Source organism: Vigna angularis, chromosome 8 (genome assembly GCF_016808095.1).
Source record: "Vigna angularis cultivar LongXiaoDou No.4 chromosome 8, ASM1680809v1, whole genome shotgun sequence".
In the NCBI taxonomy this organism is placed as follows: domain Eukaryota; kingdom Viridiplantae; phylum Streptophyta; class Magnoliopsida; order Fabales; family Fabaceae; genus Vigna; species Vigna angularis.
In genome coordinates this window covers 4,278,867-4,350,955 of record NC_068977.1, presented here as the reverse complement: position 1 = coordinate 4,350,955, position 72,089 = coordinate 4,278,867, and the positions used below count along the sequence as shown (strand labels likewise).

The 72,089-nt window shown below is 37.4% G+C and overlaps 5 protein-coding genes across 6 annotated transcripts; 1 reads left to right on the top strand and 4 right to left on the bottom strand.

Annotated features, from left to right (window-relative positions):
- The first annotated feature begins 21,138 nt into the window (after positions 1–21,138).
- LOC108345146 (exocyst complex component EXO70A1) lies at positions 21,139–34,826 on the top strand. The gene is made up of 11 exons (XM_052866694.1): positions 21,139–21,449; positions 22,104–22,199; positions 22,331–22,536; positions 30,666–30,899; positions 31,027–31,165; positions 31,233–31,445; positions 31,599–31,804; positions 32,006–32,203; positions 32,299–32,398; positions 33,951–34,168; positions 34,435–34,826. Exons 1-11 carry the CDS (start codon positions 21,291–21,293, stop codon positions 34,550–34,552), a joined length of 1,887 nt encoding a protein of 628 aa, XP_052722654.1. The 5' UTR covers positions 21,139–21,290; the 3' UTR covers positions 34,553–34,826.
- Positions 34,827–41,388: 6,562 nt separating this feature from the next.
- On the bottom strand, positions 41,389–43,248 carry LOC128193677 (uncharacterized). The gene is made up of 2 exons (XM_052867748.1): positions 42,059–43,248; positions 41,389–41,968 (listed from the first exon to the last, which is right to left on the bottom strand). The coding sequence occupies exons 1-2, from the start codon at positions 43,246–43,248 to the stop codon at positions 41,389–41,391; spliced, it is 1,770 nt and encodes a 589-aa protein (XP_052723708.1).
- Positions 43,249–46,566: 3,318 nt separating this feature from the next.
- Positions 46,567–48,108, bottom strand: LOC108344556 (uncharacterized). The gene has a single exon (XM_017582989.1). The coding sequence runs from the start codon at positions 48,106–48,108 to the stop codon at positions 46,567–46,569; it is 1,542 nt and encodes a 513-aa protein (XP_017438478.1).
- Positions 48,109–56,505: 8,397 nt separating this feature from the next.
- Positions 56,506–58,784, bottom strand: LOC128193589 (uncharacterized). Of its 2 annotated transcripts, none has more exons than XM_052867371.1 (2): positions 58,699–58,784; positions 56,506–57,723 (listed from the first exon to the last, which is right to left on the bottom strand). In XM_052867371.1, the coding sequence occupies exon 2, from the start codon at positions 57,679–57,681 to the stop codon at positions 56,695–56,697; it is 987 nt and encodes a 328-aa protein (XP_052723331.1). In that variant the 5' UTR covers positions 57,682–57,723; positions 58,699–58,784; the 3' UTR covers positions 56,506–56,694. The 2 variants fall into 2 exon arrangements, with proteins under 2 accessions (XP_052723331.1, XP_052723332.1); XM_052867372.1 differs by having other exon boundaries at positions 56,506–57,686.
- A 4,682-nt stretch (positions 58,785–63,466) lies between these two features.
- Positions 63,467–64,565, bottom strand: LOC128193676 (uncharacterized). Its single transcript, XM_052867747.1, has 3 exons — positions 64,281–64,565; positions 63,878–64,124; positions 63,467–63,618 (listed from the first exon to the last, which is right to left on the bottom strand). The coding sequence occupies exons 1-3, from the start codon at positions 64,563–64,565 to the stop codon at positions 63,467–63,469; spliced, it is 684 nt and encodes a 227-aa protein (XP_052723707.1).
- Positions 64,566–72,089: the final 7,524 nt, after the last annotated feature.

Sequence of the window (72,089 nt, the reverse complement as noted above, 5' to 3'; positions counted from 1 at the left end):
GATACCATTTGTCATGCTACAAAGATTGGTTATTAGGTTCTTCCCCTCTTTCCCTCCTTCCTTCCTCTTCTTGAATTTTGCTATAAAAAGAGTCATAAAAGTAGAACTTACTTTCTAAAGTTCTTAGAAAAGCATCGGGAGACTCTAGTATTTTACATTTCTAAATAATAATTGCTTTCAGTTTTAGTTTTTGACTAAAAAGTGATTCAACATGTCCAAACTCAAATTTTTCTTTTTCTCTGAGCATTTGTAGATAATGGACGGAGGAGGGATACAAGGCAAACAGATCATAACAGCATGTAAGAAGTCAGCAATATACATACACATACGAACACATATATGTACACATATACATACATTATGTGCATATACGTACACATACATATATGTACATATACGTACACATATATGTACATATATGTATGTGTACGTATATGTATATATATGTGTATGCACATAATGTACGTATATGTGTACATATATGAGTTCGTATATGTGTATGTATATTGCTGACTTCTTACATGCTGTTATGATCTGTTTGCCTTGTATCCCTCCTCCGTCCATTATCTACAAATGCTCAGAGAAAAAGAAAAATTTGAGTTTGGACATGTTGAATCACTTTTTAGTCAAAAACTGAAACTGAAAGCAATTGTTATTTAGAAATGTAAAATACTAGAGTCTCCCGAAGCTTTTCTAAGAACTTTAGAAAGCAAGTTCTACTTTTATGACTCTTTTTATAACAGAATTCAAGAAGAGGAAGGAAGGAGGGAAAGAGGGGAAGAACCTAATAACCAATCTTGGTAGCATGACAAATGGTATCTGGAGATCGATGACTACTGAAAAGCGCTGGAAGAGCACAAGAAAGTGAAGCCATATTTAGAAGCCCTACTCAAGATGACGTTTCATCGGCCCATGAGTGCTCGTCCACCCATGAGTGCTCTTCCACCCACGAGTGCTCATTAAGATGATATGTTTCTTGAATTTTCTTTTTTCTTCTTGGCATTGATTAATCCTATATTGTCTTGTAATTTCCTTTCTTTAACAAATGTTTTCTCTTCTTGGCATACATGTAAGGTTTTTTTGACGTAATAAGGGTTGCTTTTCCCATGTCCTTGAGTTTGTAGAGGGGATCATGTCTGATAATTTGAACCTGTTGTTACACATCCCTCTTTGTGTCTATGTTTTACTCTTTCTCTCCCTCCCTATGTGTTGTGTTGAAGAAATTGTGGTTTCTAGTTCTCTGTATGATGACTGAGGGATGATAACACTTCTGGTAAGTCCATATGTGTCTTTGGCTTGACACTCGTGGTAGTGCTGAGATAAATACAACTGAGAGTTATTAAACTTTTGATATAAAGGTTTGCACATATTTTAGCACGACTTAGAATGACTAAGATTTTAGTGTAGAAGGTTGTACAACTTTTAGGACTAATTTAGAACGGTTTATTAATTATTGCATGACTTTTAATATCAGTTAGATAGATTTATAACTTTTAGTGCAACTTTGAGTGATTAATATATATAGATTGATGTACAACTTTTATATCACTAACATAATATATTTCATCTAAGACATATTTCAAATTCAACAATATGAAAAGTAAGTCTACATAGTTATGGTTATGGTTACTTGTATACAAGTGTGAAAGATACATTTGTGTTCGTAAGTATAAGTAATGAAAGAAATAATTCGAGAATTAAATTTTAGAGATGATTCTCTAATGTTTAAATCAATAAAAAAAAATATATATTTGTTAAGCTTTTCAAAGTTGTCAAATAGAAATATATAAAAATAAAAATAATTATAATTGACTGATAAACACTAGTAAAAAATTGGATTTTTAACTCGTACATTATGCTTCGGTTTTTTCGGAATCGAAGCGTATCAGACGCGGTGGCAGGGTTGTAATTTTCAAATCATTATATGCCTCGGTTGCTAAATAACCGGTGTCTAAACGGCATACTGACTCGGTTGGCAGAATGGACCGAGGTATATACCTCAGGTGAAAAAGTTACTGCCTCGGTTACTAGATGGACCGAGGCATATTGGGCTTACTGCCTCGGTTACCAGATGGACCGAGGCATATTGGGCTGGACTGAATATCTTCAAGAAAACCTAGCAAACCTAGAAACTCTCTCATTTTCCTTTTATTTTTCTCACTTCTCTCTCGTCTTTATGCTCTCGCTTCTGCCTGCTGTAAGTGTCGCTGCCACTGCCGCTGCCCCGCTACTGCCTCGCCATTGCCGGGAGCCACCACCACCTCGTCCTGGGTGACGGCTCGAGTGCAGCTTCCACCTCACCTGCCATTACGTCTCTGAAGCGAAGAGCAAGCGGTCCCGCCGCTACAAGGAGCCACCACCACCTCGCCTGTGCAAGCGGCCCCGTCTCTGGAGTGAAGAGCAAGCGGCCCCGTCTCTGGAGTGAAGCGGTGGCTGTTGGCGGTGGTTGTTGGCGGTTGCTGTTGGCGGTGAAAAATCTCAGATCTACAGATCTGAAGGCCCGCAACGTCCACAACAAGATCTAGAAGCTCACCCGCAACGTCTCCAAAGTTGATGCCTCTTCGCGGATTCGCGTCTGGGGAAGTGTCGTTCGCAACCTCACGTTGGAGCCGAGGCCAGTCATCGGACCGCCGTTGCTCAAGTTGGAGAAATCCTTTGTCTGTGATGGGAGATGAACAGAGAGGCGTGAAGAAGGAGCAGAGTACGGGCTTAAGGATCTTTTTCTTTTTTGTGTTGTATGATTCTGTTATCTTATGAAAAAGATGATTCTAGCCTCTCTGGATATTTTCTTCTCTTTTTCTGGTTGTGAGATTTTCCTCTCTTTTTCTGGCTGTGGTTTCATAGAAGATGATCTGTTAATGATATTAAGTTAATGTGATGGAAGGTGATCTGTTAATGGAAGGTGATCGGTTAATGGAAGACAACTTCCTGGAACATTTTCTGGAAAATCGAAAACCACTATACTGCCTCGGTTCAGGTCTCAAACGAGGCAGTAGAATCTGAGATATTGACTCGGTTCAGCAGAAACCGAGGCAAAATCCTATCATTTTTCGACTCGCCTTGCAACCGAGGCAAAAAGAGGTAAACTTTTTACCTCGTCTGTATATGTCTCGGTTACGAAACCGGTGTCTATGACCGAAAATAACCGAGGCTATATCTCTTGAGTGAACTAGTGAAATTAGGGTTTATTGATTACAAATGATAAAATAAAAATAAAAATAATTATAATTAAGTAGTTACTCCATAATTTTTCAATTTAAGGCAAAATATATATTATTGAATAATAATTGAATTTTTATTTGTAATTTATACTTATTAATATAATTAATAAAATTATTGATGATAAATTTTCTCCACATGCTTGAATGTGGTTGTGAGATCTCGGAAATTTAAACCATAATTACTGTCTAATCTGTCATTAATTACACTGCTGAGTCACCTGGCTGCTTCCATAAATGCACCGCGACACACGTGCAGTGCATTAAAAACGCACTAAACGCTGCATGCACGAGCGCCACTTGTCACGTTGGAAGTTTCTGAAGTCAGAGTGGGTGTGCAGGTGTCGGCCTGGGAGACGTTCGTCCGCACGAACGTGGATTGAACAAATTGATTTTTTTCGAAAAACCCTTCCACTCACCTGCACCATTCATCTTCTTCCTCAGAACCCAACTCTTCATTTTCTCTAACTTCTCTCTAGAACCCGTTCACCTTCTATCTTCTGTAACTCACCATTCCCTTCTCCGATCACGTTTCAGAACCGTAGAAACGTTCCTGGAGACTTGAGCATCATTCTGGACCGAACAGAATTTGGATCGGTACTGGTAAGTTCTCATTTCTAAACGTTCGTCCTTTAGTTTCGTGCGAACCCTAGTTCTGGTTGCATGCATGAGTTTTAGGTCTGAGTCGTTTATGATTTTTGGTGTTTTAGATTAAGTGAAAGTTGTTGAGCGAAACCTGAGGGTAGGACGCTGTTAGAGGTCGCACAAAATCTTGCTCTTTTTGAAGTACACTGCTATCCAGGTAAGGGAAGCTTAATAATTTAGTTTATACGTATATGATTGTGTGCGAGCATGATAGAAATAGAATGTATGAGATGTATGCTGTGGTTGAATATGCCTGAACGATCGCTGTTATGCTTGAGTGAATATGGTATGTGTGGATTGATATGTATGAATTAGATACTGGTTGATTATAGTATAGTATGAGTGATTAATATGAATTCTATAAAGTATGTGAATTAAAGGATGAATCGGAAATTATAAGATCATGAATTGAATGAGAAATGTTGAGTTAGAATAGATGAAAAATCTGAATCTGATAAGTCTGTCTATGATAAAATACGTTCGTCATCGTACGGTCTTATACCGTTCGGTTTCTGGTCCATTACTTAAAAAGGAATTCTTTTATTTGAAAAGAGTTCTGAAATTTAACGAGCGTCCCGTGAAACACCAAGTTGAGCGTTCGGCTCAGCCTAGTGGCAATCTAGTAAATTAAATTAAGTCAGTATCCCTTATATTTATAAAATGGTAGCGCTCGGTCTTACACTGAGCGTTCGTCCTAAATAGCGCTCGGTTTTACACCAAGCGTTCGTCTTAAGTATCGCTCGGTCTTACACTGAACGTTCGTCCTGAGAAGTGTACGGTCTTATACCGAACGCTCGTCCATACCGTTGAATTTCAGAACGTACGTGAATAGCGTTCGTCTCAAATAATCAGTAAATGAATATTCGCTTCCGGTCATTGACTGGCGGTCGATCCTGTTAAACACTTGTTCTCAGAGTACTAATTATTCGTCTTGTTGTATCTTCATTCTTTCGAATTTAGTCTAAGGTCTTTAAATCCAAATTATTCTGAATCATTTATATTATATCGCTAAGAGTCGGTTCATTTAACTGATTCTCGCGAAAGTCACGTTCGTCCTCGTTGTGTAGAGGAGTGAACGCTCGTCTTTTTATGGAAGTGGAACATAGAATGAAAATGTAAATAAAAGGAAGTATTAAGGTGTGCGAACACTATAAGAAGTGAAATTATGATTTTGGTATTTGAACGAGCGTTCCATGGAGGAACGACTCTGATATATATTGAATATTAAATTTGGTAAAGTATGACTGTGGATAAGTTAAGACTTGCTGTCCATCCTGATCTTCCGTGAGTACTATCTTCATGTAGAGGAAGTATGTCATGTGTGGGAACGGCAGGAGGTCCTTAGTCCATAAGTTAACATGGGCGACGTAAGAACGGACTGACCTCGAGTGGCAGCTGTTTGGTGTATCCCAGTTACTACATCACTCGGGTGCAAGGACGCTTGTAACTACACAGATTCATACGGTCCGGACGGTCGGTCTATATATATATATATATATATATATATATATATAAATATATGTTGGATGATGATTTATGTTGAGTTATGTGTTTGAATGATTTGAATTGTTAGTATATGTGTTGACGTATGAATTAAATTACTTAAGCTTACCCTTCGTTTTTCCTTGTGTTGTCGTCTTGTATTTGTACGTTCGTCCTGTCATTGCAATGATCATCCGTGTGGATGTGAGCAGATGGAGGTGCGTCCCTTGAAGAGGTGCTGGAAGAGGAAAATTTGGAAGACGCGAATCTGGTGGATGTAGAAGTTAAAGCCGAGCCTTAGAGCGCTCGCGGGTTTCTGTAGTTAGTTTTATTAATTTTATTTTGAACGTTCGGTCATAGTTTTGTAAGACCGTTCGTCTCTGAACTCTTGCTTGTATCGCGTTCGTTATTTCTGTATGTTAAGCCGTTCGACTTTTGGCGCTCGTTCAGATTTGTAAGACTGCACTGTTTTATTTGCTTAATGTAATTAAATTCTGATTATGGTAATTACTATATTTTGGGATGTTACAGTGGTAGTTGCAAGTTTATTTACTATGTTATATTTTAGTTGTAAACTAAACGAAATGTAAATAAAAATAATATTGAAGGCTATTATCTTTTTGTGTCTGGTATTTATAATTTGTGCTTAGTGCTAACATAAGGAAAGTTTAGGGATAAGCTTAATTTTTCATAATTGTTTTTTTTTTTTTACAACGGCAATAACAAAATGGATTCTTTTGAAAAAAAGCAAATTGAATAATTAGACGTGGCTTGATAATAATATTTTTATGAATGCATAGTTGCGACATGCGATGATTATATATCTTAAAAAAATTCGTAATATACACAAGAAAACTATTAAATATTAACTAATTTAAAGATAAAAAATAATTAATCATTTATAAAAATAACTAATTTAGATGTTAAATTATAAATTAAAAATTTATTAATATTTAAAATAGTCTGAAAAAAAATTATAATTAATTTGTGAACTAAAATTTAAATTAATTTTTAATATTAGATACTAAGTTTTAACTATTAAGATTTTAAATCTTAATATTTTTTAATTCATAAATTAGTATTTAAATTAGTTATTATAATAACTAATTATTTTTTATTTCTAAGTTATTGTTTAATAATTTTTTTGTAGTGATATTACAGGATAAAATTATAATCTCATATATCAACTAAGTTAAATTTAAAAGTCAAATAAAATTAACTTTGGAAAATCTACATCACATTTTTTTTTCACACCTAATAGATATAGGGCTTATTTGTTTTCTATCTGTGAAGAGTTTATTCTATTTCAGATAAAACTTGTTTGATCAAATTAGTATATGGAAATTATTTAAAACTATTTATTTTATAATTTTAAAAATAAAAATAATAGCATGGTTACACCTATTTTGGACTAACTCAGTTTTTTATTAAACAAGTTCTTTCTTGACGTGTATCATATTCTTCTCACACTCTTATTTTCTACAAATTATTAGAGTTTAATTTTTTTATAAAAAGTTTAGAAATTAAAAGAAAAATGTAATCAAACATGTTCTTAGTGATTATATGGTTTCTTTTCTGAATTGATTATGTATTATGAAATTAAAAAGTATTAAAAATCAATGTTCAAATAATAATAAGTTATATATACCTTGATCAGACGCCACAAAATTATTTCTATTTATGAATAATTTTGTAGCAATACCATATTATATAAAAAGGAAAGTTAAAACATCCTAGTATCATATATGCATCCTAAATATTCTATATATTTTGTTAGTGTATTAGAGGCTATGGTACATAATTCTTCTAATTTGTGGCCCAATTGCAACATTTATTTTGAGACTGTGAATAATGAGTTATTGTATGCATTTTGGAAATGGAGGCATCTTACATCTCACATCTTACATCTCACATGAATGATTAAATGGACTCTTATATGCAAAGGAACTCAAATTGCAGTACAACAAACCTCAAGAGTGAGTGAAAAAGAAACATGAAATATTAGAATGTCGTGTCAATCGATGGAGTAATTATGTTTATTTGATTTGTCATGCATAGAATATTTATTTACTTTATTATTTTAGTTACTTTCAACGTGCTATTTAATGGTTGTATTTATTTAATAACATTTTCAATTGTTTAATGACATTTTATTTGATCGAGTTACCTCATTGTGAAATTGTTTAATTTGTGACTTGTAAATGCAGGTGATGAACACAATTTTTTTGAAAATTGTAATGACTAATAATATGAATCGCCACTCTTTTTTTTAATGTATATTTTAATAACATGCAAGAATACCACAATGGCATTTAATTCATAATAATTGTGAAAAGACTTGCATTCAACCAATATAAAATGATGAACACACTTAATCTTGTATGAGACAATCATATTTTAAGTTGATTTGCATAATATTTATATGTATATGAATAAGTTATGAAGTTAATGTTTTAAATAAAAAAAATTCAATATACATTCGATTTTCTTTATTGTTGCTGATATGTTGTATAAGACCTTAGTATTAATAAAAAGAAAAGAAAAATCCAAATTTAAAGGTTATCCTGTATGTTTAAATATGTCATTTCACCTATCAAATATCAAATAATGCTTATACAAAACATTGAGACACACCGGGAATTTCATCAATACCAATCAGCTTTTATATATATATATATATATATATATATATATATATATATATATATATATATATATATATATATATATATATATATATATATATATATATATATCAATTTCGTGTAATATTTTATCATAAACTTTATGATCCATTTAACATATTATCACAATAATTTTCAAGCACATAGTCATTTTAGTACAATCATAATGTCAATTGTATAATTTGAAAGATAATTTTACATTCGAGATAATACCATTTTAAACATGTTTGTGGAATGATAACATACCAAGGAATAGTAATTTATACATTTACAATAGTTTGATGCTAGATCATGTTCAATTTATCTCTTAAATGACATTTTCCTTTGAAAGTGTTACGTAAGAATGTGATAATTTTTTTCCTAGCTAGATGAATGTGGCATTCATTTAGTTGCCATCAAACAATGTAACTCTTTGATTTCATTTTCTCGTTTCCTTGCAATACTATTTCATATTCATTTTTGCTGTTGCTTCCTTTTCTTTTTATTGCTATATCATATTCTAAAAAAATCATGACATGGTGTCAGACCCTGGAAAATAACGTACATTCGCTGGAGTCCGCGTGACAGTCTGAGAGCGAGACACCTCAGCAACGCACGTGGCGACCGTAGGACGAGACACTTCATTAACGGACGCCAGGTGTCATGCCGAGGGGAGTCGGGAATTGATAGTGGGAAGTAGGTGTCGACTGCAGAGTGGACGTGCGTTCGGCGGGGGAAGCAAAACTGAAGTTTTCAGAAAACGCTCCACTCTCTGCACGCACCTTCTTTTCTCGTTTCTGAAGAACCCTGTCAGACCTCGTAAATATGCACCCAGAACCCACCTGTCTAATCTCATTAAAACGCACTCAAAACCCCTCTGCGCTGACACCAAGTGTCAAGAAACGAGAATCTGAAATCAGATAGTAGAATGCAGGTGTCAGCAGGAGAGCGGACGTTCGTTTTACATGGGAAGAAAAATGATTTTCTGAAACCTTCTTCCCACTCTCTCTGCATGCACCCTTCATCTTCCAAAAATCTGATCTTTCATTTTTCTCCTCCTTCTCACTAGAATTCCTACCTTCTCTCTAAGAAAACTAACCTTTCCTCTTCTCCGATCATCATCCAGAAACCGTAGAAGTGCTTCCGGCAACTCAAGATTCATCTTGAACCGAACAAGTTTCAAGTTTGAGCCGGTAAGTTTTCTCCCCTTAGTCGTTCGTTCTTTTATTACATGCAAACCAAGTTCTGGTTGCATGCGGGGGTATAGTTTAAGTGATTTTTGGTTCTTTGTGATTGTTCGGTTTAGTTTGGAGAAGTGTTGATCGTTGAGGGTAGAAGTTGTAGATTTGGACGAACTAAAAATCCACTCTTAGACCATTTCCATCACGTATCCAGGTAAGGGAAGCTTATTTGATTTAATTCGTATGTTGTGTTTTGTACGAACGTTCGTTAATTGATTGCATGAGTATAATGCATGATGTTTGATGAAATTGAATTGTATGAACGTTCGTTGATTTATGGTTGGGAATGAAATACATGAATTTACATGATATGGATTGTATGAAATGTGGAAGTTGATATTGATATGAACGCATGAAACTATGAGATTGCATAATGAGAAATGAACTGGAATGAAAATGTATTGTATAACAATTTTCCCATGATAATGTACGTTCGTGCTGAACGGTCTTTGACCGTTCGGTTTTCCCTTGTAACATAGTAAAAATGGGATTCTTCATTTGGATAGAACCCTAGTTGAGGACGAGCGTCCTCGTGTTATAATACTATGCTTGAGCGTTCGGCCAAGCACAGTGGTATCTGGTATTCTTTGATAAACTCCATTCTTTTATATATATATATATATATATGTAATAGTATATTTCCCCGTTCGTAAACACTACCTTGACAGTCCCTTAGTATATTTATCAAATCTATTGTTATAAGTTAAATGGTGCTCGGTCTTATACCAAGCGCTCTTATTGTGAAGTGCTCGGTCTTACACCTAGTGCTCGCTCTAAGTGGTGCTCGGTCTTATACTGAGCGCTCGTACTCATTCTTGTAAAATTAGTCTTAATGAAATAGCGTTTGTTCAAATTCAGTAAATCTTTTTACCGTGTTCGGTCATTGACTGACAGTCGGTTTCTGTAATTGAATTATTCTAAGTATGGTTCTTTAATCGTCTTGAGGGGCCTGTATCCATTGGATCCGGCCTAGAACCTCTGTACTTAAACTATTCTTTGAGTTTTGATCTGAACTTGCGAGAGTTAGTTCATTCAACTGAATCCAGTGGTAAATAACGTTCATCACTTGGAACCTGATATTACTCAAATCTGATAGTAACTCTGTCGTTCGTACTTTGATCTAGAACGGGCGTCTTCTTGGTCCCGTCCACAGTGTTCGTCCTCGTTCTTATTGGGGACAGAACGTTCGGTATTTTGATGGTCTTTCTATTAATGATGAAAATGAATATGGATTGATGAAGAATAAATGATGAAAAGTTTATGAGATGAATATGAGATTATGGAATTGAACGAGCGTTCCAGGGAGGAACGACTCTTGGATGAGATTGATATCGTAAAGTATGAATGTGGACAAAGCTTTGCCGACGATTCATCCTGATGTTCCGTGAGTACTCGTCTTCACGTAGAGGGGGTACGTCATGTGTGGGAACGGCAGGAGGTCCTAGTCCTTGGTTAATTTGGACAGATAGGACTAACATCGGGTGGCAGCTGATGAGAATTTCAGTTACTACATCACCTGGGTGCACGAACGTCGTAGCTACATGGAATTCATACAGTCCGGACAGTCGGTCTAGTATCAGGGTGTTGATTAAACTGTTTATTGGAATGTATTTGATTGTGATTGCATATTGAAATGTTTGTTATTACTTGAATTAAATTACATAAGCTTACCCTGTGTTTTTCCTTGTGTTGTCTCGTTTGTACGTCCGTCCTTGTCTTTGCAATGATCATCCGTGTGGATGTGAGCAGAAGGAGACACACTGCTGGAAGAGGCGTTGGAGGAGCAATATTTAGAGGAAGAGAGCTTGGTAGAGGTGGAGGTGAAGACCGAACAGTAGGACGTTCGGCTAGTAGTATAGGTGTTTGATAGAGCGGTCGTTCGACCTTCTCATCCGTTTCTTTTTGATTTGACCGTTCGGTATTTTTCCTCTATGAACCGTTCGGTCAGATTTCGTTTATGTTCGGCTTAAATTTTGTAAATCTTATGTAAGGACGTTCGTCTTTGTGCGTTCGTTCATTAGTGGAAAAACTGAACTGAATTATTATTAAATGTGATTATTCTAATATATAGTTTCTGGCTGTATTTTTGGGATGTTACATTAGTGGTATCAGAGCAGTTTTGTTCCTTAAGGAACACTGTAGGTTATGAGCATATTATGCTTGTGCTGTGTGCTCAACATTCGTTTGATGAGTGTATCAAACCGTCCGAATTTAACTAATGATTATTTTCTCTGCTTATCAGAGAGAACAAATGGCACCAAGACCACTTCCTCAACCTACCGAGCGTGATGCGTCGGACCACACCAAACTACTGGAGATGAGGAGTCCGCAGAAGCTGAAGGAGGTTCAGAGATTGGTGGGGAGGTTGACTTCATTATCCCGCTTTATCCCTAAGTTAGCCGAGCGGATAAAGCCGATAGTGAGAATTATGAAGAAGAGTTCGTGAACGGATTAGGACGACCAGTGCGAGCAAGCCTTTAATAAAGTTAAACGAATACTGGTCAGCCCACCGGTCATGGGGCGACCTGAGGCAGGGCATGCGTTGCAACTATTCCTGGCGGTCTCGGATAACACGGTCAGCTCGGCGTTGGTACAGGAGCAACCTGATTTCAAACTCGTGTACTTCGTTAGCCGAACGTTGCAACCGGCGGAAACCAGGTACAAGCGAGTGGAGAAGATCGCTTTGGCACTGGTGCTGGCAGCGCGGCGCTTAAGGCCGTACTTCCAAAGTCATCAGGTGGTAGTCCGAACAGACCACCCGATCGCGAAAATCCTGCGCAAACCAGATTTGGCCGGGAGGATTGTAGGATGGTCTGTGGAGTTGTCTGAATTTGGATTCCAGTTTGAACCAAGAGGGTCGATCCGAGGGCAACATTTGGCTGACTTTGCAGTCGAGTTACCTTAGGAAGATGAAGCTCACCAAGAGTGGATCCTCTATGTGGATGACTCCTCGGAGAAGTCTGGTGGTGGAGCAGGAATTGTGTTGGAAGGACCAGACGTCTTTGTTGTGGAGCAGGCAATTACCTTTCGGTTCAAGATAAGCAATAATCAGGCCGAATACGAAGCAGTGCTGGCCGGGCTCGAGCTGGCTAAAGACTTGGGGGTAGTCTTGGTCAAATGCCAAACGGATTCCCAATTGGTGGTAGGGCAGCTGACGGGGAGCTTCCAGACAAAAGATGATCAACTGCTTCGGTATTATCATAAAGTGAAGGAGTTGGTAAAGCAATTCCAGACGGTGGAATTTAAACATGTATCGAGGGAGTAGAATGCGAGGGCGGACGTCTTATCTAAACTTGCCAATAGCAAGGGGAAGGATCACTTGTCGTCCGTCATAAGGCAGGTTATGATGAACCCGTCGGTGGAATGTTTGGCGGTTCACGAGGTCTCTGATTGGTCTAATTGGAGGAAGGAAATAAGAAAAGTCATTTAGAGGCAGGAGAATGGCTTGCGCGTTCGAGTGGCTGAGGCTAAGAAAGCCGCTCGGTATTTGCTGATAGGAGAAGATCTGTATAAGAGAGGTTTCTCCTCGCCCTTGTTGAAGTGTGTATCGTTGAGGAAGCGGAGTATGTGATGAGGGAGCTGCACGAGGGGGCATGCGGAATGCATACAGGGCAGCGAGCGTTGCGTGCCAAGGTCATAAGAGCGGGCTACTTTTGGCCGACGGTGAAGAGAGACTGAAAAGAGTTTGTGCAGAAATGTCTGAAGTTTCAAGAGCATGGCAAGAATATTAATCTTCCACCGGTCGAGTTGCACAGCTTGGTGTCACCTTGGCCGTTCGCACAATGGGGAGTAGATATTGTCGGACCCTTTCCCGTGGGCCGAGCGCAAAAGAAATTCCTACTGGTGGCAATTGACTATTTCACTAAGTGGGTGGAGGCAGAGCCGCTCGCAACGATCACGACAGCGAGGGTTCAAAAGTTTATGTGGACGCTCATCTGCAGATTTGGAATTCCCAAAGTCATAGTTACAGACAATGGTCGACAGTTCATTGACAAAGGCTTAGGAGAATTTTACAAAAAGCTGGGAATTAAGCATGTCACAAGCTCGGTAGAGCATCCCCAAACGAACGGCCAAGTAGAAGCGGTCAACAAAGTGATCGTCTCCGAGTTGAAGAAAAGGCTGGGAGAAGCCAAAGGCCTCTGGGTAGATGAGCTTCAGGAGGTCCTGTGGGGATATCGCTGCACTCCTCACGGTACAACAGGGAAAACCCCGTTCAACTTAACGTACGGAATGGACGCAATGTTACCGGTGGAAGTAGGAGAGCCCACTATCCGAAGGGAAGTCCAAAATCTGCAGGATAACAATGATGAGATTCGTGTGGAGCTTGACACTCTGGACGAGCGAAGAGAAGTGGCAATGATCCGAGCGGAGGCCTAAAAAAGGCTTTTGGCAAGACGTTATAATACCAAGGTCAGGCCTCGACAGTTTGTGGAAGGAGACCTTGTATGGAGAAAAACGGCAGAGGCCTGACGAAACCGATCGGCGGGAAAGTTAGTTGCGAATTGGGAAAGCCCCTTCAGAATTGTAGAGAATTTACAAAATGGAGCATACCGCCTAGAGCACCCGACGAGAAAGGCCATACCCAATACATGGAACGCGTCTCATTTGAAATTTTATTTCAGCTAAGAGCTTTGTACTCATCATTTTATATCAATAATACATTGTTTATCACACGAAATTTTCGTCATGTGTTAACAGCCGAGCGGGGTGAGGCAGATTTCTTTCGTGAACTCTCACCTTGGTCTTAGGGCACGCTTCTAGAGAGCTCCTAAGACCTAAACCGAGCGGGTGTGGCAGATTTCTTTCGTGAACTCTCACCTTGGTCTTAGGGCACGCTTCTAGAGAGCTCCTAAGACCTAAACCGAGCGGGTGAGGTAGATTTCTTTCGTGAACTCTCACCTTGGTCTTAGGGCACGTTTCTAAAGAGCTCCTAAGACCTAAACCGAGCGGGTGAGGCAGATTTCTTTCGTGAACTCTCACCTTGGTCTTAGGACACGCTTCTAGAGAGCTCCTAAGACCTAAACCGAGCGGGTGAGGCAGATTTCTTTTGTGAACTCTCACCTTGGTCTTAAGGCACGCTTATAGAGAGCTCCTAAGACCTAAACCGAGCGGGTGAGGCAGATTTCTTTCGTGAACTCTCACCTTGGTCTTAGGGCACGCTTCTAGAGAGCTCCTAAGACCTAAACCGAGCGGGTGAGGAAGATTTCTTTTGTGAACTCTCACCTTGGTTTTAGGGCACGCTTCTAGAGAGCTTCTAAGACCTAAACCGAGTGGGTAAGGCAGATTTCTTTCGTGAACTCTCACCTTGGTCTTAGGGCACGCTTCTAGAGAGCTCCTAAGACCTAAACTGAGCGGGTGAGGCAGATTTCTTTCGTGAACTCTCACCTTGGTCTTAGGGCACGCTTCTAGAGAGCTCCTAAGACCTAAACCGGGCGACATTCTTACGAGGCAAACCAAACATGAAATGAAAAACTGTACGCGAGAAGACAAGTAAAACAGGAAAATGCAAGTAAACATGGAGAAGGCAAAGTGGCAAAAAGAACTTGAAATTTTTCATTAATTTCCAAAAGTTGTTACAAGATAGGTTCAAAAGCGGTAAAATCTTAGGTCTAATCACTTAGGATTGGCCTTCAGCTTCTCCGGTCTCTCCAACCACTTCGACGGCAGCTGCGACATTCTGGCCGACCAGAGGAGAAGATAGGGGAACGTGGATGGGAACTAGCTTGTTGTCCACCACCATCATACTCACGTCAAGGCGGGGATCGTCGGTAGGCACTTGAAAGAGGAGGTTGCATTGGGCGAGGGCCTTGTCAAACCCGAGCACATGCTCGTTTACCGCTTCATCACCCAGCAGCTTGACTTCAGCCTCCAACTTTGTTACTTGACTGCGGAGAGAATCCTGCTCGGCTGTCAGAGTTGTGTTGGAAGAGGTGGCCTTTTGGAGGTCAAGTTTGGCATCATCCAAAGACCGCTGCATACGACGCTGAGTAGCGCGAGCATCGGCCAATAGTGTGCTGGCTTTCTTCTTCTTGGGGTGGGACTCGATCGGGGGAGCCTGATCAGGAACAACTTCAACCGGAGGAGGAACGGAAGTCTGTTGGTTTGGTCGGGAAGTTGCGGGGGCAACGGTAGGGGGTGGGGCATGGGACGAGCTCCCGCCCGATTTCCTTACTTCGCCCCCTCTCTGAGCGAAGAGCCGAGCAAAAGTGCTGTTCTTGGATGGATCCATCTTCGATAGGTAATCTGCAAAGCAGAAGAAAATTCAGATAAGTTCCAAACGGCTGCTCAATGAAAGGTGATAAAAAATAGCTTACCGAACACATTAGATGGAAGATTTTTGTTGCCCAAAAAACCGATCAGAACACGGCAAGAGGATTTGGGGGGCAGCTGACAAAGTTGGTTTATTAAGTCCAGGTCCTCGGGAGTCATCTGGGGCTTATGTGTTACTACCAAGGGCGGACAATCGACCAAGAAGGTTTTAGAGAGGGCCGATCGGGTAGAAGCATAGCTAATCTATCCGATCGGGCGCCTCGGCCTGATACGTCCGATCGGTTCTCTTAGGAGTGATACGACCGAGCTGGGCGAACACCTAAAGCTATGGGCGGGGGACAGCAGTTGAAGGCTCATGAATGATTAGTTAATGAGGTAACGGTCATTGTCGAGTATTTAAGGTACGCATTGAAAGCCATTAAAAGGTAAATTAATTGGGAATATTCTCTGAAATCATATAAATAGCAGTCAAAGGAGAAGGTAAACTCTCTGTTCTGTGATAATTACATAGACTTGTTAAAGCCCATTCTGACTTGAGCGTCAGAGTGTTTGCTGCAGGTCAACCCATTTGCGTGGAGGACGAGCGCGAGGAGAGTGGAGGAACGAACGTTAGGAGCGAAGAAAGGAGAACCGATCGGAAGAGGAGGAGTGTTTCCGGGCGGAGGTAGCAGGAGTTTTTCCCGGTCCCATTCAGCAGAAACAATAAGTATGTACATATACGTGCATAAATGTATGTACATACACTACGCTTTCGAATATATATATATATATATATATATATATATATATATATATATATATATATATATTTCAATTCCAATAAAGAATTCTCTTCTACGATTTGAAAAAGTCAGTACTGTAATATTCCAAATTCTCACACTTGAAAATTTAAGATTTATGTATTGTAGCATTACATTTACGGTAACATCTCGTAATCTCACACTTAAAAATTTTTAGTTGATATATATTTATACATGTTTTAGGCTCAGATTTCAACTACAAAACTATTGCTTGAGTTCTTCTATCCCTCCCTTCCTTGGCACTGAGTCAGACGCTATTCCTTCATCTGCTCCTGTATAACGAATTATACGATCATCGCACATACCCAAACATAAACACAAACAACTAGGGTGAGCTAACATGCAACCAATCATTTCTGAGACATGCATATTTACTTTAATGCACTCAACAAACCTCATATAATAATTATGTCAGACACACTGATACCATCATACAACAATCACATCATAGATACTCATCCATTACTTTGATACACTCGATATACACTCATACCACAGTACCTAATAGACACTCATTCCACAATACCCAATAGACACCAATCTCGACGATATGTTAATGAGCAATTCAACGGAAGGTTCCCCATTTGTGATGCCATTCTTAGTCCCCTCTTTATGTCCAAAACCGGCACATAGACCAGGACATCCTGCCCTCCATACCATTCACAAAGTTAGTCCCCTCACTATGTCCAAAACCGGCACATAGACCAGGACATCCTGCCCTCCATACCACTTACAAGGTTAGTCCCCTCACTATGTCCAAAACTGGCACATAGACCAGGACATCCTGCCCTCCATACCACTTACAAGGTTAGTCCCCTCACTATGTCCAAAACTGGCACATAGACCAGGACATCCTGCCCTCCATACCACTTACAAGGTTAGTCCCCTCACTATGTCCAAAACCGACACATAGACCAGGACATCTTGCCCTCCATACCACTCACAAGGTTAGTCCCCTCACTATGTCCAAAACTGGCACATAGACCAGGACATCCCTCTCACCACATAATTCATCATTCTCTACTTGAGACTGGACGAGTATTAGAATATCAGGATAACCTCCAACTACGGGACCCTCAACATCAACATATACACAAATACCATAACATTACTAAATCTCTCCACGAGACTCATACCATACTCATATTCCTCAACTCACATTATACCCTTACAAAATCTCCCCATAATACTCATATCATGTTCAGACGCATAAATTTAAATGCAATATAATAAAATATAATCATCACAATTATAATTCATAATTTCATATCTACCACAATAACATGAATTCATCAGACATTTCCATTCCAACAAGATATATTGCACAATAATTTAACAGTACAAAATTTGTTCAATAGGATTTAAGTTAAAAGCTTGTCGAGTAGACTTCCAGGAAAGAGAGGTGCGTCACAATGGACAACTTAAGTACCAAGTCTTTCCTTAGCCAAAGTGTTCCTCAACTAGTTTTTAACAAATTTCTTATTTATAGATTCAAAACAACAGCATATAAAATTAATACCGAATAGATATCAAAAATAGAAATTAAGCAATATTGAGATCCCTGAGAGGATACGAAATTAATATCTCTAAATCTGTAACTTCGATTTCAAATCTGAACGGTAAAAGTAATTCACTATGTGTTAGAAACTACATATTAATATTTCAGGTTGATCCAACGGTTAACTAGATAGATATTGAGGTTTTACCGAGGTAACGCACGGACAAAATTCTAAGTGGTTTTTGGTTATACTCAAAATGTGGAACACATTCCTCTAAGCAAAGACATCTAATTACAAATCTGAACGGTCAAGATGACTTAATATGTCTTATGAACTACATACTAAAGTTTGGGCTCAATCTAACGGTAAATGAAATATATATGAAGTTTTTACCATGATAACTTAAGAATAGAAATATAGTGTTCATCAGATTTTTCAAACTTTCAAAATTTATTTCTCAAAACATAGACTTCCAATTACAAATCCGATCGGTTAAAGTGCAGTAATATATCCTAAGAATCATATATCAAATTTTCAGGTTGATCTAACGATGAAATAGGTCAGAATCTATATTTTACCGAGAGGTCTCAGTAACAGAACTACAGGGGTAATTAATTTACTCAAACATGCAGGATTTATTTCTCCAAGTACAGACTTCTAATTGATGATTCGAACGGTCAAAGTGAAGAAATAAGTCTTAGGATTCATATATTAAATTTGTAGCTAAATCCAATGGTAAAAATAATTAAAAGGAAGGTTTTACCACATTAATTCGAAAATAATAAAATTATAATCATGAAAACTAAATTTATACAAATGAATAGATAACTACCATTACCAAAATTTTAACATATTAATAACTCATATTCATGATCATAACATGTATAAAAGTCATACATAAGAAGGATTAGCTCCCCTACCTCTATTCCAGACTTAATCTCGTGCTTAGAAATTGTTTCCCGAAAACTGCCAGAATTTTCCCTTTGCAATTAGAATTTCCTCCAACTCTCTTCTCTCAAAATTTTTCTAAATTTTTGGTACAAGTTTCAGCCTTCCTCATGCTTGCAATTTATAGTAAAATTTTTTTACTATTCATCATTTTTTTAAATATTATTTATTATTTTAATTTCACCACTTACATAATGGATTTACCACTTACATAATGGATTCACCACTTATATAATGGATTCACTACTTACATAATGACTTCAAATATGAATGCTTTCTCCATTAATTTTTTTTTATTTATATTTTTTTTTACAAAGAGGTAGAAAAGAATTTGAACCCATCACCAAAATTTTCTACCAATTAAGTTACCAAAATTTCTTATTTAACTTTACACATTTTATAAACTTATTATATTTTCCATTCATAAAGAAATTTATTACTACTAGTAATAAAATTGTTACTATTAAAGTAAATATTTTTCATGGGTCTTATAAGTACCACTTTATTCAAATTTATTGAAATTAAATAATAGTGGTAAGAATGCTTCCATACATTTTAAAATTCTAATCTTATCCTCTTTTCATTTTCAATTTTTGAAATACAAATTCTAAAAATATATCGAATAATTCGTAATACAAATTTTACATTTCGAATTATACAATTTAAAATACATTTTTATTTTATATTTTAAATTATAAATCTAAAATGCATTTTTAATTTTTTCATTACAGGCTATATAATCTAAAATATTAAATTTCTGAAACACAAAAATAAAAAAATGTATTCTATATTATTCAATCATGATATATTTTTTAAGATTTTATAAATCAAAATATTTTATAGTGTGAAAAAAATAAAAAAGTGTAGGAGGGAGCTATACTTAGGAAGTGGTGGGCTATGCGTGTCTACTCATATATTTTTCATCTTCCTCCTAAAGCTTTCTAGCATTTCCTTTCACTTTCTATGTAACTTTGAAATTTTGGATAGGAGGATCAAAGATGATGATGAGAAGAAGAAAAGAGAGAATAAGAAGGTGGAGAGAGGAGGGTGTATATCGAAGAAGAGATTGGAATAAGATAAGAGTAAAATTGTCTTTTCATTAATTTATGGAGGTGAAGAAAGAAATTACGGGGCGGGAGAAGAAATGGCCCTACTAGGATAATTAATATCAACATGTGTCTAAAGCCCAAATTATTAAAATCATCATCATTAAACTAGAGAATATTGTGTTTAAAAGTAAAAGCAACTCATAAATACTTCAAAAATTAAGTTATAAACTTAGTACAATTTTCCAACTCAAGTATTATACTAATTCTTCACTGTCCCATTTCAGTTTCAGTACTACTATTACCATTATTTATTATTTTTATTCCTGTATTTATTCGATAATATTGTAAAAAAAAAAAGATATATTCAAAATTACAAGGTAAACTATTCACAAAAATAAAATCAAATGGAAATATGAAATCTTATCCTAAGGTTGTCAAAATAAATTTGAGTTAATTAAAGTTAATTACGTAAGATTGAAACATCGTACTATAATATAATAACAATATTTAAACTTTTTCTTCTAGAAGAAACTTTTGTGACTTGTAACTATCATATTTATCATCTTTATTTTTTTAAAACTTGTATTGAGTATAATTTATATAATATTGACATGATTAATAAAAATTGACTCTAATAATATTATCTCAATAAACTTAAAAGATCGAATTTTAGTGTCGTCTCTGAGTAAAAAAAAAATTCCAAAAGCAAACACTCGTTTTCTAAGAAAATGAAAAAACAATTACAAAGGCAAATTCTTATTCCTTAGTCCTCAACTTGGTTAATAAAAAAGATATTAAAAGGATGAAACTTTATTCTTTTTAGATTATTAGGTTAATGATAATTTAAATACTTTTTTTCTTTCTTAATTACCTTATATACTTTTTAAAAATAAAATCGTGATAAAATTTTAACACCAAAATAGATAATATCTCATACTTATTGATTTATGTGAAAAGTTAAATAATATAAATATAGTTTTTTCTATTTAATTCATAGGAATGTTACTATTAATTGCTTGCGGCATTTTAATACGGCAATTTTGACTAAATGTTATTCATTTAGTTACTTTCATAATACCGCTAGTACCGATTCGAATAAACCTTATTAACTTATTTTTAAATAAAAATGGATTAAATTAAAAAAAATAAAATAAATTAAAAGAAACTTAACAATAAAGAAAAGATTATCAGATCGACAGTTTTTTTTTTAATTATTGAGTTAAAATTATAAAATAATTGCCATGAACACGGAGGAAAGAAAATGGTAGAGAAAGTTACATTAAAACGAAATGAGGTCCCCACAGTACCTTCAACCGTTTCGCGAGGAGCACGGAAACACAGTGAGAATAGAAAGAAACTAACACACGTCGGAGAAAAAGAAAAGGGGTCACGAAGTTTAGATCCAATGGGCATTTTCATTTTCATTTTCGTTTTCAGTTTCATCAACGAAAAAGTGAGATGGCATTGATCTGAAAATGGAGATATCGAAAGCGATGGACGCTCTCCGAGAGAGAGCGACGGTCGTAAAGGAGTCACTTCACAAGAGCCAGACCATCACCGATAACATGGTCTCCATTCTCGGTTCCTTCGATCATCGTCTCTCCGCACTCGAAACTGCCATGCGTCCCACTCAGGTATGCTCGATCATATGCGTCGCTTTTAATGGCAGAAGGTACGAATCACGTGAACCACACACTTCCGATTATAGCAATAGAATGTGTTTATGTTACCTCTTTCGTCACTTAGAATTGCAATTAAGAGGTGTATTGATCAATGCTGTTCCATTTCTCATTAGTAAGAGCGTTTGCGTTTTGATGAAAGGAATTTTTCGAATTCGCATTTAGAAGTTCGTTTATGAGGATTTAATTTTTCTCGAGAAAGATTTTGCTGAAAGTTTCTGGGAGGAAATACAAATATAACTTTGTCGAATTAAATACGAAATTTGTTAAAGAAAATGTGCTTTTGGTCTCTGAAATTTACGATTAAAATAATTTATTTTGGTTTCTCAAAGTTTAAAAGAAATGTAATTTTAATTTGTAAACCCTACATTTAAAAGGTTAAAATATTTTTTAAAATTGTTTTTTATTTTCTCAAGTTTAGTGTTTAAATACTTAAATCGTATTTTACTAATTGAAGGATTAAAATATATTTTTTTATTTGAAGGAAAAAGTCATCTATCTCAAATATGTTATTTTACTATATTCTCTTTTTTTTAGACTTTGGTTGGTTTTTTACCATATGTTAATTGAAGGATTGTTGTTTCAATTTTCTTTTTGGGTTCATATTAGATAAAAACGCATTCAATTCGTAGTGCACATGATAACATTGACAAGACTCTAAAAGCAGCAGAGGGGATTTTGGCTCAATTCGACCAGACACGAATGGTGAGTCTTTGTTTTACTTTATTATTTATTTTCAGTTAATTTTCACTTTATATTATACATTTTCAATACAACTAAATTAGTAGTGATTAATAAGGTTCTGTTCATGATTTTCATTTAAATTTAATTATTAGGCGGAGGCTAAAATACTTCGAGGGCCGCACGAGGATCTAGAAAGCTATTTAGGAGCAGTTGATCAGTTGAGGGCAAATGTTCGTTTCTTTAGTAGTAAAAAGAGCTTCAAAAGTAGCGAGGCTATGGTCACCCATGCTAATAACTTGCTTGCCAAAGCTATCACAAAGTTAGAAGAGGAATTCAAACATCTTTTGACAAATTATAGGTTCGTCTTCTCAAATTTTAATTTCTACTTTTTCTTATCAATACATGCTTATATTATATCTTGCTCTTACCTTTTTATTGTCATCCTTCTTAGCACAAACTTGTACATCCACTATGAAAAAAACTCTTTTTACTATAACTGAAAATAAATGATAACAATACTTTTAAAATCGTCTGCTTTTGGAATCTTTTCTATAATTACCTTTTACGTTTATTTTTAGAATTCCGACCCGCTATTTGAATTTGAAATACTTAACCACTGGAGCGAGTTTAATTCTTGAAACACATTATTTAACAATATCTAAAATCTTCTGATCATGTGTAACTTTTAGTATTGTTACCCCTTTAAATCACTATCTAATCATACACTACTTTTAATCTTGTTATATTCTAAAAGTATGTTTATTCAAATATGCTTTTAGAAAACGTTCTTTCTAATAAAGTTGTTTTTATGTGCAAACTATGTTTCTCGAGGCTAAACAAACTACAAATTATTGAAGTTATTGCTTCTCAAGTTTGGTTCAAGTTCCTTATGGTATTCTCATCAAGTCTTGCTCTTATCTTCTCACGTAAAACCACTATTAACTGAACTCAAGATAAAAAGTCCTAACATTTTTGCTTTATAGTTTTTCAGCGTTGAAATTTCTCACAAGGAATTTCACCTGGATAGTTTGAAGAAAAGGGTCTAGGTTAAATAGGTATAACATATATGAAGTTATTTAAAGTGTTTGGCTTGCATATATAACTCACTTCACCAATTAATTTCTTAGTTATTCAATTTAATAGGCCATAAGTGTCAAAGGTAATACGTATTATTTTTATGTACTATTTCTTTTAGTTATTCAATTGGCCCATCAGCCTAAAAGACAAATTGTAACATCCCAAAATACAGTAATAACTATAATTTAGAATTAATTATGATTAACAGTTAAACAATGCAGTCTTACACTAAACAGGGGTTCCAAAAGCCGAACGGCTTAACATACAGAACAAAGATACAAAACAGTAGAAATAAGAAGCGTCAAGGACGAACGGTTTTACAAAACCAAATAACCGAACGTCCACTATCCAGATTAAAATAATATAAAACTAAACCAACGAGCGCGCTAAGGCTCGGCCTTGACTTCCACATCTACGAGGCCCGCATCTTCCAAATTTTCTTCTTCCAACGCCTCTTCCAGTGGCTCACTTCCATCTGCTCCCATCCACACGGATGATCATCGCGAAGACAAGACGGACGTACAAGGACGAGGGACAACACAAGGAAAAACGAAGGGTAAGCTTATGTAATTTAATTCATACATTAACATAAAAATTTCATCAATCCAAACATATCAAAATAATTCAACATAAATAATCATCCAAAAACTATTACTAGACGGACCGTCCGGACTGTATGAATCTGTGTAGCTACAGGCGTCCTTGCACCCGAGTGATGTAGTAACTGTATTACACTCAACAACTGCCACTCGAGGTTAGTCCGTTCTTACGTCGCCCATGTTAACTTATGGACTAAGGACCTCCTGCCGTTCCCACACATGACCTACCCCCTCTAAGTGAGGATGAGTACTCACGGAACATCAGGATGGACAGCCAGCATTAGCATGCCCACAGTCATACTTTACCAAATTTCAATAATCATATTCATCCAAACAGGAGTCGTTCCTCCCTGGAACGCTCGTTCAAAATCCATAATCATTCTTTCATCTCATATACTGTTCGTTCATTACCATTCTTCACTTTAACTTCATTTTTATCTTTCATTACAATTTCATAAAATAACGAGCGTTCAGCCCTCTTCATAATGAGGACGAACGTGAAAGACTAGACCGAGAGATTCTCGTTTCAGAACCGAATAAAACTGACACTCCAGGTTTAACGAACGTCATTTTCTATTTGAATCAGTTGAATGAACTGACTCTAGGGAAATCAAATCATTTCTCAAAGAATAATTTAAGTAGGAAGGCTCTAGGCCGAATCCAAATAAATGAAGACACCTCAAGACGGGTAGAAGACCATGCCGAGAATAATTTAATTATCTAAACCGACTGCCAGTCAAATGACCGAGCGCGGTATACTGATTTATAGAAATTTGGACGAACGCTATTTCCGCCAGTTTGGTAATTTAATACTAGGACGAACGTTCGGTATAAGACCGAGCGCCGCTCATAACGAACGCTTTGGGTCGAGATCCATCACATTCTTGTACTCATAAATAGAAATAGAAATAAAGGTAATAAGAGAGGGTGAATATAGAATTTTAAAATGACTAAGTGTCCAATTGTGTTTACAAGCTTCTCAATTCCTCACACAACAATCGGGATGTCTACGTTGGCCGAATGCTCAAACGTAGCACTAATAAAAGAGGGCGTTCGTCCTCAACTAGGATTCCTTCCGAATGAAAGAATCCACTACCAAATCATTTTCACTGGAAAACCGAACGGTCAAAGACCGTCCAGTAACGTACGTACAGAATCATAAGGAAAATTTCTTATAATGGTCCATATTATCAAAATTCCAGAATTAACATATCAATTCATACTTCATAACTTCGTATCCAAATATCAATTTACATACTTCATAATTCACATTATTCAATCATACCTCAAAGTGATGCTTCATACTCACATTCATAAATATCAAACATTATCATACAGTTCAACCAATCATACACCATATTCATACAATCAACTTAAGCGAACGTTCATACAAGGCACATCATACGAATTAAATCAAATAAGCTTCCCTTACCTGGATCAGTAGTGAACGTCCTAAACTCAAGATTTTGGGTTCGCCCGCTAGCAGTTTTCTACCCTCAAAGGATCACTTAATTCTTCCAACCAGATCTAACCATAAAAACCAAGAAATACTAAGAACTTAACCCTTCATGCAACTAAAATTTGACTTCGTAGGAAACAGAAGAACGAACTGTCAGAGCGGCTGCAGCGGAATGGTTAGCGTGGAATAACAAACCAAGAGGGTTTTTAATACTAACTTGTGCCTTTTAATTTCTACTCAATTAAACTTACTTAGCAATTAATAAAGACAAATAAAGCAAGAGTAAGGTTGAGAAAAATTTGCACAGATGATTTTATCCTGGTTCGGATCTTACCAATCCTACGTCCAGTCGTTTATCTCAAACAAGATAAACCTTTTCACTAACACAAAACAATTACAAACTACAATCACAAAGATACAATTTGTAAGAGTTTAGAAACCACCTCTCTTGATACCACAAGAGATGAAACTACACCTCCTTTGAGTCTTCACAAAGGATGAACACCTCCTCCGAATACTTCACGAAGGATGAACACCTCCTCCGAATACTTCACGAAGGATGATTCTCTTCCGAACACCTCCTTAGACACACCAAGGATGAACCGGCTATTTCTTCTGTCACCGTAGCAGCACTTCACCAGCTCCACAGACAAGAGTTTCACAAGCTGAACAAGAACACACAAGTCTCAAGAATTTCTTAGTACTTTGAGCACAAGGGAAGAGTTTCTGTGTCTCTGGTTATTTTCCTTGAGAGGAAATGAGAGTCTATTTATAGACTCATCCAAAGGCTCTTCCATTCTTTGAAAATGAGCCATCTGACTGTTTTAATCGATTAAACCAAGTATTAATCGATTAAACTGAGTACAACGGCTAGTTTTTCAAATCTGAAACCTCCAACGGCTAGTGTTAATCGATTATTCTCGGGTTTAATCGATTAACTAATCGATTATTTTAGGCTTTAATCGATTATTCCAGTGCAACGACTAGTCTTCAACTCTGAAAACCCCCAACGGACTGTTTTAATCGATTAATCTCAGGATTAATCGATTATTCCAGAGGCAATTTGGTTTTTCAGGTTTGCTACAGTGTTTTGCTACAGTATTTTGCTACAGTATTTTGCTACAGTAATTTTACAAAACACTTTCTTTTTCTAATCTAAGTCCTATACATATTTCTAAGAGTATTACAAAAGCTTTCCATATCAATACAAGTCTTCATAACATCTTGATTCTTGATTGGTCTTGACTTGATTTGGACATCATCAAAACTTCATCTTCATCATTTTACTAACAATCTTCCCCTTTTTGATGATGATCAAAAACTTCTTGATTTAAAGCTTTTGGTAATAATCTGTATTTAAAACACAACTTAAGGAAGAAAAGGTGCATTAGTGAATAAGCACAAATAGCACAAATAGGCGAATAAGCTTTAAACATTTTCTCCCCCTTTTTGATCATAATTAAAAAGTTGTGTTGATGTTCTCCCCCTAAGATAATACTCCCCCTTAATAAAAGCATGTATGCATATGAGCTAAAAATATTTCAAATTTAAAGATTCATTCAAACATGCACAATAGGATATTTAAAGCAAATATTTTTAGGAGAAAGAGCTTATAAAACATTGTTGAGATCTTTATCTTGAGGATTGTCATCATTCTTCGCTTCATTTGTTGTCTTCTACAATTCTTCAACATTGCCTGCATGTAATTCAACTGACTCAAGAGGTTTTGCCTCAAGGTCTACAATTTCATCAAAGACAACATGCTCACATTAAAATTTTTTCGATTTAAAACTATATATGCTTTAAAAGATAGTTTTACCGGTCTTGGAATAAAAATTTTCTTAAATCTTCTTTTCAAATATTTAAAATTTTTTTTTTTAAAATATTCTTAAATATGAAACATATGGTACCCAACTATTTTGTATGGGTCCTTTGGGTTAGATTTAGAAAAAAGAAATCATTTTATAACCCAAACATATCTACCACTTGGAACACCATAATGCTTAATTTTACATTTGTTAGATGTATGACCCTTTTTCATACAATAAAAGCATGATACAACATTTGTGTTCCTATAAGTTGTTCCTTTTTCTACCCAAGTTCTATGGGTTCTATGATTATGTTTATTTTTAATTCTAGGAACATACTTATTTTTAACAACCTTATTTTCATTATTTTTACTACATTCTCCTGAGGTTGTTTCATCTAGTAGTTTCTTATAATTAACATAAGATGCACATTCATCACTACTAGTATATTTACCTTTTTCATAAAATAAAATTTTATTTTTCAAAATTTTATTTTCTTCAAAAATATTTTTAAAATTTGATTTTAATTCTTTATTTTCATCTGCTATTGATTTTTCAATGTTATCAACTTTCAATTTATGTTTATCACAAAATTTACACTCAGCAAATATATTTGTATCATTTTCTACAATTGAAATTTTACTATTTAAAGTTTCTATTTCTTCTAAGGATTTTTCATATTTCTTTTGTAATTCTTTAAAATCCTTTTTCAATTTCTTATGAGCAAGATCTAGTTTTTCTGATTCTATCAATAATTCTCTATAAATTTCATGTAATTCATCTTCATCAATATGATCAGAATCATCAGAATCGCTAAAGGTACTTACTTGGCTTCCAACGTCGTCGTTCACTACTAAACAGATATATGCTTGCTCATCAGAATCACCCATACTTGATGTTGTGCTTGATGAAGAGCTTGATTTATTCTCTTCCATGATTAAAGTATTCGTTTTAGCACACCCGATTTCATCTCCGCCTTCATGAGTTACTCTTAAAGTTTCCCATATTTCTTTAGCGCTTTTGCAGACAGAGACCCTGTAGAACTCATCAACAGTCAACGCTGACGCAATGATATTTCAGGCTTTTACATCATTCTGAGATCTTCTCTTTTCTTCAATGGTCCATTGGTCACGGGGCTTTGGTTCCTGCATATTGTTAGTTGGAACAAAAGGACCAAATGCAACAGCATCCCAAATATCTATATCAATAGATTCCATAAAAATTTGCATTCTGACCTTCCAAAATGCGTAATTTTCACCTGTGAATAGTGGTGGTCTATTGATTGAAGCACCCTCTGCAAAGGTTTGATGTGATCCTGCCATTTGAATGACTATCAAAGCAAGCTCTGATACCAATTGTCAGAGCGGCTGCAGCGGAATGGTTAGCGTGGAATAACAAACCAAGAGGGTTTTTAATACTAACTTGTGCCTTTTAATTTCTACTCAATTAAACTTACTTAGCAATTAATAAAGACAAATAAAGCAAGAGTAAGGTTGAGAGAAATTTGCACAGATGATTTTATCCTGGTTCGGATCTTACCAATCCTACGTCCAGTCGTTTATCTCAAACAAGATAAACCTTTTCACTAACACAAAACAATTACAAACTACAATCACAAAGATACAATTTGTAAGAGTTTAGAAACCACCTCTCTTAATACCACAAGAGATGAAACTACACCTCCTTTGAGTCTTCACAAAGGATGAACACCTCCTTCGAATACTTCACGAAGGATGAACACCTCCTCCGAATACTTCACGAAGGATGATTCTCTTCCGAACACCTCCTTAGACACACCAAGGATGAACCGGTTATTTCCTCTGTCACCGTAGCAGCACTTCACCAGCTCCACAGACAAGAGTTTCACAAGCCGAACAAGAACACACAAGTCTCAAGAATTTCTTAGTACTTTGAGCACAAGGGAAGAGTTTCTGTGTCTCTGGTTATTTTCCTTGAGAGGAAATGAGAGTCTATTTATAGACTCATCCAAAGGCTCTTCCATTCTTCGAAAATGAGCCATCTGACTGTTTTAATCGATTAAACCAAGTATTAATCGATTAAACTGAGTACAACGGCTAGTTTTTCAAATCTGAAACCTCCAACGGCTAGTGTTAATCGATTATTCTCGGGTTTAATCGATTAACTAATCGATTATTTTAGGCTTTAATCGATTATTCCAGTGCAACGGCTAGTCTTCAACTCTGAAAACCCCCAACGGACTGTTTTAATCGATTAATCTCAGGATTAATCGATTATTCCAGAGGCAATTTGGTTTTTCAGGTTTGCTATAGTGTTTTGCTACAGTATTTTGCTACAGTAATTTTACAAAACACTTTCTTTTTCTAATCTAAGTCCTATACATATTTCTAAGAGTATTACAAAAGCTTTCCATATCAATACAAGTCTTCATAACATCTTGATTCTTGATTGGTCTTGACTTGATTTGGACATCATCAAAACTTCATCTTCATCATTTTGCTAACACGAACGACTAAAGGGAGAAACTTACCAGTTTCAGAGTTCAGATGTAATCGGTTCAAATTAAAGCTCACAGCGTTGGGAGTACTTCTATGGTTTCTGAAATGGAATCGGAGAAAGGTAGAATGAGTTACAGTAGAGAGAAGGAAGAAGGTTTCTAGAGAGAAGATGGAGAAGAAGAAAGATCAGAAATTTGGAGAAGATGAAGAAGCATGCAGAAGAGTGGGAAGAGAGTTTTTCAGAAAATCATTTTCCCTTCCCTCGTAGGACGAGCGTCCATTCTCCTGCTGCCACTTGTATTCCACTAACGATTTCGAATGTTCCAAAAGTGACACTTGGCAGTTGCATGCAGAGTGGGTGTGAGTGCGTTTTAATGGCACTAAACGTGCGGCGTGTGTGCATTTAATAGTAGTCAGAGTGTGGGGTTAGGTGCGTTTCTTAAGAAAAATCTGAACAGGGTTTTTGAGCATTAAAACGTGATTTGACAGGTGGAGGCTGGTTTAAATTTTCGAGGCTTTACACAAATACATATCATTTTTATGTACTAAAGGCAAACAGATTGATAATTTTTTACTAGAAACTTGATTCTAGTTTGTAGTTTAATACGTAACCATTACTTACTGAAGTTTTACCAAAACTGTTGTCTACTTGTATTTGCATTATTAAAAGTATGTATTCAACTTCTTCGTCAAGTATTTCCTTAATTTTCTTAAGACACTTGATTTGATTTTTTATGTGGATCCTAAAATAAATATATAATATTTTAAATTTGAAGTTTTATTTTTAATATGATACTATTTTAACAAAACTTAGTAATAAGTTATATAAAATCATAATTCATTATATAAATTTGCAATTCAAAAAGTCCACATTAATCAAATAATATCCAAATTTGACTAACCCAAAGTAGTCAAATATAAATTAAAATATTAAATTTAAATTATACTAAATTTCTCATGTTGATCCCAATCCAATTCAACACGAATGAAGCTGACATCCTTAGCTAAAGTAAACAAAGTCTATCCTTATATTATTTTTTATTTATAAAACTAGCCTTTTATTTCAGTAAACCTGTGGAACCTGATCGCCTTTTCGAGTGCCTACCAAACTCCCTAAGGCCCTCAAATTCTGGGAAGCAAAGTGAGGGTGGTGGAAGAAACCACTCCGGAAAACAAAGTTCAGAAGCTGTCACTTTCGCACTTCCAACTCTCATTCCACCAAGAGTCATACCTTTGCTACATGATTTAGCACAACAAATGGTTCAAGCTGGTCATCAACAACAACTTTTTCGAATATACAGGTAATTTTTGTTTCTTTCCATATAATCGAATGACGAAGTAGTTGCATTCATATGTGCCTAAAACTATAAATATATTTGATTTTTTTTTGTCAAGTACGGTTTCTGATCTATGTTCCAAAATTTGTAGAGAAACCCGAGCGACAGTCCTGGAACAAAGTCTTAGGAAGTTAGGTGTCGAAAGGTTGAGTAAGGATGACGTTCAGAGAATGCAATGGGAGGTTTTGGAGGCAAAGATTGGCAATTGGATTCATTACATGAGGATTGCTGTAAGATGAATACGAATTTTTTTCGATTTGTTTTGCTCTTTGCATTTTTCTAACTTTACTTGAATAGGTCAAATTGTTGATTGCTGGAGAGAAGAAAATTTGTGATCAAATATTTGATGGTGTGGACTCTTTGAAATCTCAATGTTTTGCTGAAGTCACTGCTAGTAGTGTGGCTATGCTTCTTAGTTTTGGAGAGGCTGTTGCAAAAAGTAAGAGGTCACCTGAGAAATTATTTGTTCTTTTAGACATGTATGAGATAATGAGAGAGCTTCAACCAGAGGTATTATAAACTCCACATCTCAATACTCGTTTTGCTAGAATTATACACATCACTTGTTTCTATTTAAAATAACTTTTACTATGAGTAGCTTGAAATAGTATCTAGGTTCTCTAAATTATATTTTTCTAAGAACAAAATTGGGACATGATGTAGATTGAGAAACTTTTTGAAAGTAAGGCATGCACTGAAATGAGAGAAGCTGCAATAAATTTGTCAAAGAGATTAGCTCAAACTGCCCAAGAAACCTTTGTTGATTTTGAGGAAGCAGTTGAAAAAGATGCCACTAAAACTACTGTAATGGATGGAACTGTTCACCCTTTAACCAGCTACGTGATCAATTACGTGAAGTTTCTGTATGAGTGAGTAATATCGCAATGTTTTCCCTTCATTTGTGTTTGTGTAATTAGCTATTTTTTCCGAAATATTTTATAAACACTTCCAAAATGTTTCTTCAAAATGATTTCAAGAAATAATAAATTATCATCAATGTTTCCTATAATGTATATGGATTTAGATCTTAATTTTACAAGTTAATATCCAATTTTTTATTCTAAATGCAGTTATCAATCAACCTTGAAACTACTTTTTCATGAGTTTGATCCCAATGACCCGGACGGACAATTAGCAATTATTACAACAAGGATTATGCAGGCTCTCCAAACTAACTTGGATGGAAAATCAAAACAATATAAAGATCCAGCACTGACCCAGTTGTTTCTTATGAATAACATCCATTACATAGTGAGATCTGTGAGAAGGTTGGTTATTATTTTATTTTTTGTTTTACCCTAATTGTACGGTAAGATTGATTTTCAAATTGGATCCAATTCTATTTTGCATATTGTGCTGGTAGGTCAGAGGCAAAGGACATGTTAGGAGATGATTGGGTGCAAATACATAGAAGAATTGTGCAACAGCATGCAAATCAGTATAAAAGGATTTCTTGGGCAAAGGTTTCACTCTTCAATTTGATAAACTGTAGAGAAGTTTACATTGAATGATGTATGATTCCTAAACATGTTACTCACAAGGTTTTGAACAAAACTCCTGGCTCAACTCAAAAACATTAAACTATTCAATTATCATCCTCATACCCTAAAGGCATATGCATATAAAAAACCACACAATAACTTTCATTCAAACCTTCAACTAAATAAAAAACACAATACTACCCCAAATACAGCTAATTCAAGCCTTAGACATTTTATTCCTTTTCATAAATTTTGTAGAACCTATTAAAACTCCTTAAGACTTGAACAACCTTATACAATTAAAACAAATAAAATATTTAATAATTATATGATTTAGTTTCACCTTTCAAGATTCAATAATTTGAAGCTATATAAAATTGATTTAGTAACAAAAGTTGAAAAAGAGAGTTAGAAAAATTGTTGGTTGAATTCCTCCAATTAATATTTAGAAGATTTAAAATTATTTAAAAGGTGAAAGAAATTCTGAGTTCAACATTAAAAAAAATACTAACAGTTGCCTATAAAAAAAATTCAATAATTTAATAAGTCTAATTTCTTATTATAGTATTCAATTTGATCTTTACTCAAAATTGACATGCTTACTTGACTTTTTTAATCTGCAATGATACTTTTATTTAATGTGTATATTCCTTTTACAAATATTAAAAAACAGACATACATAATAATATTAATTTCCATAGGTCCGAGACGCAAACAAAACCCAAATCGCAAAAAGTCTAAGGACTATAACAACAAAAAATTGTCCAAATACATGATCCCAACTTTTAACTTCCACATAATGTATACATAAATGTTGTTAATTAAGGTCTACTGAATTATCTAATTATCCTACTCATTCCTTCTCAATAGATTCTTAGACCCTCTAAATTGTTTTTTATAGTATATGTCATTTTTTAACTATCGTTGGTAATTAATATACCTTTTGTGAGTATAAATTACATATATTAACGTTCTACTTCATACCTAGATAGAAGTTTTTTCTTTATATTTTTGCATGTTACTCCTGTTAAGTAATTATTTTAGTTCTTTTACATAATACATTTTGCTAAGAAACTCGTGATTCATGTTATCTGATAATGTTTCATCATTAATTGAGATGAATAACATTGTGTAATTTGTGCTAAATTTCACTTATTGGGATGATTATTATATTTGTTTCTAGATTATATAATTTGAAAATGCATTTTGGCATGTATAATCCAAAATATGTATCTAGACTGTATAATCTAAAATATTGTTTATGAATATGGAATTCAAAATGCACTTTTGAATTACAAAATATATTATAAATTATATTATCTAAAATATATTATAGATTATGCAATTGAGTATATTCTAGAATCTACATTTTGAAATACATTTTCAAGATTACACAATTTCAAAATCTAAAATATATTTCTGGATATTAAATTGTATTTTGAATGATATAGTTTCAGATGAAAAAATGTATTTGGAATAATAGAGTTTGCATGACTACGGTTTCATTAATAGATAACGCTGAATGACCTTGTAGATTTTACAATGCCTCACTGTCCCAGCAAGTGAAAACAATAATGCAGTCACAAGAACAATGATTAAAGATAGATTCAAGACATTTAACGATCAAATTGAAGAGCTTCATCAACGGCAATCTCAATGGACTGTTCCCGACAGTGAATTGCGTGAATCTCTCAGATTGGCTGTTGCTGAAGTCTTGTTGCCCGCATATAGATCTTTCCTAAAACGTTTTGGGTATATTTCAATTAAGCTATATAATTTTGGACAAAATTAGAAGCATTTTCTTATTGTTTTCAGAGTTGTTTTCTCATGAAAAGTTTTACTTTGATGATCAGCATAATAAACATTTGCACTGAAAGACAAGATAGATCGTCAAAGTAAAACTTTAATTGTGATTAGAGAACAACACTAGAAACACCTATTGAACTATGTCTATATCTTTTTTCTTTTCAGTTTCTGAATTTTCTGACAAAATTTCTCTCATGTATTTAATCTTTCAGGCCCGTGATAGAGAACGGCAAAAATCCTTATAAGTACATGGTATATTCTCCTGAACATCTTGAGCAAATGCTGGGTGAATTTTTTGAAAGCAAGATATGGGGTGAACCAAAGCGATAAATCATTGCAGTAAATTTGTTTCCTTTGTGATTTGGAAACCTACTTGTTTATAATAATTTATAACAGGTGTGGTCATTCAATTAAACTCTCTATTCTTTCTTCTTCTCTCATTTTAGCCCCAGATTAATGAATAGTCATTGAATAGTTCACTAGTTAGTTCCTATTTTAGAGTTGATTTTATAGACACTTTGACCATTATCCAAACATTTAATTGATACTATTATTTATTGTATTTCTCTCTCCTGTAATTTTACAAGCCAATGATATCAATCACTTATTCTTGTCTCTTCCTTTCAATTACTTATTCTCTTCTACCAAGACAGGTGTCCATGGATTTTTCCTTCGTTTTATAGACTCCATTTACAAATACATCTGACATATTTTGCTACATTTATCTACTAATGTTGCTATTGTGGCTACGGTTTGTAGTGTTTTCATTCCTCTAAAAGAAATAAAACAACCCATTGGCAACTTTTTTTGTAAAGAGCAAAGAAATATATTCAAGGAGAACAAATTGGCCATGCCAGTTTGCTCTATATGTAATGATGAATGACTATTACAATGCAATTGCATCTTTTTATAAATACGAATTCCTAAATCATCAAGTTATTATTTGAGTCATTTTAACTAATATGTAGTAGTCATAAAATAATATTTAATCTCTGTAGCATGAGAGATGGTTAATTGTTTCGTAATTTTCCAAGATACCACACAAGAACCAAGAAGCATCACCCAACTAGTCAAAAAAATGTTTTCTAAGTGGATAATTTGCCTAATTCGAATCATACCATCTCTATACTTTTAATTATTGAAAAATAATACGTTGTCCCAAATATTTCTTCAAATATCTAATGATCCTTAAGGCTGCTTCCAATGCTCTACATGAATTTTTGCATAAGCTGGGATAAAATGTGTCCAATGTAAGCAAAGTCAGGTTTAATCATACATAAATAGATTAATCGCTCAATCAATCTTTGATAGGGTTTCGAATCTTCAAGAGATGTACTAACTAATGGTATCTTATGGTGTTGTTCTATTAGAAAATCCCCAGGCTTGGCTCATACTAAATTTGTCTCTTTAATGATTCCAACGCGTATTTTCATTGACAAAGATAAACGTCAGTGAGTAATTTAAATAGAATTGGACACAGTTATTCCAACTTAGCAAACCAACAACGCAGAGCTTGTTTTAAGCCATACAACTACTTTTTCAATTAAGCCATACAACTACTTTTTCAACCTGTAAACTAAATTTGAGTCTGTTTTAAAACCTAAAGGAAATTTCATGTACATCCATTTGATGAACTTGTCATTTTTTTAATTGTCACCACTACTAAGAAGGTATAGACGATCACTGTTTTTTCTTATAGAGCAAATGTTTCATCATAATTTATTCTCTCTCTTTGATGATGTTCGAAAATAGCAAGTCTCGCTTTCAAATGTTATATACTCCATTATGAGTGATATCTTATTTTGTATACCATTTACTTCCAAAAACTTTCTTTTTGGGTGATAGTTTTTACAGAATATATGTTTCATTTTTTTTCCAAGGCTCGTATTTCATCGGTCATTGACACAATCCTTTTACATTGTTAATCGAATTTTGTTTCACATCTTCCTTCCCATTTTTATCTCCATATTTTATTATTGTGCCACTATAACATCAGTCCTATATATGTGTTGGGACACTACCTCATTATACACACTACCTATACTTACTCATTCATCAACAACCACAATAGCTTCATTACAGTCTCCATACAACCCCGTGAAGTTAGGCTACTCTTCTCCGTGCAAGGCCATGGAGGCATCCTTTGCATCATAACTCTCTTATCCAATATTATCATAAACATATTCAATATCATAATTAATGTTAAGAGTATAAATATTGTTGTCTTGTGACTCAGTAAATGAAAATTCATGTTTGTAATATTTCACATATCTAATGACAATATTTATGAAATTTCGTATCATACAATTTTCATTCCCTTTTTTCATACAAAATTTATTCCTATCACAATGATGCACCTAACATAAACAACCAAAACTTTCATTTTATGAAATTTATATGATTTACCAAATAATTTTTCAAAGGTTTCACATAATTAATCACATTGAAAGATGTGATATTATTTAAATAACATACAACTAACACATTTTCATCCAAAATTGCATTAGTAAATAATCCTAAAATGTGAGTGTTTGTGCCACATTCATAATAAGTTGTTTTCTTTCCACACTCCCATTTTATTGTGGAGTACCCACACACAAGATGTCTTAAACACAATCTCATTGTTTAAAGAAAAATCACACAAACAATTAAATTTGGTGTTGTTGTCACTTCGTACCTTTTTTTATTTTCATATGAAATTATCTATCAACTAAGGTAACAAAGTACATAAATATAGATTTAACTTTAGTTTTATTGTATAAGAAATAACTCAAACTACCTGAATAACCATTGACAATAATTAAATGACATTGCACCCTACATGAATAATGAGTGGGATAAGGTACCCACAAATAACAATGAACTTCAAATAAACTACTTACAATAGGCTTACTTAGTTAAAAATGATTTATATGTTCAGTAATATATAAGGCATTTGACAAACGTTTTAACTTTATCATTTTTACCCAATGTGAGACTTTGACTCACACTAGGATTATTACCAACATCTCTCCTCATGGGTGAGTCCCTTTCATATGATATTTTTCCCTCAAGTATATGATGACCTTTGGTTATACCCTTGTGGTTATGGTTATAGCGATCTAAGTGGTCATACTTATAACCTTTTTGTTGTGATTATGATATTATTGTTGTTATAGCAATATAAGTCAATCACCCAAAACCATCAACTTTGTTATGTTATATATGAGGGTATTCTTTGGGAGATATTATATATATTTATATATATAAGGAATTTGATACCACTTTTAACTCAAAATCTTAAGACAATGGGTTTATCGATCTTTCATGTTATATGATGTTTTAACTTTGTCATTTTTACTTAACGTGGAACTTTGATTTACACTTGAATTATTCTCACACCTATGGAGTACCCAATAAAAATAAGTCTTATTACTACATATAATGCATGATTAAATTGAATAATAAAATTGGAGGCATCAATTCATTGTGATACATAAATTAAATTCAAGTTAATCAAGGGACAAAAAGAAAATGATCAAGTTGTAAACCACAACCCAAAATCATAATGTTTTCTTTTGCAGTGGTGACATCTTTTTCATTTGACAATCCTACTGATATTTTTGTAATCTTTTTCACATTTATCGAAAAAGATTAATTTTTGTGACATGGTGCAAACTCCTGTGTCAATAATCCAAGGAATGTCATTTTAAGCATGAAGGCTATCCTTATTTTTAGAAACATTCAAAATGTGTTACCTCTATGTTGGAGTCATGTTGGACATTTTTGTTGGCTCACCTGATTTTGATAAATAATGAGATTTTCCACTATTGTTTTTAACCATAATTTCTTATTGTCCTGAAAAAGCCAAATTTTACAGAGCCAAATTCTACAGAGCTTATGTACAAATGAAGATGAAAGAATAAGGATGAGCAATAAATTAGGGCTTCAAGGAAATTTTCCCTAATTTTTTTTCAAAAATCCATGTCAATCCACCATAACGTTTCTAAAAATCACGTCAATGTGCCACATCGATGTAATTTTTAACACCGTTTAGCCAATTTAACGATAGGGGTCCAATTTCATTAATTTTTCATAAGTAGAAACTCAATTGAGAGAAGAGATAAATGATAGACCCATTTGAGACAAGAAAAAAAAAATAGAAACATCACGGATGATTTAACCTAATTTTATAGTTTCATACATGAAATATTATTCTTATTAATATTTTATGTGTCAGTTCTAAACATGTTAAACATTGCAAAATTTGAATTTGTGGCCCATGAAATTACGATGAAGAGATACTCATCTTGGATATTAGATGCCATATACATTTAGATGCAATGGGTCTTGGTGATGTCATTAAACAAAGAAATAAAGCATTAAAAAACTAATTTACTCATGCAACAACGATACAGTGAAAAAGGATTTCACAAATATTCTGAATTAGTTTTTCAATGTGATCTCGCAAAGATAAATATGTCTTTTTAGGCTAGACACGATTTTGCTTAACAAGAATGTATATAAAATATGAGAATCTATATCACTATAAACATTACAACTTGAAGTGAATAATTATCCAAGAGGCCATGGAGTTCCTAATTAAGAATTGAAAAGAAAAAAAGACTATCACTTGTCAATTTGCATTACATTCCAAACAACCTAGTCCACCAACAATTTTGATAATTTTGAAACTTCAGTTCTTCATGGTTGGTTATTGCCTCATTGTGTTTGAAGGATTACTGTACTCATCCACATTTGCATACTCAACTCAACAAATATATGTTGTATATACACAACTATTCGAGCATTCAACTGCTAAAATAACTATCACCCCCTTGCATCATTGTTCTGTTGAATGGTTTTCGACAAACAAGGATATTATTAGAAAAATAAAAAAGATATGATAGTGTCTTAGAAATGTTGAATAATAAAATAGGTAAAGGAAAAACTGACCATTGAATGAAGAAGGAACGACAACTACATGCATGTCACTGGCATGAGGAGGTAATTGTAAACGGAGTGGATAAAGTTTTGCAGTGAATGGATTGCGACAACACACAAGAATATCATCAAGCCGTGTTTCTTCTTTCAATTTATCTTTTAGTTCATTCACACAAACTTCCTTTAAAGATAAAATATGACTCTTTCTTTGCATCATCAACATCACCATTTTCGTCACCCACATTATAAAATATAGGCATAATACCCAATTTTGTCCCCACTTTGGTTCGGAAATCTCAAGTTAGTCCCTTTCTAGAAATGTGAGTGGAATGGATCCTTACTTGTAATTATTTGAGTGTAATGAGTCCCTTCCGTTAAATAGAAGGAAACGGAGTTAGTGGGCTGATGATGTGGCAGTTGTCTTTGGTGAGGTGTCAAGACGCAAGCTTACGTGGTGTTAGGGTTCCCCATTTTCAAATTGGGTTTTATTAAAAATTGGGGATAAAAAGATTTGGGGGTGATTTGTTCGAGATTAGGGCACGTCCGTGTGCGAGAAAGAAGACAGAGGATGCAGTGATCGCGGGAAGACGGAGCAGTGGTGGGGTAAATAACGAAAACCAAAAAGCGACTTTCGAAGGTGCGTTTATGGTAGGTTTTGTTCTGTGTTTCGTTGCTTTCAGTGTGGTCCCCCCAGAAGTTTTGATTTATTTTGTGGTTTGTCTGTGTTGTGTGCCCCATTGTCAGTGCATTTGTTCGAGATTAGGGCATGTCCGTGTGCGAGAAAGAAGACAGAGGCAGGCAGTGATCGCGGGAAGACGGAGCAGTGGTGGTTCGCGGTTGGCGAGTTCTTCTTCGTTGTCAGTGGTTGTCTCTGTTTGGGGTTTGCTCTTTTGGGTTCGCTGTTTGGGGTTGGCAATGTCTTCGAATCACGGTTGTTCGTCTTGCTCATGGGGGAGCTGTCGTGGTGGTTCATCCAGAGGATTGGTTGGAAGCCAAATATGCCACTGTGGGGAGGCTGCTGTGTTGAGAGTGGCAAAAACAATTAAGAACGAGGGGAAACAATTCTGGGGCTGCCCTAACTACAAGCGGACAAGAAATGAAGAACTTCAAGGATGCAATTTCTTTAAATGGCTTAGTGAAGATTGCGTAGATGATACTGTTAGTACTATTGCAAGGCAAAGGAGGAAGATTAATAGTCTGGAGAAATGTGTTAGGGAATGTCAAAAAAGGGAGAAGATGTTAATAACAATGATATGTTTTCTGGGATTGATTAATATCATTGTTGTATGTTTTTTGTTTAAAAGTCCATGATGTGTTCTGTTAGATAGTTTATGTGAAGAGCACTTTGGACAAATTGTAATATGATGTTATCAAATGAAGGTCAAATTTGAATTCAAGCTTCTGAAATTATGGTTTGAAATTACATTTAGTTTGATATGTACAACATAAAATGAGGAAGTGGTGTGTAACTGGCAATAAAATGAGGAAGTGGCTTCTGTAATCCAAAAAGAAAAATCTGTATACAATTTTGCAGTTCCAAAAAGAAAAAGATTGAAAGTGGTTGATGGATAATGACAGTTCCAATTTTGCAGTTCCAATTCCGGACGAGCGTCCTCTTCTCCTTGCTGGATCCACTTCTGAGCGTCCGCTTCTGAAGGACGAGCGTCCTATGACAGGACGAGCGTTCTCTTCTACCTGGCTGGACGGGCGTCCATTTCTACGTGGCTGGGACGAGCGTCCGCTCGTGCTTGTACTCTTGGACGAGCGTCCATTTCTACGTCGCTGGGACGAGCGTCCGCTCGTGCTTCTACTCTTGGACGAGCGTCCATTTCTACGTGGCTGGGACGAGCGTCCGCTCGTGCTTCTACTCTTGGACGAGCGTCCACTTATCCTGGCAAGCGTTCTGAGCGAGTGGGCGACCGTCAGCTGAGAGTCTTCTCTGGACGAGCGTCCTCTCGTGCTGGACGAGCGTCCTCTTGTGGTGGGCGAGCGCCCAATTTGGTAGATTTGGTACGAACATTGGTAGATATTAAACAAAGTGGAATTACAAAGTGGTGGGCGAGCGTTCACATTCATAATTACATCATAATGAAATTACAAAGTGGAATTCAAATCCACGTCTGACAGTTTACCAAGCAGATGTATGTGATTACAAAAAACATGTCTGTGATTACAAAATATATGTTTATCATTACAAAATAGCCATCACTTAAGCTAAACATACTGTCAGTCCTAAATCAGTTTTAAACTTGTGTTGTAGATGGCTGAGTATGTTCCAAAACGCATTGAGTAAGTTGACTTGGTCCAGTAGTTGGCTGACTTTGTTCAGGTTGGGTTGCAGGTTGCTCACTTGATTGATATTGAGTTTGGGGTGCTGGAGGAGCTTGCGGACAACTATTTCTTTTATGACCAACCTGTCTACATATGGAACATCTCTTACGAGTTCCATTTTGCTTCAGTTGTGTGTCATCCTTCTTTAGCTCCCAAGCCTCTAGCCTTCTCTTCTTCTTTGGTCTACCAGGCAACACTCTTTTAGTTGGAGGCAAAACATCAGGCTGAGAAGTTTGTTCCCATAGCTGAGGACCATTGACAGGGTAGATGATTGGAATGTATGTTTCTTGGTAGGTTGACTTTGTAAACCAATGTGGCACGTAGTCTTCTCCATTGATGTTGATAAATGTCATGGCAGCTAGTGCATGACAACATGGGATAGCTGTTAAACTCCACTTTCTGCAACTGCATTCCAGTTTATCTATGTCAACCACATACTTGTCACTCATCATTGAAATGTGTCTGACCTCAAAAATTTTCTCTCCAGACCAACTGCAAATTTTTAAAAGACAAATCAGTGTTTGTAGTAAAAAAATTGCATACATAAAGAAGTGAAATGGTAATGTGGTCATGTCAACATACCTAGGTAACCAGTATTTAGTCAACAGCAGTTCCTTGTCAAATCTTTTCTTAATCTTTGGACAAATACTACCTTCATATGTACTTATTTTGTTTCTATTTGTTGCCCATCTCTTCATGAGGTACAGACGAATGTCTTCCATCATTGTGATGATGGGCTTACCTCTTGCATGTAAAATTACACTATTAAATGCTTCAGACATATTCACTAAGGTGTCACAAACACCAAAATCCCCATAGTCATCCCTGTCATCATCTGTGTTATCACTTTCCACAACACTCTTCAAACTGTCGGATTCCCAATCACTGTCAGATAAACCCCTAGGTCCACCAAATTCAACTTCATTAGTACCTTCAAATACATCCTCTTCGGACCCATTCCAACTGCTAACATCATACTCATCAGTTTGTACTCCATTACCCTCTACCTCACCCTCTACTTCTGCCTGCCCCTCCACATCAGACTGGACGTCTACATTCACCCCATTTCCCTCACCCTCTACCTCAACCTCTGCCTCCACACCAACATCCTCTACTGCATCCTCCACACCAACATCCTCTACATCCTCTACCTCAACCTCTGCCTCCACACCAACATCCTCTACTGCATCCTCCACACCAACATCCTCTACATCCTCTACCATACCCTCTATATCACCCAGTACATCAACCTCAACTTCTACCATTTCTGGATCAACTTCTGATTCAGGTTCACCCACTGCCTCAACATCTGCTACACCAATCTCTATCTGAACTTCCTTTTCAGCACTCTCTCTCTCAACTTGTCCTTCAACACTAGGTCTATCAACTTGCAAATCAGCACTCTCTCTCTCAACTTCTCCTTCAGAACAGTATTCCAACTGCAGAAGATACTCAGGTTCACACACCCTATGTATAACATAAAGGTGAGCTTCACCATTCAACATAGCAATATTGATCAGATGACAAGCACCCTTGTCATCTAATAAAGGTTCCAAACAATCTTCTAATACAGGACCACGACCCAATGAATACCATAAGTCCTTTACATTCCTATAACCCATCTCCTTTAGAATGCTTAATATTTCAAAATAACTCCATCGATCAGGGTCTATTTTTATAATTGTGGTTTGACCATAGTGATATCCAAATGTCCCATTATTCTCAAATTTCCCCCCATGGTGAAACACGACTTCAATGTGTGAGTTGGCCATATTATCTAATATAAAATTGGTCAGAGTTAGTTAATCTATGCTTAACCCTTAACCCAAATGATATCTAAGCAAAAAACAAAGCATAAACATACTACTGTACAGACCATAAACAACTCAAACAAAACAAAACCACATTTATGACATTAAATAAAGCAAATGCCACAACACAGTACCACACACTATGAAGGGGGACCACAACGACAACGTCGCAACAAAAACAAAGCAAATGCACTGTAAATGGGGCACACAACACAGACAAACCATAAAAAAAATCAAAACTTCTGGGGGGACCACACTGAAAGCAACGAAACACAGAACAAAACCTACCATAAACGCACCTTCGAAAGTCGCTTTTCGTTTTTCGTTATTTACCCCACCAATGGTCGTCCACTCACAAATGCTCTGTCTAAAACTTCGTACGAGTTCCACAAATAACAGCGTGCCTCTGTCTTCTTTCTCGCACACGGACGTGCCCTAATCTCGAACGAATGACCCCCAAATCCTTTTATCCCCAATTTGTAATAAAACCCAATTTGAAAATGGGGAACCCTAACACCACGTAAGCTTGCGTCTTGACACCTCACCAAAGACAACTGCCACATCATCAGCCCACTAACTCCGTTTCCTTCTATTTAACGGAAGGGACTCATTAGACTCAAATAATTACAAGTAAGGATCCATTCCACTCACATTTCTAGAAAGGGACTAACTTGAGATTTCCGAACCAAAGTGGGGACAAAATTGGGTATTATGCCTAAAATATAACTCTTCCTTCTTTCACGGGTGATAAACAATCTTGTGAGTAATTATTGGATTTAATTTATTTTCCGTTCATATATGTACATTTATGTTCATATATTTATATTCTGTTTTTATATTTATATTCCGTTTTTGTATTATTTTAAACAGCTATATATATCAATTGTACTTTCTCCTGATTATGGAATAAGATTCACAATTTTCATCCTTTCTTTTTCATAACATGGTATCAGAAGAAATATAATTCTTAATCACGTTCTTCCGCAACCAATTCTGTTACTACCAAAATCTTCATCTTCTGTCTTTCGTTCTTGGCTTTCCTACAATTTCTTTTCCTTCTATGGCTACTCCCTCTGCCCTATATTTTTTTGAGGAATCTGAAGGAGTTTCGGAGATTCAGGTTCTGACATTTTTGTCCAATTTGAGGTTGTAAAATTGAATGGCTTCTGCAATTGTTCTTTCTTCTAATAATTCTCAGGCGCAATCACATTCCTCAACTTTGGGATTTTCTCAAGAGCAAATTCATGGTCTATTGGCACTTCTTCCTCACAGTCACGCATTCTATTGGTCTAGTGAGTTCTCATAATATTTCCACTTCTTCTCAAGATCAAGGTAATATCTATTCCCAATGGATTCTAGACACAGGTGCTACTGATCATATATCCAGTTCTTTGTCTCAATTTATTTCTTATCATAAAATCTCACCAATTACAGTTTCTCTACCCAATAAGAACTCTTCGTTTGCACATTTTTCTGGCACAATTTCTCTTGGCCCACACCTTACTTTACATAATGTCTTGTTTGTTCCTAATTTTTCAGTCAATCTTATTTCGGTCACAAAGTTAACTAAATCTCTCTCTTGTAAAATTACCATTTCTGAATTTTCATGTAAAATACAGGACAAGTCAACCCTGCAGATGATTGGGAAAGCTGAAGAAAGAGATGGCTTGTATGTCATGATAGTTCCTGCATCCGCACCCCTTGGTTCACCACCTGCTATTACTCTTGAGAATTCTATTGCTTGTTCTACAATAAGACCTAACTCTATAGATATTTGGAACTCTAGGCTAGGGCATCCTTCTTCTTCTTGTTATATCAAATTACGCACCGTGTATGACACTTTACCTGATACAAAATACACTCATTGTGATACTTGTCACTATTCTAAGCAAAGAAAATTGCCTTTTCAATTAAGTACTACTGTTTCAAAAGCTCCTTTTGATTTAATTCATGTTGATATTTGGGGGCCATATTATACTTCTTCTGTTGATGGTTTTAAATATTTTTTAACTATAGTGGATAATAGGTCTAAATTCACATGGATTAAATTGATGGCAAGTAGGTCAGATACAAGATCACAACTTATTGACTTTGTTTCTTATATCAAAACACAATTTGACATTGATGTAAAAGCCATTAGATCAGATAATGGTAATGAGTTTGCAATGACAGATTTTAATAGACAAAAAGGGATACAACATCAATTATCTTGTGTTGAAACACCTCAACAAAATGGAGTTGTTGAGAGAAAACATCAACACATTCTCAATGGTTCTAGATCTTTAATGTTTCAATCCCATTTGCCCATAATTTTCTGGTCTTTTGCTGTTCGTTATGCTGTGCAACTCATTAATCTTTTACCTTCCAAAGTTTTGGCATATTTTTCTCCATCTTAGTTGTTACACAATGTTAAACCTGACATTAATTACTTACGAGTTTTTGGCTCACTTTGCTATGCTTCAACTCTTCAAGCTCATAAAACAAAATTTCAACCTCGTGCAAGAAAATGTGTTTTACTTGGTTTTAAAACCGGAGTGAAAGGCTACCTTTTGTTAGATTTCAACTCAAGGGAAATTTATTTATCAAGGAATGTAGTATTTTATGAAAACATATTTCCTTTTCTTACTAGTGACAAGCACTCCCCTATTGATACACAAAATTCCTTGGATTCTGTCACCAAAATCATTTCCTCTCCATCACCTCTTTTCTCAGAAGTTACTGATCAACCCTCTTTACCACCTACATCTCCTCCTTCTCAACCTGTTCCTGTTGAACCTGCCACTGCTACTCCACAAAGGAAATCAACCAGGCCAAAACATAAACCATCTTATCTGCAGGACTATCATTGCAACATGTTATCTACTTCTTCCGCCACTCAGTCATCCACAGGTACCTTATATCCTATCTCTTCATATCTCTCATATGATGCATTATCATCTCTTCATAAATCATATGTCCTTAATCTTTCCTAAGTTAGTGAACCTAAAACCTATAACTAAGCCATCAAACATGATTGTTGGAGAAATGCCATGGATCAAGAAATTGCAGCTTTAGAAAATACCAAAACTTGGGTTTTGACTGATCTACCTTATGGAAAGCAACCTATCGGATGTAAATGGGTATACAAAACAAAGAGGCATGCTAATGGGAGTATTGAACGATACAAGGCAAGGTTAGTAGCTAAAGGCTACACACAACAACAAGGTTTAGATTACTTTGAGACTTTTTCACCTGTTGTCAAACTCGCAACAATAAGATTGGTTCTGGCTTTAGCATCTTCTAAACATTGGCATTTACATCAACTAGATGTAAATAATGCTTTTTTACATGGGGATCTAGATGAAGAAGTATACATGTCTCTACTCCCAGCGTGAATGTTTTGATGTCACCCTGTGGATGGAGACGTTCGTCTATGTTGGTTCTGGGATCCAAGTCGATCGCTGCTGTTTCCGCCCCTCTAGCCTTTCTTGGTGGTATGAAAGGAGTGACCTTTAAACCGGCAACATAACATTGCCGAGCTGTTCGCTGATCGACCCTTACCGTACAAATAGTGCCTCTCTTTGTGGGGAATTTCATAGCTAGGTGAGGGGTGGAGACGATGGCCCCAAACGCGTTCAAGCAAGGTCGTCCTAGTAAGGCGTTATACGAAGTATTTGCCTCTACTAGTAGGAAACTAACTCTTAGCTCTCTTGCTTCTCTGCCTGTTCCAAGTCGAGTCCTTAGGTCAAGGTATCCCCGAGTGTCTACTCTTTCTCCTGGGAAGCCTACAATCTGCTCGTTGAAAGGGGCTATCAGATCCTCAGACATATCCATTTTCAGGAATGTATTCCAGTATAAGATATTGACTGAATTGCCTTGATCGATGAGCACTTTTCTGACCTCGTATCGGGCTATATCGGCAGTGATGACCATGGGATCATCATGATTAGGATCAAGAGCATGGAAATCAGCATCCGTAAACGTAATGTTGGGCATAGATTGACGTTGTCGGTCTACCATGTGTATTGTGTTTAAATTTCTCAAATGTCTTTTCCGGGTAGACGTCGATGCTCCTCCTCCTACGAAGCCTCCGGATATGGTGTCAATTCGTCTTCGGACTGACCCCTCTCGTTCTGGGTTCCGAGAATGGCTCCTGGAACGTCGTCTTTGTCTGTCGTCTCTGCGGAACGGTCGTTCGGGACTTCTCCACGACATTTCCTTCCTCATAGGGATCGGTGCTTTGGAAGTTTCCTCCTTTACGTATTTTTGGAGGTACCTTGCACGGATGAGTCTTTCTATGTCATCTTTTACTATGTTGCACTCTTCGGTGTCATGACCATGGTTTAGGTGAAGACGGCAGGCTTTACTTTCATCAGCATTCTTTGGAGAAGATTTTCTTCGCACGGTGAGGAGTTCTGCGTGTAGAGCCTCTTCATGTACCTTTGCCCTAGGTGCATTAAGAGCAGTATAACGATCATACTTGGGTATCCACCCTGATTCTTTTCGAGGGGGCCTGTCACCTTTATAGTCGTTGGATGATCGCTTCGTTTCTTTCCTGGTACCGTTGTTAGGATTTTCTTGTTGCCTTTTTCTGGAAATTCTGAGGTCCTTGATGCGTACGAACTTCGCGATTGTTTCTTGGAGTTCTTCCATTGATTTTGGAGGATCGACATACAATTGTTCAACGAAATACCCTGGCCTTAAACACGAAGGCAAATTGTTTATTATGAATGTGTGATTCACGTCTTTTACGCGTCTGGCCGCTTCGTTGTATCTCTGCATAAATGCTCTCAGGGTTTCGTCTTTCTCTTGTTTAGTATTCACGAGCTCAGCTGGTGTCATCTCCTATCGTCTGTTGGCAGCATATTGTCTTCCAAAAAGAGTTTATACGGTAGAAAAATAATCCACTGAATTAGGAGGAAGGGTGTGATACCACTCCGGTGCTTCGTCTTTCAGGGATAACGAGAAAGCTCGGCAAATGACTGGATCATTGTCTGTGTAGAATGCCATGGCGTCAATAAAGTTTCGGAGATGGTTGTCTAGGCCTGCTGAGCCATCATATCTTTCTAATGTTGGAGGGGGTTTCTTTGGCATATTAGCTTGCATGATGGCTTCCGTAAACGAAAGCAGGTTGGTAAGCCGCTTAGAAGTGGGTCCCTTCCTTCCTCTGCCAGGTTCGGATATTCCTCCATGGTGGCTTCCTTCATTATCGTCCTGCCTTTTTGAGGTCGATATCTTCGGCGGAGGTCGTTGCGCTCTCAGCGCCGCTAGTTCCTCTGTTTGTTTGCGTTGAACTTCTTGCAGTTCTCATATGGTTTTTGCCTGCACTTTTATCTGTGCCTGCAGCTGCTTGATCAAGTCTCGGATGTTGTTCTCTTCCATGGATCTTGTGGTCTTTTCTGGGTATATCAAGTCTCGGCCCCACGATAGGCACCAAAATGTTTCAGTATAATTTGTTGGGATCGAGATGCAAACCTGATGAACGACGTCCTAATCTTCTCGCAATGCAGTTATCCTTATATCTTCCTCTTGCACAAGGCTTTTCGGGGAGAGTGGGGTGAGTACCTGCTCAAGTCAGCAAAAAAAGAATGATGGAATCTTACTAGTTCAGTAATAATATCAATGTTTTCCCTTTCTTCCTAATAATCCAAAACGTACCTGTTTTCCTTTGGTTTTTCGTATTTAACCTAAAAGTAAGATAAACCGTTTACCTAAAAATCCGGTTAGTTGGATTATCCAGTCACTTGATCGTGATCCTCGTCTTTGCTACTTGGTTAGTTAGTTCCGTAACTTGTGTTATCATGGTTAGATATTTTTGACTGCTTCTTCCTTGGTTTATTTGGATTAACTGATCCAGCTTGAATGAACATAATAGATTGTCTGTTGACTGTAATTTGACCGATTCGACCTGGCATTGTCCTGTATTTGACCCTTGTTGGTCGTTATGTTTAGTTGGTGGATAATCACTGATAAAGGTTACATTGACGAGCGTATGATGTAACTGATCGTGTCGTTAATATTATATCTGGTGATATGGCGATCGTTTGGTCTAGGTGGTTGACGATCGTTCGCGAGTTGAGTTGGTTTTACTTGATCGTTCACTTGTGAGTGGTTGTGATAATTTCCAAACCGATCGTTAAGCATAGCGATCGTTTGAGTATTTGTTGATATCTGCTCGGTTCACTATTCTAATATACAGTTTTCATGTGATTTTAGAGGATTCAATATACTGCTTGAGATGCTTAAGTTTGATTCTGAATCAAATGCTTTTGTTTCAAACAGGACGAGAACAACATTTGAATCAGTAGAACTTCTTTGTTTCAACTTTGTGGCATTTGTCAAAATGTCCATCTCCATAGAATTGAAAGCTTTGGTAGTTCCACTGTGTATATTTTTCTCCAAAAATTCTTCATTTTGTTTCTGTGATTGAGAGATTGTACCTTGCTCAAGACAAACATCAAGCTTATCAGGTTGCCCTGTTAAGTTGTTAGGCACAGGAGTTGACTGATTTATTTTTCTGACAAGCGGAAGGAAGTTATATTCCTTGAAACCCTATAAATAATAATTTATTAGGAAGATAAAGACCCTAATTTTCTGATTTTTATAGACTTGCGGAGATAAATTTTGACTTGAGCGTCAGAGTGTTTCTTGCAGGTCACCCCCATCTTGATATTGAGAAAGGAAGATCCAAGCGGTAAGACAGGAGGACGGAGGACCAATCGGTGGAGGCGAAGCATTCCCAAGCAGAACCAACAGGAGTTTTCCTCGTCCCATTCCAGCAGAAACATTTTGGCGGCCATCGTGGGGCCAAGGATTTTTAAAGACACCCTATTGAAGCCATAAGGATGGAACAAGACCCGACAACGTTTATGCAGGAGATGAGAAGAAGAATGGAGGCAATGTAGGCGGAAATTGAAACCCTTAGAGGCGAGCGTGATGCGGCTAGAGGGGCGAAAGCTAATCAACAATCTTCCGCACGCGCTGCAACACCACCTATCGTGGAAATTCTGGAAACGAAGCCAGACTCGCAAGAAGACACAGATCCTGTCGGTCACAGTAGTCACCAAGGTGAGGGTCATGCCCGCCACCAAGGTGAGGATCACAGCTAGGCCGGCTCGCGTAGAACCACAAACCGTCCGGTCCTGGCCGGTCGAGCGACGACACTTCATCCGTTCACAGCAACAGTTATGGAGGAACAAATTCCGAAAAGAGCATTCCTAGTCCTGGAGAAGTATGATGGATCAGGCGATCCGGAGGAACACTTGAGGTCTTTCGTCGACGCTATGACCATCTACTCCCCCAACGAAAATGTGTGGTGTAGAGTCTTTTCCTTATCAATAAAGGGAGAAGCATTAACATGGTTCCATTAGCTTAGACCCCAAACCATCAACGATTTCGCAATCCTGAGGGACTTGTTTGAACAGTATTTTCTGCCAGTAAAGCTCGAAATTTGACGTATCTAGAGTTGACAAACATTAAGCAGGAGAAGGGAGAAAGTCTCAAAGATTTCATGGAACGGTTCAATAAAACCGTGCGACAAGTAAGGGGAGTAGGCAAGAAATTTACCATTAGCACTCTCGCCACGGCGTTGAGGCCTGATAACTTTTTTGCAAGTATACCAAATTGTTTCAAGTAATACAGTGAATAAGTAAAAGAGTATCGTTCTCCCAAGGGAATTTGAGTTACGTTAATCAATTAAACTTATTTATCAAGATCAATTACTGATCATATTTGTGATTTCAATTTGGATTTAAACATGAAATTAACAACGTAAACAAAAATAAGATTTGAAAAATGCGATAAAAGATCACTGGAATTGGTCTTTGACTAACATTACAGTAAGATCCTGGACAACATATATTCTCTGTTCAAGCATTCACATGAGAGTATCTTGTTTCAATTCCTTAAAAACAAGTTCTAAAATTATCTATTGAATTATTAATTCCTTAATTAATTCATCAGATAATTTTGCATTAAGTTCAGATGTTAGAATGACCAAAAGCACAGAAGCTATTCCTAGCATAATTTACTTTTAGTTTCTTTTCTTACGTTTCTGGTTCTAAAAATACTTTCCAGTACAAAAGAACTTTTAAAGAGATTAATACTTCTGTATAATCAAAAGCAAGTCAAGAAAAGAACATGAACAAAAACATATATTGCACAGGAATTTTACATCAATGTTTCGTCATACAACCAATTCCAATGAACAAAAGATTTAGCCTATCCTAGACATCTCAAACGTACTCTTTACAACAATTCCTTGCATAAAGTGAAGTCTTGATGTCTTGACAGGTCTCCTGATCGTCTCCTGAATTCTCCAGTCTTTCTCTGGCTATTTTCGTGTGTCAGAAAATGGTTTCTACCTTTCTGTCAGGTCTTTTAAAACCAATAACTTCATTAATTCGCACAGCGCACAGGTGTGTGCGCGCTATGCGAATTTCGTGTAACTGCTGCCTCTCAACTGATGTTATTCGCACAGCGCACAAGTAATGGTGTGCTATGCGAATTTCCGTTTCCTGGCATTGCGAGTTTTGGCTTGCGCTATGCGAAAATTGGCTGACAGACTCCCAACTATACATCCTTTCCTGTACAATAATTTACAAAACAATCTACTTCCTATTACAACATTTCACTGAGTAATAACATGAATAATTAGAAGATTGAGATCATTTATAAGTGTAAAAACAACTCTTTTTCACACTTATCAAGGCCTTCCCCTTTCGTGGATAATCTGTTTGCAGAACTCCCGATAACCCTAGATGAGTTGCAAGAAAGAGCAGCAAGGTTCATCAGAATAGAGGAGATGAGGGCTATTCAAAGGCGACAACATGAACAAAATTCAACTTCAGAACAAAAGAAGAAAGAAGGGAAGAAGCCATTCGTACCTGGCGAGCCCCCAAAAGGCCAGAAATACAGAGATGGTCCAAAAGGGCCCAAATTCGAAAAATATACCCCGTTGAACATGTCAAGGGCTAGAGTCTTAGAAGAAGCCTTGAGTGCTGATTTTATTCGTTTAAGACCCTCTTGGTCGTCAACAAAGGCTAACGGGACTAAACATTGTACCTATCATCTAAATATAGGACATACCAGTGAAGACTGCACGATGTTGAGAGATAAGGTGGAAGAACTGATTCGGGCAGGCCATCTAAGAAAGTTTGTGAAGGAGGAACGGAGGACGAGAAGTCCACCGAGGAGGACTAGGATGGAACGAAATGATAGAAGAGATGATAGATGCCCAGATCGCAGGCGAAGTAGAAGTCGTAACAACGACGGATCACTGCGCGGCGCAATAAACACTATTTCTGGAGGTTTTACTGGAGGGCCATCAGCGTCAGCAAGGAAGAGAAACCTGAGGGAGTTAAAGAGTGTTCATCGAGTAGATGTGAGGAAGCACTCAATGCCGCCAATCACATTCACCGATGAAGATTTTCATGCTCCTGATCCTGATCAAGATGATCCGATGGTAATAACAGCTATTATCGCTCGGTACAGCGTGGGGAAGGTTTTGGTAGATTAGGGAAGCTCTGTTAATATTTTTTACTAGAAGACATTCCAACAGATGGATTAATCAGAGGATCTGATAGCTCCGTATAACGAGCAAATATTAGGATTTTTTGGAGAAAGGGTGGATACAAGAGGATATGTGGATCTAAGAACCTGCCTGGGGACCGAGCGGAATGATAAAGAGTTAAAGACCAGGTTTTTGCTGGTAGAAGCAAACACAACCTACAATGTGTTGTTGGGCAGACCTTGCCTAAATGCATTTGAGGCGATTGTTTCCACGCCCCACCTCACACTTAAGTTTCCGTCGGATAGGGGAATTATTTGTACCGTCCGGACAGATCAGAGGATCGCTAGAGAATGTTATGTAGCAGGGTTGAAGGTTCAGCCATCCTCTTCTAGACAGAGGATAAGAGGATCAGAGGTGGCCATGGCAGACTTGAATCCAAGAACTAATACCGATGACCGGATGGAACCAATGGGAGAAACAAGGCCTTTCAGCCTGGGGCGTAAGGAGGAACAAGTCACTACCATTGGAAGTGAGTTGAAGGAGGAACAAGCCAGGTCAATAGGAATCGAGTTGAAGAAAAACAAGGATTTGTTTGCGTGGACTGTCGCCGATATGCCAGGAATCCACCCAAGAATCATGTCTCACAAGCTGGCATTATTTAAAGAAGCTCGCCCGGTGGCTTAGAAGAAGAGGAGATTAGGGGAAGAGAAGAGACTCGCGGCGGAAAACGAAGTAAAGAAACTATTGGAAGCAAACTTCATCCGAGAAAACAACTTGGCTGACAAATGTTGTGATGGTGAAGAAATCGAGCGCACAATTGAGAATGTGCACAAACTTCACGGACTTAAACAAAGCTTGTCCAAAGGACTCCTATCCACTACTGAGTATTGATGCATTAGTGGATGGGGCATCGTGGTTCCAAATGTTAAGCTTCTTGGATGTATATTTAGGATATAATCAAATTCCCATGTACCCCACGAACAGTGATAAAAGAGCCTTCATAACCGAACGATCAAACTATTGTTACGAAGTTATGCCGTTCGGACTGAAGAATGTAAGGGATACTTACCAACGACTAATGGACAAAGTCTTTTGCCACCAGATTGGTAGATATATGGATACATGGACTACATGGTGGTGCGAAACCGTTTGGTGGAGAACCATGTGAAAGATCTTGCGGAAGTTTTCCATCAAGTACTGCCAAAGCTCATATTCAAGGTTGTTTGACACAAAGTCAATATATCTTCTGCAATATGCTTCTTAAGAGAAAAGGTGTACGAGACTACAAAATCGTGTCCAAGCCCACTTTTTATATTATGACTTGTTATTGATCCAGAAAAAGGACGGTAGAACTTTATTTTATGATGTTGCAGGAACTTAACTCTTCAAAATTTCAAGGAAGCAGTTGCAAAGTCAAAGACGTCCACCAGTGTATTACATGATGGATTCAAATTAATACTTCCGACAGGCTGAAATAAGCACAAACTATCAAAGAATTGAAATCGAATAGATTTTACTTACTTGGCCATCTGACGTCATAGCCAATCAAGTTAATGTCAAAATAACTTTCTGCGAACCAAGAGCTAAAGAGCCAAGCTGATTCTCAACCGAGCACCTTATCTTTTCTTTAAAATCTTCCGAGTGATGTCTGATAATGCTAATTCTTACCATTATCTAAGCATCATTTTAGTAGCAAAATCAACTCTTCTTTAGCTTATTACTTGCTTAAATCCTCTCTTTTATTTAGTTTTAGTATTTATCTATATTTTGGGCTACATTACGTAAATAATACTCTAATCCCTTGTTTTCTTTGATCTATTTTGATGTTAGGAAGATCCTCCATTACATTGAAGAGCCTCGATGATCCAGGAAGTCATTGATTTAACAGTCATTTTCGCTTAAGCGATAATAATTTAGCTTAAGCGAGAATGACTATCTTCTCTAAGAAGAATTCTCGCTTAAGCGAGAATAATTTAGCTTAAGCGAGAATTCGGGCAGTATATATACTCACGAGGCAGAAAGAAAAAAGGGTCTTTGGTTCTTTGGAGGTGCGATTTCACGTCTGGAGCTCATGGAGGACACGAGGAGCTTGTGGTAACATCTCCTCCTCTTCCTTTGGGTCTCCTTCTTCTTCCATCTTCCATGTTTGTAAGCTTTAGGGTTCTCCATGGAAATGGAGAACCAGATTCATCTTGTTAGGGTTAGATGTAGCCTATGAACTCTTGTGTAATGAATGATTGTTTCGTATTTATAAATGCCTTTTCTATCTATTACTAGTATTCTTGTTTCCGATCTTAAAGCTTGCATGTAATGGGGACGTTCATGACTTGATTTTGGGGTTTCATTGAGCCAGGGATGGGATATGAAATCTTGAACTGAAACAAGAGTCCTTGTGGGTCATTGAGCCAGGGATGGGATATGATTCACATGTTGTCTTAGATCCTAGTTCTTAATGCGGGTTTGCTTGTTAGATTGTCCAAGGGATTGGAGTTTGATAAGGAAAACCTAGGCTCTTTCACCTAAGGGATTAGGGCTAGAGTGTTTTAGTGGATTGACTTTAGTAAATTGATAGAGAGGAGATGAAATTGGTTATACACAAGAGTGCATTGGTGAAAACTAACCTTAACAATGTCATTTCATACCATTTCTAGTCTTTTCCATTTCCAAGTGCCTTCAATACCAAAGTCCAACCTTGTAATTACTTGTGAATTTATCTTTTTGCACATATTCTTAAATGATGAGTTGTTCTTGAGTCTAGATGAGTTGTTAATCGCACAATTTTCTAGTATTACGAGTCTCTTGGGAAAACGATACCTGGTCTTACCATGGTTTATTACTTGAACGATTTGGTGCACTTGCCAAAGAGTTTAACAATGTCATACAATATAATCTTTTTATTTTGCAGGTCTCAAGACAATAGGGCACCTATACCTATGACACATCCTCATGAATACTTCAAATGTCCAATCAAAGATCGAACGGTCTAACAAAGACCGAGCGGTCTAGCATATATTTTGATATTATCTTACAGGTCACAAGGCACTAAGGCAGCGGCAAGTTATTCCTACCGATCGGTCTTAATTATATCTTTGATATTATACATCTTGCGGATCATTAAAGCAGTTACATCTCGACCGATCGGTCGCAATTATATCTTTGATATTATATATCTAGCAGATCACAGGACTTTAAAGCAGTTATATCTCGACCGAAAGGTCTGGACTTTTGATATGTCTTACAGTGCAGATAATCACATCTTGCATACAAACTACAAGAGCGGGCGAAAGAGAACCGTTCGTGCTGAGGCACCCAATCAATGAGAAAGGTTTCCATACCAGGGTTACAAGAACCCGATCACGTTGACGGATAAGACAGCTTCCGAACGCGTCCAACTAAGGGATGTAATCCCTAGGGTCACTACAACCCGATCGCGTTGACGGATAAGACAACTTCCAGACGCATTCAACTAATGGATGTAATCCCTAGGGTCACCAGAACCCGATCGCGTTGACGGATAAGACAACCTCCGGACGCATCCAACAAAGGGATGTAATCCCTAGGGTCACGGAACCCGATCGCGTTGACGGATTAGACAACTTCCAAATGCGTCCAACTATGTAATTCCTAGGGTAACGAGAACCCGAGTTGACGGACAGGCAGCATCCGGACGCATCCAACTAAGGGATGAAATCCCTAGGGTCAACGCATGTAACGAGGTGATATAAACGTCAACAAAGGCACTCATCATATGATTACAAATAACGCGCGTTCCTATAAACATTCAAGTATAGCGATCCTATAAACATTCAAGTATAAGAACATAAAGTTTCGACAAGTACCAAATGACGACATACACGCAGCAAACAACCCTAAGAATAGTAAGTACAAAATGTCAGAATGTCTAAGTTAAATCTATTCTATACAAGGTCTACGACGGGGGCATCCTCGACAGCAGGAACCCCTGAATTCCCCTCGGGTGTCTCGATTCGAGCAGCTTCCTCTGTTGCCATTGCCTCGGTGGGCGTCCCTACAGGCTCGTCATCTGGAAATGACCCGGCAGGAATGACGTCTATCGGAACCAACTCTCCTTGGTAAACGTCCTTCCGAATTTCGAAGTTGACTCCTTCAGTACACACATTCAAAATATAGGACACTTGCCTTAGCGCCTTCTTAAAGCCCCTGGTATGTTCCAGGATGATAGCATCAGTCATCTCATCCTGCAACTCCTGGTTTTCAGTAATGGTCTGGCGCAAGGCGTCCCTCTCGCCAGTCAAAGTTATCAACCTTTTCTTCAGCTCCTCATTCTCTCTCTTTGAACATTCCAGATCAGCTGCAAGCCGGTCTTTGACCTTTTTCATCTCAACACCATCCTTCTGCAGATTCTCCATTATCTCCCGGCCTTTCACTATCATCTCCTCGGATTCCTTCTGGCTTTGCTCACACTTAGCGTGTTCGGTTTTTAAACGCTCCAGCTCGGTGACCAAGTTACCTTGGTTGGAGGCATACGCTAAGTTCCAGGCAGCAACTGCCGCCCGGCAGGCAAATTCTAAGCAGTTATCCGCCATTTTTTGCTCAGAAGTCTTTTCCATGACTTTCTGCTCAGCCAAATCAAAGTTGAACTCGATCTTATGGCCAAGGTTAAAGGCCGCATCCCACACGCCATTCGGAATGTCGCGATCGGCATGCGGGTCGACCACCCCTCCAATACTCTTCCCCTTATCGGAAGCTTTCTGATCTCCACCGGTGACAGCCTTTCGTTTCCTTGAAAGTGGCCGTTCGGGAGAAGGTGGCGGTTCATCATCGACATGGATAGGATTCTTGATAGTCCTCAAGGCCGACGTTCCCCCTTTATTCTTCTTGGCGTCAGCAGCGGCAAAACAGTTAAGGGGAGATCTTTTACCCATAGTAGCTATACGCAACAGAACACAACAAATACCAAGTCAATGCTGCAAAAATAAAATTCAAAGTGCTCAGTAAAAGAACATACCAAATACCCTCGAGTTCATATCGTCATACTCGAGGCAGTTGATAATCTTTCTGGAAGAAAAGGGGCGAGACAACGCAGCCATAACACTCAGAGCTTCCAATTCGATATGTGTCATATCTTCTTTCGACCAAGAGGTAAGCTTCCTAGGGTTCTGGGTCCAATACAAAGGAAACTTGGGACTATTATCCTCGTTGAAAAAGAACGAGCGACCTGATTCAGTGATGGACACCCTAAAAAATTGGTTTTTGAAACCTCTAAAGGATTGGGCGTATAATTCCAAAATTGCGTTCCCAGACTCGGAAATTAGAGAAACCCAACCCCTTTTTCCAATCGGGCGAGTCCTAAAAAAATAAAGAAACAGGGCAACCGTGGGGTTAATGGCTAAGACTTGGCACATAACCGCGAACGCCTGTATATACCCCTAGTTATTTGGATGTAACTGTGTGGGGGCGACGTTAAGGGTTTTAGAACATCCATTTGAAAAACGTTTAGAGGAAACCTAAGGTATATATCGTAAAACAGATATGAGTAAACATAGAAAAAATCGTCTCTAGAATTCTCTTTACCATAGAAGACTCTCTCATTTTCCTCACAGGCAACTAATTTAACACAAGAGCCATAGTTGAGATTTCTAAGAATACAACTATCGTTTGCCCAATTCAACAGCACAGCCCTACTATCGAAAACACTAGGAAATTCACTTACATCTCGAGAAGTCCATTCATAGTTACTCCCGCTAGAGGAGGGAAGATTTTCGGGCTCCTCCACCACAACACCACCATAAACAAAGGCATTCTCGCCATAAAGTATGGAGACAACCTCACACTGAGCCCTAATCGGAGAACCCTCTGGTGCCTCAGCCTGGTTGTCGCTCCCCCTTTTCTTAACAAATGCGGGAGAACAATCTGAATAGGAAAAAGAGTCCATGAGTTACCTGTGTGCAAATGTCAAAGGAAATGCTGAAGAAGGAGAAGTGAAGAAGTTTGTCGAGGAAATGGGGTAGAAATGACGGTTGCGCTAACCAGGTTCCTCAAAAAATCCTTTCACATTAACGAGGGGAAAACTGATATAAACGCCAATCGTTTCTCTCCGTAGGATCAGAAAGAATCCAACGGTCCCACTTTCGAGACTCTACCACTACCCAGAGGCGGGAAAATCAAAACCCAAAACGGTGCGTAACACGAAGCCCTCATAACAACAACCACCTTACAGTCCTATAGTTAACCCAAATACATAAGACCAACGGTTAACTCGGACTTTGAAGACATTATGTACGGTATGATATTATTGGTCAATACAACTTGGGCTACTATTAAGCCTATAACTAAGCTAATGAATCCAGCGAAGGATAAAATGTTCGCATATGACGCGATTAAAATCTAAGCGGTTAGGATAAGTTTATATTTTATTCTGTTTATATTTTATCGGGCTTATGCCAATTTAATGTCCATAAAACAACTTATAAATACAAAGTCAGGATCGCAAGGCCAGGTAAGTCCTATTCACGCTCATATTTACATCAATAGATTGTTTACAGCCAAAAAGTATTCAATCAAGAACTACGGTTCGTTTAAAATTCGCCTAACTTGAGCGTCGGAGTACCTTTGCAGTACCTCTCCTCTCGGTTGGAGACTAGAAAGTTGCTGAACGATCGAAGTGCAGAAGGAGCGAGCGTTAAAAGATAAAGGACCACCGAACGATCAGAAATACGGAGAGAGCGAGCGTCCGGTTCAGTGTCAAAGTTGCATCTGCCAGGTTAGTATCTCGGTCCCACTAAATTCATACCGAAACAACTATTGTTCTTGATGTTATGTGTTATGTTTGGTGACTCTGTAATCTTGATTTTTTTCCTTTAATTCTGTGTTCTTGATCGATGATGTGCGAGCATTTCTTGTGTGTGTTGATTTGAAAATGAGCTGAACTCGTAGCTCTGCACATTGTAATTCCTTTTTGGAATTAAACGACCCCAAGGTGGGCGTGCATGACCGAGATGTCTTCTCGAGTCAGAGTTGAGTTCAACGATTAAAAAAAATATTGTTTTTAGCTTTTTTAAATTCTTAAAAAAATCTCATTTAGACTTTGTGACTCCACATACATGACTCCATAGTGAGCATGATTGTATGATTTAGCCTAACTCATAATAGTTAAGCGTGCTTAGCTTGGAGTAATTCTGGGATGGGTGACCTTCTGGGAAGTTTTCCCAGAAAGTATGCGAGTGAGGACAAAGCACACTGGAAAAGCAAATGCATTTGGTGATATGAGTAGCCAAATCAATCCCTTTAAGCTATCCTTCAACTGTATAGTCCCATACCTACACAGTCTCCAGATCCCTCTCATTTCGGTGTATGTTCGATTCGTCCATGTACCCCTTCCATTCGAAGCTACCAGGAGCCGCTCCTTGTCTGTGCCCCTTGTACCATGCCTCTTGCACCGGCGTCACTCCCCGCCCTCGTCAGTGCTCGGATGTCACAGCAGCCATGGCAGGACCAACTCTGTGACCAATTGCAGCAGGGAAATCCAGCTTCTGAACTTCAAGGGATGACCAATCAAGTGGCTCAGTTGGTAGCTGCTGTCCACAAGCTGACAGGAAGATCTGAAGAGGAAGAGGGCACACCTGCTGCCATTGAGTTTCAAACTTTTGAGAGTCAAACCACTTCAGCCATTGTGAGCTCCACACCACAGTTTTATCAAGACTCAGGTCAACCTTGGCAACCTCAATTTGGTGAATCAGGGCAACAAGATGCATACTCTCCAGATTGTATGGCACACATGTGGAAGGTAGCAGCAAAGTTTGCTAGGAATGAACCTGAAAAGGTAGCTGGTGAATCAAGAAAACAGGTTTTCTCTGAACTAAATATTCAAATTAATATTGATGAGGTTCAAATTCATTTTAATGCTTTTGATCTAGTTAAAGTTGAACCCATAAAACCTGCCATTGATACTGCTATTTTGATGCCTGCACACACTCACATTTTAGATTCAGTCTTTCACGTAGAACAAATTGATATACCTGATGCTGTTTATGATGTGTGCACTGAGCCTGATCACAGTTTTGATGATAATTTTGTGCAATGTGCTGACTCAATTGATTCCGTTATTGTTGCTGAAGACAATTTTTATGAGTCAATACAGGTTTATTCTAACCTTGAAACTCCCACTGCCACATCTGAATTTCCTATGCCATTTGATGCATTTGATTGTATGTGCTTAGATCTTATAGAGCCTGTATCAATGGCAGGTGCGGCTTCCAAACTTTGTAAAACGATCGTAATCTGCTGCACTAATGCAGCGTTCTGTTGTTGAAGTACTCCTATTACTGATTTCAATAGCCTATTGTGATCAGATGCATCACGTTCGGTTGGTTGAGAAGGAGGTATTGGTGCCATTAGTTCTCTGAGAAGCAGAGAAAACAATTATTAGCAAATTTTAAGGAGTCTGAATCATTCATCACACGGACGTTAGCACACAGCAAAAGCATAGTATGCTCATAACCTACAGTGTTCCTTTAAGGAACAAAACTGCTCTGATACCACTAATGTAACATCCCAAAATATAGTAATTACCATAAATCAGAATTAATTACAACTAACAATGAAGTGAACAGTCTTTATATTCCTAAATGAAATTCAAGAGCCGAACGACTGCAGTACAAAATAACGAGCGTATCATAGCTACAGGAATTAAATCAGACGAACGGTTTTACCAAAGAAATAACCGAACGTCCTCATAAGTTAATATTTACAATCTAAACATCTACGAGCGCTCTAATCAAAATGAAAGACGGACGTCCTACTGCTCCGCTTTCACTTCCACTTCAACTAAGTTTTCTTCTCCCTCGATCACGTCCTCTAGAGTGGCTTCTCCTTCTGCTCACATCCACACGGATGATCATTGCAAGACAGGACGAACGTACAGATACAACGGACAACACAAGGAAACGAAAGGGTAAGCTTATATAATTTAATTCATACAATCTACACATACATTTAACATTTCAATTCACACATACAACATGTAACTTAACATAGAATAACATAGAAATATGTATATATATATATATATATATATATATATATATATAAGACAGACCGTCCGGACTGTATGAATCTGTGTAGTTACAAGCGTCCTTGCACCCGAGTGGTGTAGTAACTGGGATACACCAAACAGCTGCCACTCGAGGTAAGTCCGTTCTTACGTCGCCCATGTTAACTTATGGACTAAGGACCTCCTACCGTTCCCACACATGACTACCCTCCTCTACATGAAGATGAGTATCACGGAACATCAGGATGGACAACGAGTCTTAACTTATCCACAGTCATACTTTACCAAATTTAATATTTAACATATCCGAGACGTTCCTCCTTGGAACGCTCGTCCAAAATCCATACTCATAGAATCACTCAATATAGTGTTCACATGGTAATATCTTATAATTTATCATCATTCTCATCTTTAAATTTAAGATCATAAAAGGACGAACGTTCAGTCCTTTGAAGAATTAGGACGAACGTCCAAATAAAGTACTGGATGGACGAACGTGACTCTCTGTTTGGTCAGTTAAATGAACTGACTCTATTGAAGGTATAATGATACTTAGAACATTTTCATGAAAAAGATCTTGGACCAGATTCAATGTACCAAGGATGGTCAATAATACTTAGAATTTTCTTTGTAAAATTTTGTATATGAAGAACCGATGCCAGTATTTGAACGAACGTAAGAGGATGAATATTGTAATATTTGAACGAACGCTATTTACGTTCGTTAAGGAATCAAAGATAAGGACGAGCGTTCGATTTAAGACCGAACACTACGTTAAAACGAACGCTAGGTAGATGACCGACAACCAATCATGACAAACGCTTGGTCCAAGACCGAGCGCTCTTTAGGACGAACGTTCGGTACAAGACCGAGCGCTCTTTAGGACGAACGCTCAGTGTAAGACCGAACGCTAATTAGGACGAACGTTCGGTACAAGACCGAGCGCTCTTTAGGACGAACGCTCAGTGTAAGACCGAGCGTCACTTAATTCAGTACCATTTAATTTAAGGCGTACGACAACTCTATGCTGAGCCGAACGCTCAAACATAGTAATTCGAAATAAGGACGCTCGTTCTCAAATCGAATTCTTCCCAAATGAAAGAATTCTACTCTAAGTAATTTTTAGGGAAACCGAACGGTATAAGACCGTACGGTGACGAGCGTAATTTATCATAGGGAGTGATTTACGTTTCAGATTTCCCAACAATAACAGATTTCAGATTTCAACATTTAAACTTATACTTTATAATTCATATGATTTTCAATTTATAAACTTTATAACATTCATTCCAATTACTTCATATTCAACATCATCATACAGATGTACTTCATACAACATAAACATCTATGTTCATAAGCACACATCTCAATCATCATACATCATACATTCGCATTCATACTGCATACATGCATTTCAGTCATCAACATGCATACGTTTTCATACATCCAGATCAGATCACACCACATTCAAGCATAAATTAAACATATAAGCTCCCCTTACCCGGATTGACAACCAAACTTGTCCTAGATGCAAAAGTGGCTTCGTCCAACTACGCTTTTCTTATGTTCTTGACTCTTCCAAAACAAATCTAACCACAGAAAACAGAACACTTAGACTACCTACTTGCATGCAACTACAACCCTAGTTTTCCAGAAACCTAAGGACGAGCTTCTGAAGGAGACTTACCAGTTTCAGCCTTTGAAATTGTTCGGTCCAGTTGGTAGCTTGCAGTTGGACGAGCGTTCCTACGGTGCTGCAAGTTGATCGGAGAAGAGGCGTGAGATTTATAGTAGAGAGAAGTTGGGAGTTCTGGAGAGAAGTTGGAGAAGAAGAAAGGCCAAAGTTTTGTGAGGAAGAAGGTGAATGCAGAGAGTGAGAAGAAGTGTTTTCAGAGAAATAAATTTTTCTTCCAGACGTGCATGCGGTGCAAAGTGGGTTTTTAATTTCCCTGAGCAGTGATGTGGCGTGTATTAATGGTGATGTGACAGGGATTTGCAGTGCTGATTTTCTAGGGTCTCACATTCTCCCTAACTACAAAAATTTTCGTCCTCGAAAATTAGAAACTTACCCATAAATAAGTGGGGATACAAATCTCTCATAGCATCCTCCACTTCCCATGTTGATTCGCCAGTCTTCGCATCCCACACCACTTTAACTAGACAAACGTCCTTTCCTTTGTATAGCTTGGTGCGGCTGTCTTCCACGCGAACAGGTTGCAATTCTAGCGTTCGGTCGTGGCGCAGTTGAACATCTTCCAGCTCCAAGATATGAGAAGGATTGGCTATGTACTTCCGGAGTTGGGAAAACGTGGAAGACTGGATGAAGATTTGATAGTGGAGGAGGCAAAACTAGTTCATACAGCACTGGTCCGATCTTCTCAAAATCTGGTACGGTCCTATGAACTTGGGAGATAGCTTCTTTGGACGAACGGTTCGGTCTACTCCAGTGATCAGGTTGAGTCTAAGAAATACATGATCTCCTGCAGCGAACTCCAAAGGTCTTCTTCTTCTATCCGCATAGGACTTCTGCCTGCTAAGGGACGTCTTCAGCCTTTCTTGAATTAACTTCACTTTCTCGGTAGTTTGCTGGATGAGCTCAGGTTCAGTTAGCACATTCTCTCCTTCCTGGAACCAACAAAGTGGTGTGCGGCACTTACGTCCGTACAGAGTTTCGAAGGAAGCCATTCCAATGCTGGACTGGAAGTTGTTGTTGTAGGTGAACTCTACTAACGGTAAGATTTCATCCCAAACGCCCATGTGATCTAGAACACACGTCCTCGAAATTCAAGGGATACTAAAGGGTATACGGGAATACTTTGTCTCTGCTTGCAAATCTTCAACTTCTCTCGTAATGTCGTCATTCTTCTCGTTCCAGACCACTCTCACCCATTTGATGGATTTTCTCTTGAAACACTTGGTTGGGGTATCTCCCATACGTACTGGTTGGATCTATACAATTCGGTATCCCTAAATATGAACATCTTCTAGCTCTAGCACATTAGACGAGTCTCCATTATACTTCCAGAGTGGTGATGCGTGAAAACTAGATGATGATTCGCTAATTGAGGAGGCAATGATATCTTCATACTCAACTCGCCAGATTCTATTTAAGATTTGGTAATACTAATGAATTTGAGAAACAGCTTTTAAGGTAAACGGCTCTACCTACCCACGCGCGTCCTTAGTAAATATTCAAGGCTGACTGGTTCCAACTATACCGAACGGAAAAATTTGGGTAAGGCTAAATGGTTATGGAAAGAGAGTGAACTACAGAAGAACTCTGAAGTAAGTAAACGGTTGATAACATTTAAATAAGGAAATAATGGCTTTGAAAGGTTGATCGATCGGTAACCTAAATACTGAACGAGAAAAATCACTATTAATAAAAATCACAAGTCTTTCAAGAGGAAAAGAATTAATATGGGAGTTTGTTTCTATTGTAGTCGAGTGTGAAACAATGAAACAGAAGAAACAGCGAAACAGAGAAGAGAAACACCGAAATAATAATCTGAATATCGTGGAATAGAATTATTAATGAAAAACAAGACAAGGTGAACTATATATATTTGTATAGTTAATCCAAATAAAGGACATAAATAACGAGCGCTAAAAAAACGAACGAAACCGAGCAGCCAAAAGACCTGAACGTTCGTTCATAACCGAACGCTTAGAAGAAAGAGAACGTTTGTCAGACGAAAACCGAACGATTAATCACAAGAAACGCAATGAATAAAATATAAGGCTGATTCTAAATGACAGTTACTGTTTGAAGAAGGGAATATAAGGAATTCCCGAGTGGTTTAAAGGGAGTATCAAACATTTTAGGTTTAGGTAGAGAGTGGATTTTCTTGGTCATTGGAGAAAACTAGACTTCACCTCTGACCCCAATTCGATTCAAAACGAGCATACTTCCAGGTCTTCATGTTTTTGGGTTGTCCTATCCGTTTGGCCGTTCGTCTGAAGTAATAAGTTGAACGAATCCTCAACTGGTTACCCAACTTACTCTTAGATGATTGCACAGATCCAAGAGATGAAATGAAAATCTCTACCTGGATTGCTACTAAATTGTATTCTAAACAATCCAACCACTTCCCTACTTTCCTGTGAAACCAATCCTTATCATTAACTTCTCAAACTGATAACTATAAAGCGAAAATTCTTGTTCAATCTACTCTCAGTAAATCTAATAGTATCTTAGACGTATTACCGATCGGTTCTATCGAACGTTTCACTCTCTACTAACGTTCGTATCCTTACTTATAATATTAATTACTGAAACTCTCAACGAAACCCAAATTTAGGTTTATCACTGCTTACACCCGTCTCAGTGTTTGCATATTGCTTATCCAGTAATTCATACTTCGAACGCTTCTACCCTTAGCTCTTTATTGTTCCTAACATTCCTAGCAATGCTCTCACATGTTTCACTCTGACTCATCCATCTTGTATACCACGAAAATGAGAGTACTATATAACGAAATGTTCGCTTCAATTAAACTAGTTATTGAGTTCCATCCACTCCGCAATTGCTACTTTGCAATAGGTTACTGATGTTAACCTGACATCTGGTATTAGCGCAAAAAGAGATTCAACTTTTAGCTAGCCTGGGCGTCTCTTCCGGAGAACTCTATAATTCAAATGTTTACTATTACCGTTCGGTTACCCCCTCACTACTGAACGATCTAATTTAATAGATACGAACGTCGACACTCCAGTTTTATGGAGTATATCCTAGATCAGTCAATTCCAGTAAACAACACTCCCTAAAAGAATAATTAGCACTATTTCACAGGTTAGCCATCCAACTAACTCAATTGTTGATACTTTCATCTCCAGATCAAACGACTCCCTTATCACAACAATTTAAAACAATGTACGGCAAGGCCGTTCATACAATAAGTAAGTGTGGTTGTTGAATGTACCTAAACTTGCTGTTCCAGCGCCTGTCATGGCCTAATCCTGACCGATTGTCTGTTCGACCACGCCCCTTGGTTGATTTCTTTCAGCATCTAGAGGCGTCATTGATAACGGTTGAAAAACCGTTATTTTTATGCTTAAATTTGATACCAAAAGCAACCTTTAAGACTTAGAAACTAGCTTGAAATCATATTTTTGCTTTAGTTTTGAGAATAAGAGAGTTGAAAGTGAATTTAATGGTTTTATGCAAGATTCCCTTGATTTTATAGGCTAATTGAATGATTTGAAAGAAGAATTGAAATACCGAATGATTGGAGTGCTGAAAAGTCAACCAGAAACCATAAAAGTCAACCAGTCAACCAGAAAAGTCAACCAGTCAACCAGAAAAGTCAACCAGTCAACCAGAAAAGTCAACCAGTCAACCAGAATGCTGAAAAACCAACCAGAACGCAGAAAACGTGTGACCGAGTGGCGCTGAGCGGTAAAATACCGCTGAGCGGCACTTTTCAGGTGCAAAAATCACCGCTGAGGGACAAAAACAGCAGCTGGGGGCAAAATGGATCATGCGGTATTACCGCTCAGCGGTAAAATACCGCTGAGCGCCATTCTAAGTGGGCTTGGACCGGTTTTCTTTTGTTTTTATGGGCTTGGACTTGTTTTATGTTATTTTTATGCCCTATTTAAGGACTTGCACGTCCTAGGGTTTGTATCTTTGGCTGGGAGGAAGTAGAAACACACTTTTCACCCCTTAGGGGTAGATTGGGAGATGGTGACGACTCTCCTCTTCTCTTTCTAGGGTTTTTCTATCTCTTTCATTCTTTCATTATTATTCATCTAGTTTCACCATGAATATGGTGAACTAAACTTGTATGTTTGTTGGGGAATCAATGTAATCTTATGAAGCTCTCATATATGGAATCTGTTTGTTACATCTTTTAATTAAGATTTATGCTTTCTTTCATCATTAGTTAGGGTTTTTCCTCTTTGCTTAATGCTTGCATTGTTTAACTCATTCGATGCATGATTATTGGTTTTGTCGATACGGGAACGTACGGGGAAGTCTAGATCCGGGGAATTTCTCCCAATATGACATTGGTTGTCGTTAAGCTCCTGCACTTATGAACTGATCATTAGGAATGCTAGGAATTGTATGAACTCGTGATTGGGGAGAAGCCTTCTAGAAAGGTACTTTAGAGAGTGGCATTAACAATGATGATTTGAATGTTGAATTCCTAAAATATATGAGAGTGGATAAGATGAAATTGACCCCCAACAACATATTCATTAATATATTCCATTGAAAGTGTGTGTCTTTTGTTTTAGCCATTGATCAAAACTTCATGCATACATGTTTATTTTATGTCTTGCATATTAAACTCCAAATATTTCGTCTTTAAGTCTTAGCTAATCAAGAAATCACATAACTAAACTAGGCCGTGAGTCCTTTGGGAAGAACTATACTTGGTCTTACCAAGTTTATTACTTGAATGATTCGGTCATACTTGCCGATTGAAAAACAAGTTTGTGACATCATATTTTGGTGTTCATAAATTTGTCCATCAGTCATCACTGCTCGTCCTTCCATATTACACTCGCGTTCTAGATGTCTGTTTCTCCTACAACGAGTGCATAACTTTACTCCCAACAACTTAGGACATGATGCTCGGTAGTGTGGTCCTCCACATTGAAAACACTTCACTGCCCCTTGCTGTCCAGACCGATTGGCAGCAACTAATGATTGTGCTTGAGACCCATTAGGAGTAGATGGTAATCCAGTACGAGCGTAAGGCGTCCTCCTTGTCCTCCTTGAATTAGTAATATTCCTTGAAGATTTGGGTCCTCTCATTACCTGTTGTTGTTACTTCATATGTTGCTCCACTTCTGTCACGTTCTTCTCTAATACATTAACTTTCTCCACCTCACCAGGGACACACTTCTCATTGAACCTAGATGGATGATGTCGAAGGAAACTCTCCAAACTCCACTCGGTCCTTTTATTCCCAGAGGAAGTGGATGCTCCTGAAATATTCTTAGTGATTTCTAGGATCTCCACCAGCTGTCTTTGGGTCGCTTCAGAATTGGCACGTGCGGCTTCCAAACTTTGTAAAACGATCGTAATCTGCTGCACTAATGCAGCGTTCTGTTGTTGAAGTACTCCTATTACTGATTTCAATAGCCTATTGTGATCAGATGCATCACGTTCGGTTGGTTGAGAAGGAGGTATTGGTGCCATTAGTTCTCTGAGAAGCAGAGAAAACAATTATTAGCAAATTTTAAGGAGTCTGAATCATTCATCAAACGGACGTTGAGCACACAGCAAAAGCATAGTATGCTCATAACCTACAATGTTCCTTTAAGGAACAAAATTGCTCTGATACCACTAATGTAACATCCCAAAATATAGTAATTACCATAAATCAGAATTAATTACAATTAACAGTGAAGTGAACAGTCTTTATATTCCTAAATGAAATTCAAGAGCCGAACGGCTGCAGTACAAAATAACGAGCGTATCATAGCTACAGGAATTAAATCAGACGAACGGTTTTACCAAAGAAATAACCGAACGTCCTCATAAGTTAATATTTACAATCTAAACATCTACGAGCGCTCTAATCAAAATGATAGACGGACGTCCTACTGCTCCGCTTTCACTTCCACTTCAACTAAGTTTTCTTCTCCCTCGATCACGTCCTCTAGAGTGGCTTCTCCTTCTGCTCACATCCACACGGATGATCATTGCAAGACAGGACGAACGTACAGATACAACGGACAACACAAGGAAACGAAAGGGTAAGCTTATATAATTTAATTCATACAATCTACACATACATTTAACATTTCAATTCACACATACAGCATGTAACTTAACATAGAATAACATAGAAATATGTATATATATATATATATATATATATATATATATATATATATAAGACAGACCGTCCGGACTGTATGAATCTGTGTAGTTACAAGCGTCCTTGCACCCGAGTGGTGTAGTAACTGGGATACACCAAACAGCTGCCACTCGAGGTAAGTCCGTTCTTACGTCGCCCATGTTAACTTATGGACTAAGGACCTCCTACCGTTCCCACACATGACTACCCTCCTCTACATGAAGATGAGTATCACGGAACATCAGGATGGACAACGAGTCTTAACTTATCCACAGTCATACTTTACCAAATTTAATATTTAACATATCCGAGACGTTCCTCCTTGGAACGCTCGTCCAAAATCCATACTCATAGAATCACTCAATATAGTGTTCACATGGTAATATCTTATAATTTATCATCATTCTCATCTTTAAATTTAAGATCATAAAAGGACGAACGTTCAGTCCTTTGAAGAATTAGGACGAACGTCCAAATAAAGTACTGGATGGACGAACGTGACTCTCTGTTTGGTCAGTTAAATGAACTGACTCTATTGAAGGTATAATGATACTTAGAACATTTTCATGAAAAAGATCTTGGACCAGATTCAATGTACCAAGGATGGTCAATAATACTTAGAATTTTCTTTGTAAAATTTTGTATATGAAGAACCGATGCCAGTATTTGAACGAACGTAAGAGGATGAATATTGTAATATTTGAACGAACGCTATTTACGTTCGTTAAGGAATCAAAGATAAGGACGAGCGTTCGATTTAAGACCGAACACTACGTTAAAACGAACGCTAGGTAGATGACCGACAACCAATCATGACAAACGCTTGGTCCAAGACCGAGCGCTCTTTAGGACGAACGTTCGGTACAAGACCGAGCGCTCTTTAGGACGAACGCTCAGTGTAAGACCGAGCGCTAATTAGGACGAACGTTCGGTACAAGACCGAGCGCTCTTTAGGACGAACGCTCAGTGTAAGACCGAGCGTCACTTAATTCAGTACCATTTAATTTAAGGCGTACGACAACTCTATGCTGAGCCGAACGCTCAAACATAGTAATTCGAAATAAGGACGCTCGTTCTCAAATCGAATTCTTCCCAAATGAAAGAATTCTACTCTAAGTAATTTTTAGGGAAACCGAACGGTATAAGACCGTACGGTGACGAGCGTAATTTATCATAGGGAGTGATTTACGTTTCAGATTTCCCAACAATAACAGATTTCAGATTTCAACATTTAAACTTATACTTTATAATTCATATGATTTTCAATTTATAAACTTTATAACATTCATTCCAATTACTTCATATTCAACATCATCATACAGATGTACTTCATACAACATAAACATCTATGTTCATAAGCACACATCTCAATCATCATACATCATACATTCGCATTCATACTGCATACATGCATTTCAGTCATCAACATGCATACGTTTTCATACATCCAGATCAGATCACACCACATTCAAGCATAAATTAAACATATAAGCTCCCCTTACCCGGATTGACAACCAAACTTGTCCTAGATGCAAAAGTGGCTTCGTCCAACTACGCTTTTCTTATGTTCTTGACTCTTCCAAAACAAATCTAACCACAGAAAACAGAACACTTAGACTACCTACTTGCATGCAACTACAACCCTAGTTTTCCAGAAACCTAAGGACGAGCTTCTAAAGGAGACTTACCAGTTTCAGCCTTTGAAACTGTTCGGTCCAGTTGGTAGCTTGCAGTTGGACGAGCGTTCCTACGGTGCTGCAAGTTGATCGGAGAAGAGGCGTGAGATTTATAGTAGAGAGAAGTTGGGAGATCTAGAGAGAAGTTGGAGAAGAAGAAAGGCCAAAGTTTCGTGAGGAAGAAGGTGAATGCAGAGAGTGAGAAGAAGTGTTTTCAGAGAAATAAATTTTTCTTCCCAACGTCAAACGGACATGCACTCTCATACTGACACCTGTTTCCCACTACAGATTTCCTAAGGTTCTAAAATGACCCATGGCAGACGTGCATGCGGTGCAAAGTGGGTTTTTAATTTCCCTGAGCAGTGATGTGGCATGTATTAATGGTGATGTGACAGGGATTTGCAGTGCTGATTTTCTAGGGTCTCACAAGCAGCATTTGAAATTGAGCATATTGATGTGTCTATTGCTGTTATAGAGTTATACACTGATTTTGACCCTATTTCAATTGATGGTAGCTGTGCAGAATGTGATGTTGTGGCCACTGAATCCTCTCATGCTGGTGAGGTTGTCTTTGATGAGTTAGTCCAGGTTAACTCTGAATTTGATATTGCTACTGTTATAGCTGAAATGCACACTATTTTTAATCCTTTGCTTTAGTTACCTGTTGTGCCTGATGCTCCTTATAATTCTGAATTGGTAGAAATGCACACTATTTTTAATCCTTTGCTTTAGTTACCTTTGCATACACTGAAGGCACAAAGGTTACCCTTTGGAGGTAGGAAAGAATCTCA

Coding starts and splice junctions, on each gene's coding strand:
- LOC128193676 (XM_052867747.1), bottom strand. CDS start 64,565: ATGGGCGTTTGGGATGAAATCTTACCGTTAGTAGAGTTCACCTACAAC. Junction 64,125..64,280: donor AGTTCGCTGCAGGAGATCAT/GTATTTCTTAGA, acceptor ATCTTCATCCAG/TCTTCCACGTTTTCCCAACT. Junction 63,619..63,877: donor GTATCCCCACTTATTTATGG/GTAAGTTTCTAA, acceptor ACTTCTCTCCAG/AACTCCCAACTTCTCTCTAC.
- LOC128193677 (XM_052867748.1), bottom strand. CDS start 43,248: ATGGCCAACTCACACATTGAAGTCGTGTTTCACCATGGGGGGAAATTT. Junction 41,969..42,058: donor ACTAAATACTGGTTACCTAG/GTATGTTGACAT, acceptor AAAAATTTGCAG/TTGGTCTGGAGAGAAAATTT.
- LOC108345146 (XM_052866694.1), top strand. CDS start 21,291: ATGGAGATATCGAAAGCGATGGACGCTCTCCGAGAGAGAGCGACGGTC. Junction 21,450..22,103: donor CTGCCATGCGTCCCACTCAG/GTATGCTCGATC, acceptor GGTTCATATTAG/ATAAAAACGCATTCAATTCG. Junction 31,805..32,005: donor TACGTGAAGTTTCTGTATGA/GTGAGTAATATC, acceptor TTCTAAATGCAG/TTATCAATCAACCTTGAAAC.
- LOC108344556 (XM_017582989.1), bottom strand. CDS start 48,108: ATGACACCAGCTGAGCTCGTGAATACTAAACAAGAGAAAGACGAAACC.
- LOC128193589 (XM_052867371.1), bottom strand. CDS start 57,681: ATGGGTAAAAGATCTCCCCTTAACTGTTTTGCCGCTGCTGACGCCAAG.